We start from the raw sequence: 72,089 nt of genomic DNA on the forward strand, positions 1-72,089 counted from the left end.
GGGGCGCCGGTATAGGGGGTAGAACAGTGTAGTTAGTGTGGGTGCTTAGTGACAGGGGTATCAATAAAGCTGTCAAAAAGCCGAAGAGCAGCGAGATCGGATGAGTGATAACTCTCACAGTCCGCTGCTCATCGCCCCGTACTTGGTGCGCGGCTTTTTGACAGCTTTTTTGATAACTTAGGTGAAATTTTGCAGGTCCGCGGCGGCGATGGTAGGCGAGCTTAGGTGGGCGTATTGAACCGGCGAAGGCAGGTAAAGTAGACGGCTTGATAACTACCCCTCAGTGTGTTAGCGTGTGTGCAAAAACTTTTTACAATTAACTTGTAATATGTGTTGTACTCGATGCGCGCAAAAAGCTGAAATCAAGCATAGTTAGCAATCGACCAGGAGAGATAAATAGCTCCCCACTCGTAATCTTGCCCTTTTTGGGGTCATAACCTTTGAAGGACCTGGGAAATAATTAATCTCTTAAAATGTTACTACTAACTAACCCACTGTTTATACAGTTGACATGCAGTACTGTAAACCAGTGCATCATGGGTATTTGTAGCATGCTGCTAGCAGAACCTTAAACTTCTCACCAACCTTTTGCTGTTACGACAATTATGCTCACATCTCTAACAAATTATAAATGATTTAAACTTTAATGGGCACTAATGCAGCACTCCATGATTCACTCACTACCTGTTGGAGATATAAGAAGGGAGCTTCTAAATAACAAGAGTCATTAATACAGAACTATGTCTACTTTTCTTTAATTGTATTAGGATGTCTAATATGCCTCTTGTTCATCACATTTCCCATATCATCTGTCTTTAAAGGGACATTAAACATCTCTGTTGTCTTGCTATAGATTTACATATCAGCAAAGCCGACACATTTTTAATATCTTGCTTACTGCAATAGTTTTCAATAGCTAAACTCCACACATCATTTGCCTTATTTGGAGGAGCCAATCTAGGCTTTAGGTTGCAGACAACAAGGCTAGTCACAGCCATTAAGGACCAGATTACAAGTGGAGCGCTAATTTATTGTGTGATTGTGTGATAAACAACCCGCCACTACAAGTGGCGGGTTCTTGCTACCGCGAGCTCGCATTTTTTTTTGTTTTTTTTGTTTTCAAAAAGCTTTATTATATCAAATAAAAACATACACTGTACAGATACAGAGTGTTCTTGAACTGTTACATTGAATAGAATAGGAGAACGCTTTGTCAAGGATCGAGTATTAGTGAGTAGGGTTAAAAATGAGCTTAGTACAATGTCTCTTGGTATTTAATAGCGTAATCCTCAATTACAAAATGCCTTGTATCTTTAATACAGTATGGTATAAACATATAGAAACAGTTAACAAATAACAAATATAATAACCCTGGTGTAGTGAGAAATACTGCAAAATATTATAAAATACATACTTTGAATTAAAGAATATGAGGATATGATATGTGTAACTCCGCAAAGTTTTCATTGGGAAAAGGGGTCTGACTTTTAACTAGTCATACTGTGTTGAGGTGGAGAGGAGTGGATGTATTCCTCCCATAGGAATCGGATTGACAGGTAATCTTCTATTTTGTGTAATCTCGAGTAGTGATATTGTTCTAATTCTATAGCTGTGGTTACCCTATCTCTCCAAAACTCATGAACGGCAAAGTAGGATGCTTTCAATAGTGTGGAATATACCGTTTGGCGTGTTGATCATGATAGTGAGTAATTTAAGTCTAAGCTTACATTTCAGTTGAGGGAAATAATTGAAAAGACTGGTCCATGGGGTATGTGGAAGGGAGATACCCATAACTAGCTCTATTTCTTTACCTATATAGGACCAATAGGTTTGTGCAATAGGGCAAGACCACCATATATGTGTGAAAGTACCTCTCTGTGCGCAGCCTCTCCAACAATCAGTATTAGAGTCTGGGAATATTTTCCCTAATTTATCGGGGGTATAGTGCCATCTACAAAGAAGTTTTATGTTCATCTCCGTAATGTTCATAGAGTAAGCAGAAGAGCTCATCTGTTTATATATAATATTTCATGTCTTAGCTGATTGTTTATCATTAAGCTCTGTCTCCCAGCTTGTTTTGTGAGATGGGGGGTGAACTTCGTGATGTGAGAGTAATAGTTTATATGATATGGAGAGGATGCCCGTGTTTGCAAATGGTAAATAACATAATGACTCAAATGGAGTCAAAGGTCGAGTTAAGTTGTTTTTATCTACATGTGTCGAGAGAAAGTGCAGAAGTTGATGGTGTATTAGCCAATTGTTAAGGGAGGGACCCATAATCTCGAGTAACTCCTCTTTGGATTTAGGTTTTCCATTTTGTAAGATTAAATAATGGGGTATCATTTGTGGAAGTGTTTATCATAAGTGTGGAATATGGAATGAAAGGGGGTTGTGGGATTGTCCATTAGAGGTGTTAAAGGGGAAAGGGGTGCAGAGATCGTTTTGTGTCCTCTAAAAATATTTTCCCAGATTTTAAATGTTTCTCTAACTAATAGAGAGAGTTTTGGGGAGCTCTGGTCTCTGTTAGATTTAAGCCAACATTGACCTCCAAGTTGGTTACTCTGAGAGAGCTTATGTTCTAAAACTACCCATTCCTTGTGGCTGGCGTTCCTGCACCAATCCACAATTCTAGTCATGAGAGTCGCATAACGATACCATAGTAAGTTGGGGACTCCAAGCTCTCCTTCCAATGTAGTCCGATATCGGGTATGTGTAGCTATTTGTGGACGTTTGTGATCCCATATGTATGAATTTACAATTTTCTGTAATTGGTATATAATAGAGTCAGGGATAGGAATGGGCAAATTCTGAAGGATATAAAGGATTTTAGGGAGAATTACCATTTTGACAGCATGGACCCGACCCAGCCATGAAATTGATTTATTGACCAGGAGTGTAGAGTAGAAACTATGGGGTTTTTTAAAGGTACAAAATTTAAAGGGATCATTTTGTTTAGATGTGGGGTAATTAGGATTCCCAAGTACTTAAGTGCTATCGGTTAATCAATTCTGATTTAGTTTTATTGATACGGAAGTTAGATAGTGTTCCATATTCACAAAAGAGGCACATTAGGGGGGGAATAGAAGTGCTAATATTTGTAAGTGTGAGTATAACATCATCCGCATACAGTGAGGTTTTATATTCCTGTTGTCCAATGGTAATGCCTGTTATTGCTGGTGAGATTCTAATACTAGCCGCTAAAACTTCCATTGCCAGGATGAATAGTGTTACCATTTTGAATTGGGAAAGGAGAAGATAAAGAATCATTTAACTTAATTTTAGCTGTAGGGGCATTGTATAGGGCGAATATTTTATGAATGAATTGGTCGTCAAATCCAAATTTTCATAGGGTATGGGAGAGAAAAGGCCAACTGAGGTGGTCGAAAGTCTTTTCGGCGTCTAAAGATAGTACTATGAAGGGAATACGATTACTAACAGCATATTCAATAATATTTAATATTTTGGTGGAGTTATCACGGGCCTCTCTGTGGGGGGTAAAGCCTACCTGATTCGTATGAATGATATTTGGGATAATTCTATTTAATCACGTGGTGAGAATTTTAGCATATAATTTAATATCTAAATTTAGTAGAGAGATTGGGTGAAAATTTGAAGGCGTTGTTGGTGGTTTGCCTGGTTTTGGTATCACCACTACGTGTGCCTCTAGCATTGAGGAGGGAAAGTCTACACCATCTGATATTGCATTAAATATCGTCATTAGGTGGGGTACTAGGGTATCCTGGAATGTCTGATAGTATTTTGCAGAGAGACCGTCTGGACCGGGACTCTTCCCAGGTTTAAGTGTCTTTATGGCCAATAAGAAGTCCCGTGTAGTGATTTGCGAGTTAAGATCTTTCAGTTGGTCATCAGTGACAGTCGGGAGTGGACAAGTCTGAAGAAATCGTTCTATCTCTTGAGGCAGTTGAATAGGGGAAATTTCCAAAGGTATATTATATAAGTTAGAATAGTAAGTGTGGAAAGCTTGTAGAATAGCAGGGGTGGTTTTTTGAGGAGGTTTGTCCGGGAGGTGAATTTCATAAATATGTGACTTGAGCTTTCTCTTTTTAAGGGACCTAGCTAAGTATTTACCTGCTCTGTTACTTTCAAAATGAAATAGGCTATTTGTTTTCCATTTCAGTGCATGGTATTAAATCTGCAGGAAGTCATTAAGCGCTCTTTGCAGCTCCGTGACCTCAGATAGAATGGTAGGGTCAGCTGGTGATTGTTTGTGTTGGAATTCTAATCGTGAGAGTCTAGCGGTCAGATCGTGATACATTTCCCTATGTTGTTTGTTAGCCTGGGACTTTATTTTTATGAGTTCTCCGCGGATGAAACATTTATGTGCCTCCCATACCGTAAACTGATTAGGCACAGAAGGGGCATTAATAAGGAAGTAATCGTTTAGGGTCTTATTTAATTTAGCAACGTGCTCGACTTTTCTTAGGAGGGCATCATCTAATGTCCAGAGAAAAGGAATAGTTGTGCGCTCTGGCCAGTTAAAAGAGAGCATTACTGCAGAGTGGTCTGACCAGAATGTGGGTGAAATGGAGCACCTGGTGATTTGGGAAAGGCCTGGTTGATTGGTAAATATAAAGTCTATGCGACTATAGGATTTGTTGGGGTAAGAGTAGAATGTGTCATCTTTTGTGGCTGGATGCAGGAAGCACCAGGTATCATATAATTTATGAAGTTTGAGATTTTTCCAAAAATATGTGAGGAATTTGTTGTGTGGTTTGGAGAGAGGATTTGTGCTATCAAGTTGAGGTTGAAGAGGGAAGTTAAAATCGCCTCCTAAATAGACAGGGCCTTTAGAGGTGTCTAACAATTTATTAAACATTGTAATGAAAAATGCTTTGGGAGTGACGTTAGGTGCATAGATATTCACAAGTGTTATAGGTTGGCCATAAAGGAGCCCTATCAGCCCTAAGAGTCTACCCTCCGTATCTGACATTTTGTCCAGTAATGTGAAGGGTAAGGTTTTTTTGAGCAGTATACTAACCCCGCATTTTTTGGTGGGCCCCGAATTGTGAAAATGTTAAGTGTATGTGCGACCCAGGTATTTTGGCCAGTGATTTTTCCTAAAGTGGGTCTCTTGTAGATAAATAATGTCTGCTCCTCGCTTTGCCAGGTCGGAGAGCGCTTTTGAGCGTTTACAAGGGGAATTCAATCCTTTTGCATTTTGTGACACTAAAACTAGAGGGCGTGGTTCTATGGAGTATTGAATTGCCATAACTTAAGTGTAGGAATATGGCGAAATAAGATATCTAAATTATACACAAAACTAGCAGTCAAAAAGTGTGTGAACCATACCTCTTCTGCACAAAGAATAGTCAATGTTGAAAAATATGCATACAGGGTAGAAAAACAATAAACCAGTAATTCTGAACAAGTTATGGAAACAATAACATGAAAAAAATAAACATATCTCTAAGTCTAAAATTAGACATATATTAGAGTAAAACAAAAAGTCTTGAGGGGGAATATGGTGCAGACCTCTCACTTTTATATACATATTTATCTTCTCCACCTCTCCACTCAGTGAGGCCTCGTGAAAGAGAAGAGGAGGGTGAGTAAGCTTGTGAGTCCTGGGGGGGGGGGGTAATGAGTAATACACATAATGTCCCGGAGGCAATGGGAGTTACAATGTTTACTGCGAGGGAAAAGAAAGGGGTATACGATACCTGACCATATGATATGTCCTCTAATATGAGCGTATTAAATAACTGGACTCACTTGAATATTCAGTATTATGAAGGACTCAGGTTTAAGTCTCTTCGGGTTCGGAGAGGTGAGGGGATCTCCGTGGGGAGGATCCACAAATTTCTGTAGCTTGTCCACGGTCCAGGTTCTTGTGTGGCATTTTAGTTTGCCACCTTGTGGTGTTTGGTTTCGTCCTCTTAGGCAGCGCCTGAAGGGGGGAGGACGTAGGGGTAGGTGTTGTTGGTCAGTCTACTCCTAGATCTTTACAAAAAGATGGTATATCCTCTGGTGAGTGGCAGACGAATCACCTGCCATTCTGTATGACCATCATCTGGACGGGGAATACCCATCTATAAGGAATTTTCTTGGTACGAAGCAGTGAGGTCAGTGGGAGAAATTCTTTCCTGATCTGTAAAGTTCTTGTAGAGAGGTCTTGATAAAATTGTATTACATTGCCTCTGAATTTAATAGGTTGTTTTCTCCGTAATTGGGTTAGCAACATCTCTTTTTCAAGAAAATTCTTAAATCTGATAATGACATCTCTGGGAGGGGCATTTTCTGGAGGTTTAGGTCGGAGAGCTCTATGAGCTCTTACCCATAAGATGTCAAATGGGTAGGTGGGTTCTTTGATAGAGGTGAATAGGGATTGTAGGTATTCAGGGAAGTCTTTGGGAGAATAGATTCAGGGATTCCACGGAGTCTTAAGTTCTTCCTCCTGCCTCTATTTTCGAGGTCATCGATTTTATCCATTAGCGCTGTAATTGTTTCTTGTTGTGTTGACGTCCTGACATCAGTTCTTTGAATGTCTTCGCTCACCTCCTCGGTTTCAGCTTCTAACATATCTACCCTAGATCCCAGGTTATGGAGATCTTGTTTCAGTTCTGTAAGCTCCTCACAAAGACAGGATTGAAAGGTGTCAGAGATTTCTTGTTTAGTTGCAAAATGTGATAGGAGCGAGGCAGGAATGCTCTCATGGATGTTGGGTGTTGATGAATGTTCAACTGTGGGGCCTGCCGGGCTCGAGGAAGGTGTTTGCCTGTGTTGGGAACTAACAATGGGAGCTGGATGCTCAGTAGCAAAAAATGACGGCATGGTATGGGATTTAGTTGACACCTGTTTTGTAATTCTCTCAGATTTTGATTGTTTCTTGGCCGCCATCACAATATGTTAAATTATTCACCCGCAACAACACCGGGGTAGAAATAAAAATAAAACAGGGTGCAGTCTCTTCAATAACTTTTATTTGAGTAAGTCAGTTGTTTATCCTTTTGCAGAATTGTCACATATTCCTTTGCAGATATATAAAGCAAAGCTGTGGGTCAGCAGGCAGGGCCTGAGTATGGAAAACAGGTTTTCTCCTACTTTAAGTTAGAAGGAGGATGTTATGACAGCGTGTACTGTATTCACATGTCTTCTTAGGGATAAAAGTGAAGAAAGATGTTGTAGGAATTTGGTGCAGGCAAGTCTGAATGTCTCTTATCTATTAACGCGGCTACTGTAAATATGTTTCGAGCGACTCTCTGCCGGTCAGATGGAAAGGGCCAAAGGCTCTGCTTCGGGTTCCCCACTGCTGCGTGGAACGTGGCCCACAATGTTAGCTGTGACTAATGTGCTGTGGCTCCTCACCAAGACCCTTACCCCACAAACTGCAGCGTTATCGCTGAATACAGCGGAACAAGAGCTGGTGTCCAAGCCATTTGTCCTGTGGTCTACAGGGTTCCTCCGGGTCACTCTGTGGGTCAGTGTGATGTAGTTTGGTTGCCCAGGATTAGTTTTTTGAGAGGTCTGTTTCACGGAGCTCCGGAGTTACACAGCCATCGTAGCTGCTGCCAGGCTCTGCCCCCCGCATTTTTATTTTTTAATAAAATAACTGCACTAGGCTAAGTTTGCAGGAGTGGGTTAAAAAAAAAACTTTAAAAAGCTGTTACATTGCAATCTATACGAACTGTGTGCTCCCTGTAAATATACTGTATATGTATATGCTTATATACATATATATTTATGTTTTAATATGTGTATATAGATATATTTACAATTAGCTGCCATCGCTGTGCAACTTACCACCTTTGATGCACTTTCGTTCTGTTCCGCGTATGACGGCATCAGAAAGAGGCTTCCATTGGAGCCTACAGAGGCTCGCTCTTGTGAGCGCAATGCTTCCCAGCAATGTGAACGCAAGCTCGTGTTCGCATTGCTGTCAACTTGTAATACCAGAGCACATTAGCATGCACTGGTATTACTCAGTGGAGCACAAATATCGCTTTCACATAAGTGATATTTAGCGCTCCATTTGTAATTTGGCCCTATGTTAGAATAAAGTGAATTGTTTTGCAGTTGTTATCAATTAAAGCTAATTTGGGAAAGATGTGTACCCAACTTCAATAGTCAGCAGGGTACATTTCCAGCTTTCATAATTAAAATAATCCTCAATTTTCAGAGCTAAATTACATAAAAAAGGGGCAAAATAAATCATGAAAGTATATTGCAAAAGGTGTTTTTATTACAGATAACCAACCATTTTATATTACAATCTCAAGGTGTTTACTTTCCTTTAAATGAATGAGAATGTTTAAAAATGCATTACAGCCTTTTGTGTTTTTGTAACAATTTGTGACCCTGTGCTGAATAAACAAAGGACTAGGACCCAGTTGTACACAATCAGGCACTTTCTGTTAACCTTTTTCACACAAAAATAGTTTAACACATCAAAAAGCAGTTCTTTTACATGCATGATAGAACATTCCAAGTAATATTTATTTTTAAATTTAAAGGGACATGAAACCTAAATTGTTTTTTTTTGGTGATTCAGATGGAGAGTACAATTTTAAACAACTTTCCAATTTTCTTCTATTATATAATTTGTTTAGTACTCTCGGTATCCTTTGTTGAACAGCATACCTATGTAGGCTTGGGAGCTGGGAGCTAGCTGCTGATTGGTGGCTGCAGATATATGGATTCTGCCATTAGCTTACCGGTGTGTTCAGCTAGCTCTCAGTATTGCATTGCTGCTCCTTCAACAAAGGATACAAAGAGAATGAACCAACATTGATAATGGAATTAAATTAGAAAATTATGTAAAATTGTGTAAAAATCTATTGTCTATCTGACTCGTAAAAAATATTTTTGGGGTTTTATGTCCCTTTAAAGGGACATTGAACCCAATTTTTTTCTTTCATGATTCAGATAGAGCATGGAATTTTCTAGACTTTCTAATTTACTCCTATTATCAATTTTTCTTCGTTCTCTTGCTATCTTTATTTTAAAAGCAGGAATGTAAATCTTACCAGCCAGCCCATTTTAGGTTCAGCACCATGGATAATGCTTGCTTATTGGAGGCTTATATTTTCCCACCAATAAGCAAGCACAACCCAGGTTCTCAATGAAACATGGGCCGGCTCCTCTCTTGCTAGTAAAGATAGCAAGAGAACAAAGACAAATTGATAATAGGAGTAAATTAGAAAGTTGCTTAAAATTGCATGCTCTATTTGAATCATGAAAGAATAAATTTGGGCTTAGTGACCCTTTAAGAACAATTTTTGGCTTCAAATGAGCATGGAACAGAAGGACATGCCTCCCAACATTTGTGGCTGGTAGTGGGTATCAAGGATTCAAGAGGTTGAGGGCTGTCACCATTTTGTGGGTGGAGCTGTGTCGGGAGGGGTGGGATAATGGGTGGTTATTGGGTGTGGTTGTGGGGGTGTCTGGTTGGCCCGTGGGTGTGTCAGTGCAGTTCTTGGGAGTGTTTGGGTGTTCCATGGGCGGGGCTAAGGGAAATTCTGCAAATATGGAGATAAGACTGTCTCAGAGGGACAGAGTTCCGAATCAGGGACTGTCCCTCTCCAATAGGGATAGCTGGGAGATCTGGGAGGACAACACAACAGCATGAGTCTGTAGTTGCAAAAAGTAGGAGATGTTTGTTAGAAGTAGCACTAGCATACACAGAAGTAACTGTGCCTTCTACTCCAGCACCAATAGCCTGTCTTGCTGTGCCTTTACAATGCTATTTTTTTTTTTAAATGTGTTAATTTGATACCCATATAAGAAGGAGCCCTGTTATAAAATATGTCCATATTTTCCCTGAAAATTCATGTGAACTGTACTCAGTCAAGTAAGGGGCTAAGCCTCATGTATGGTGAAATTATAAGGAATGTGTTTATAATCGTCTGTTTTCAAAACTGGAGCCATCTCAATCTATTCTTTATGCTGTTTTCTTTGCCACTTTATGGATGACATTGGAAATGTGTCAGATGTTATGCTGCTGTACAGAAGAGGTAACTAAATGAAATCTCCAATAGCAGAGTATATATACATAGTGCTTAAAGGGACAGCAAACATCTTGAGATTTTAAAATAAAAGACCAGATTACAAGTGCTATGCTAATGATTGCGTGGGTCACGATAAGCAGTATTGCTGGACTGTGCAACTTTATATTACAAGGTAAATCCCATTTACCAGAGATAAGTGCAACCCTAAACTCAACCTATGGCATTAGAAGTTGAAAGTTATAGTTTGCACTTGAGCGAAAGCCCAAACTGTTCTAGTATATTTAGCGCAGCGTGAGACCTGAGGTTAAAGGGACAGTCTACAATAGAATTTTTATTGTTTAAAAAGATAAATAACGCCTTTACTACCTATTTCCCACCTTTGCACAACCAACATTGTTATATTAATATACTTCTTCTTAATCACATGCTTTTTTATTTGCTTTTCACAACGGGAGACTGTTAGTTCATGTGGGCCATATAAATAACAATGTGTTCACGCCTGAGAAGTTATTTAAGATTTAGCACAACACAGTACTAAATGCAAGTCAATAGATAATAAATAAATAGTCATGTGATCAAGAGGCTGTCAGAAGATGCTTAGATACAAAAAATCACAGAGGTAAAAAGTATATTAATATAACTATGTTGGTTATGCAAAACTGGGGAATGTGTACTAAAGGGATTATTTATCTTTTAAAACAATAAACATTATATTGTAGACTGTCCCTTTAAGTGTAAGGGTTAAAAAATAATTTTGACAAAACACATCAAAAGCATATAAAAAAAAAGTATTTCACTCATATATACACTTTTTAATATACATATATATATACATTTCTATATATGTCTATAAATGTGTATATATGTATTTATGTGTTTAACACATATATACATAAAAACACATATAAACACATATATACAGATAAATATAGACATATATATATATATATATATATATATATATATATATATATATATATATATATATATATATATACTTTTGAGCCCTTCCCAGTCAAATACCTTGAAACATGCAATATCATTTGTATTAATGTTTAATGTGTTTTAAAAATAAATATTTGAAATTCCTATGTTCTTCACTATGGGGGTCGATTTATGAAGCAGCGGATACTGCTTTCAGCCTAAATAATAAAAAAAATGGACAAATAGTGGCTAACTTAGTTGTGACAGACAGGGACGTGATTGCACTTCAAACCCTTGTTTCTTCAGCCCCTCCATCTGATACATGCCCTCATCATATCTCTGATCATATCTCAAGGCCTGGATGCCCCTCTATAAGTCACATTCTACATCAAACCAGTCCATCTGTGTCCCTTATTCCACATTATACCTCAGATCAGACTCATAGCCCTGCAGATCTTCTGTCAGCCATTTAGCCACTTCAGGAGGAGGATGCAGTTGCTCCAACCATGACCACATATCCTTTGTATCTCCATATATAAATATACATAGGCATAACTGCTAGGGGTTTGGGAGGATACAGTCCCTGCTTCATGACCACACATTCTTTCTATCTCAATTTATAAATATACAACATGTATATAGTAGATTGTCGGTATATACGAGGTTATAAAATAATTATTTATTATTATCATAGCAATAACCTCCAAGAAAATGTTGGTGTACTTATTTCAGCAGTTGCCAACCAATAAAATGTATATATGTAACAATTAAAAATGAATATTTATTCCTAAATTCTTGATTAGTTAAATTTATATACACATTGAATTATATTTATGTAGAAACTAGATTATGAATCAATTATACACGCTTATTCTGTGACAATATTCTTTACAAAGCAAACAAAAATATATCTTTACAATTTTTAACCTTACAATGAATCACATTAAAATATCCCAAATGAGGATACCAGAACTTTCTATAATTATCCAGCTTAGTTCATTCCAACATCAGAATATGGATTATTAGTTTAACAATGCTTAATTAATAACTACAAGATAAACCAATTTGAAGTTTCAGGTTTTTCAGATAAAGCCAGTTCACCTCATAAATAAGATAGGTATTTGCAATTTAGAGAATAAAAGATTTAGGCCCAATGCTGTTTTCTGTAAACCAAGGCAGCAAGATAAGTCACAGAGTTAAAACTCAGCAGCATAACCCTTTTTTCCTCTGTGCAAGAGAATATATCACGTGATAGATCCCACATTTTTTAATTCTAATCATTAGTGAACCTTTTGTATACGGCCCAAATGGATGATTGTCTGTGATAGGCCCTTTGGAGCTGAACATCTCTTGGTTATTCAGGAAACTCCTCCCTGAGCAGTAAAATACCTTTTCTTTGTAATACCATTTTTGAACTATAGGTGGCAGTGGACAACCAGAAATGCAGTCTCACCATCAAATACTGTTAATAGTAAATACAGATTCTTATATATATTTTTTTGTATATTTAATATACTCACTATTTCCTGATATTAATAAACTTGTCTGGTCAACATATATGCCCCATCTATACTATAATTGTGTTTGTAAGCGTCCGTCGCCGTTGGCAGTTGCGCATGCATCCTCAAAGGAATGTTGGATGAGCGTGCAGCCGCCTCGGGGCGACAGAGAGCTTCAGGAGCTCCAACTCTCAGCTGTAACATAACAGCTGAGAGCTGGAGCTTCAGGCATCAGTCGCATATGGAGCTGGAGCTAGATCGGTGCTCCGCCTCCATATGAGGCCAGATGCCTGATCATTAGAGACGGTGACACTGTGTGTGTCACTGTCTGTAACGATCTTCTGCTGGTGCCGGTGGGAGGTGTGAGCAGGTGGCGGGTGGGTGGCTCAGCAGGGAAGGGGAGGCAGTGGGAGTGCCCCCCCCAAAAAATGGTGGCTCAGCAGGAAGGGGAGGCAGTGGGAGTACCCCAATTAAAAAAAAGGACAGGGGGAGAGAGAAAAGAGAAGGGGGAGAGAGCAAAAGAGAAGGGGGGAGGAAGCAAAAGAGAAGGGGGAGAGAGAGCAAAAGAGAAGGGGGGAGAGAGCAAAAGAAAAAGGGGAGAGAGCAAAAGAGAGGGGGGAGGGAGAGCAGGAGAGTTAGAGAAGAAATGAGAGGGGAGAGGGAAAGCAAAAGAGATGGGAGAGCAAAAGAGAGGGGAGAGATAGCAAAAGAGAGAGGGGGAGAGCAAAATAGGGGGGAGATAGCAAAAGAGAGAGGGGGATAGGGAGAGAAAAAGAGAGGGGGAGAGAGCAAAAGAGAGGGGGAGAGGGAGAGCAAAAGAGAGGGGGGAGAGAGCAAAAGAGAGGGGGAGAGGGAGAGCAAAAGAGAGGGGGGAGAGAGCAAAAGAGAGGGGGAGAGAGAGTGCAAAAGAGAGGAGGAGAGAGAGAGTAAAAGAGAGGGGGAAAGAGAGGGCAAATGAGAGCTGGAGAGAGGGAGAAAAAGAGAGGGGAGAGAGAGAGCAAAAGAGAGGGGAGAGAGAGAGCAAAAGAGAAGGGGGGAGAGAGCAAAAGAGAAGGGGGAGAGAGCAAAAAAAGAAGGGGGGAGAGAGCAAAAGAGAAGGGGGGAGAGAGTAAAAGAGAAGGGGAGAGAGTAAAAGAGAAGGGGAGAGAGAGCAAAAGAGAAGGGGGAGAGAGCAAAAGAGGGGGAGAGAGCAAAAGAGAGGGGAAAGGGAGAGCAAAAGAGAGAGAGGAGAGAGAGAGAGCAAATGAGAGGGGAGAGGGAAAACAAAAGAGATGGGAGAGCAAAAGAGAGGGGAGAGATAGCAAAAGAGAGAGGGGAGAGGGAGAGGGAGAGCACAATAGGGGGGGAGATAGCAAAAGAGAGAGGGAGAGAAAAAGAGAGGGGGAGAGAGCAAAAGAGAGGGGGAGAGGGAGAGCAAAAGAGAGGGGGAGAGAGAAAAAGAGAGGGGGAGAGAGAGTGCAAAAGAGAGGAGGAGAGAGAGAGAGTAAAAGAGAGGGGGAAAGAGAGGGCAAATGAGAGCTGGAGAGAGGGAGAAAAAGAGAGGGGAGAGAGAGAGCAAAAGAGAGGGGAGAGAGAGAGCAAAAGAGAAGGGGGGAGAGAGCAAAAGAGAAGGGGGAGAGAGCAAAAAAGAAGGGGGGAGAGAGCAAAAGAGAAGGGGGGATAGAGTAAAAGAGAAGGGGGAGAGAGTAAAAGAGAAGGGGAGAGAGAGCAAAAGAGAAGGGGGACAGAGCAAAAGAGGGGGAGAGAGCAAAAGAGAGGGGAGAGGGAGAGCAAAAGAGAGAGAGGAGAGAGAGAGAGAGCAAATGAGAGGGGGGAGGGAGAGCAAAAGAGAGGGGAGAGCAAAATAGAGGGGGGAGAGAGCAAAAGAGAGGGGAAGAGAGCACAAAAGAGAGGGGGAGAGAGCAAAAGAGAGCATAAACAAGAGGGGGAGAGAGAGAGCAAAAGAGAGGGGGAGAGAGCAAATGAGAGCTAGAGAGAAAGAAAAAGAGAGCGGAGAGAGAGCAAAAGAGATGGAGGAGAGAGAGCAAATGAGAGGGGGAGAGAGGAAATGAGAGGGGAGAGAGAGAGCAAAAGAGAGGGGGGAGAGAGAACAAATTGAGAGGGGAGAGAGCAAATGAGAGGGGTGAGAGCAAAAGAGAGGGGGGAGAAAGCAAAAGAGAGGTGGAGAGAGAGAGCAAAAGAGAGGGGAAGAGAGAGAGCAAAAGAGAGGGGGAGAGAGAGCACAAAAGAGAGGGGGTAGAGAGCAAAAGAGAGGGGGAAAGAGAGTGCAAAAGAGAGGGGGAGAAAGCGAGCAAAAGAGAGGGGGAGAGAGAGAGCAAAAGAGAGGGGGAGAGAGAGAGCAAAAGAGAGGGAGAGAAAGAGCAAATGAGAGCTGGAGAGAGAGCAAGAGAGAGGGGAAAGAGAGAGCAAAAGAGAGGAGAGAGAGAGAGCAAAAGAGAGGGGAGAGAGAGAGTAAAAAGAGAGGGGGAGAGAGAAAGCAAAAAAGAGGGGAGAGGGGGGAGAGAGAGCAAAAGAGAGGGAGGAGAGAGAGCAAAAGAGAGGGGGGAGAGAGAGCAAAAGAGGGGGAAGAGAGGGGAGAGAGAGAGCAAAAGAAAGGGGGGAGAGAGAGCAAAAGGGGTGGTGAAAGAATCCACCTGGATGGCAGGGTGGGGAAAGAATTCACCTGGATGCAGCGTAAGCTGCATCCAGGTGGATTCCGAAAATGGCAGGGTGGTGAAAGAATCCACATGGATGCAGCATAAGCTGCATCCAGGTGGATTCTTTCACCACCCTGCCATTTTTTTAATCCACCTCGATGCAGCGTAAGCTGGTAATGGCTGGTTCCGTCACCACAATAGAACACCCTTCCAAAAATGGCAGGGTGGTTCCGTCACCACAAAATACTTTTTCCCACTTATATTTATATAAAAGAAGAGTTACAAAATAGGTTGTTTCTACATCTGTAGCTTAAACAAAAATTATACTGCCCTTTGGGCAGGCTTATCGACTAGTCTAATATAATTTAGCATGTATTTATAGTGACTAAATGTGAGTATACCTCTAGTACCATATAACAAAATAATTCCTTTTTTTTTTTTATTTTATTGTAGATACAAACAATACAGACATGACAAATATTCAAACAATAGGCAAGCCATGCAAGGCTATCATATAACCCTTGTTATAATATACATGAGAGAAACAATTGTTCAAAAACAAAGTATTCATAAATTCAATTTTCTGTTTTAAAAATAGTTAATTTCTTTCCTAATTGTTCGAATCAACTTATATTCATGATCCTCTCTAAATTGAGATTGAATACAACCTAAGAAAAATTGAGTCTGCATTATATTCTATAGCAAAAAAAAGACTTAGAATTAATTTAGACAAGACAAAACACAACAACACAGAAAAAAAAAATTCCCCTTGTATAATTCTGTGCCCCTCCATTTCCCCATCCCCCCGACCACCGTCACCCCAGTCCATTAATTATCTTAGACAAAATTAGGGAATTCATTTCTTGCGATCGTATTAATCAAAGTTTCTGATTCTCTAAACGGATATATTAACCGCACTTGTTCTAACTCAGAAAATGCCTGAATAAAGTTTTTCCATTTACTAAGGAAATGTTTAATCTGTGCTTCAGAGTTAACTGCTGTATCATATTGTTCCACTATCAATTGTCCCTTAATTTTGTTAATACATTCTACTAGATTGGGGGATTTTTTGGCCTTCCAATATTTCAATATTAACGATCTTCCTACTAGTATTACTGTATTCACAAATTTAAAATTGTCTCGTGTTTTGGGAGTTTGAAAAATAAAGAAAATATCTTCTTTATCTAATTTAATCTCTTTCCTGTTAATTTTGTTCAACCAATAGTTCAGCTTACCCCCAAATTTTTGGATTTTTGGGCATTTCCATAGGCAATGTACTAGATCAGCTAATGGCAAACTACATTTACAAAATTTATTTTCCACCTTTTTTCTATTATTTTCATGTGAGATTCTCTCCAACCAATGGATAGAGTTGCTTTATCTACCAAGATGAAGTTCTTTTGTAATCTCTCTACTGGCTGACGCCAGCTTGCTGCCAGTGCCCCTATTCTTGTTGTTTCTTGAAACTTTTTAATTGTTTTATAAAAAAAGGAAATAGAGTAATTTCCTTGACTATACACATTTAGTACCATATTTATCCTTTCGCCTAGATTATCTTCTATATGTTCTTTATTTATATCTTCAAAAAAATGCCGTACTTGTAAATAGGCAAAGAATTCTTTATTTGATATTTCAAACTCTCTTTTTAAGTCTTGGAATGTTCTACATCCTTTAGTTTCTTTATCCCTTAACTGTTGTACAAAAATTAGACCCTTCCTTTTCCATCTATAAAATATTTTGGACTCTATTGCCGGTATAAAGTTGGGATTCCCCATTATCGTCAAATATTTTGAATATTGCGGACTTACTCGCAGTATTTTCAGCAATTTGTGCCATGCCATAATTACATTCTTTATCGTAGATACATTTTTTATTTTATCTGGTAGTTTCCCTCTGTAATGTACTAATGCTTTTAACGTATATGGGGCCACTAGATATTCTTCTAGTTCGGTTGTAGCATAGTTGTTTACCTCCATTAGCCACTCTAGTACAAATTTCCCCATACATATCAGATTGTATGTTTCTAGGTCCGGTAAAGCCAAGCCTCCCCCTGTTTTAAGCAGCATCAGATTATGCAATGCAATTGCCTTGCGTTTCTTCCCCCAGAGAAACTTTAAACAGTCCCATCTAAAGGCTGAAAGATCCTTACGCTTGATAAACATAGGCAAATTTTGTAATAGATATAACATTTTGGGAAATAAAACCATTTTAATTAAATTAATTTTACCAGACAAAGACAGCGGAAAATTGGACCAGCTAACCAAGTTTTTGGATATTTTTGTCCATATTTGAAGATAATTTAATGTATACCACTTCTCTGGATCTCTAGCCAATATAATGCCTAAATATTTCAGCTTCCCATTTGCGTCCTTAAATGGAGCATTCTTATAGCTGTTTTTCTGTTTCTGTAGCCAGAGAATCTCTTATTTGATGATATTAACTTTATAGCCTGCAAACATCCTGAACTTTTCCATAATCTAGATTAGTAGAGGAATATTTCTTTTAGTATCTTTTATAAAAACCAGCAAATCATCTGCATATAGTAATAATGTAATTCTTCTTTTCCCTAGCTAGATACCCTCAATTTCTTTTCTCAAGTAAATGTCTAATAGTTCAATAGCTAGATTGAACAGATAGGGGGAAAGTGGACACCCTTGTCTGGTTCCTTTCTGAAGTGTAAAATTTGATGTTATGCTACCATTTATTAAAACATTAGCCTGTGGTTCTTTATAAATCATCTGTACCAATCTGAGGAAAGGGCCTGTAATTCCAAATTTGTCTATTGTTGTAAATAAATGATCCCATGTGATCATGTCGAAGGCTTTTTCAGCATCGATAGATGTAATAGCCATATCTGTTTGATTTCCAGTTTCCCTTTTTTTTGCTTGATTCCAATATGACTCAATTATCAATTGCAGTTTCCTCAGATTGGTCGTCAAACTTCTATTTGGCATAAAGCCGACTTGGTCTTTGTGAATTAATTGAGCCATCACTTTCTTTAATCTTTGAGAGATCACGTTCGTAAGTAGTTTATAATCGTTATTTAGTAATGAGATGGGTCTGTATGAACCCATCTCTTCCCGGTTCTTATCTTTTTTCAGAATTAACAAAATTATTGATGCTGTAAAATATTTGGACTGCATCTTATTCTTTATATATAGTGTATTAAAAAAAGCTTCTAATATTGGAGTTATTTCCTCCTTCATTATTTTATAAAATTCTATCGGAATCTGGTCAGGACCGGGCGCCTTATTAACTGTCGTATTTTCAATTGCTTTCTTTATTTCCTCTTGTGTTATTGGTTTATTTAACTCTTCCAGGTCTTCTCTATCTAACTTAGGTAGTCTAATTTTATCCCAGAAGTCTGCTTTTACTTCCAAATTGATATTATCTTCTGCGTAGATTTTTTGAAAATACTCATATATACAACCATTTATTTCTTTAATATTTGTCAATCTCCCCGTTCCCTTTCTAATAGCCTCTATGGCACGTTTTTTCTTTTTAACTTTAACTAGATTGGCCAAAAATTTACCTGCTCTTCCACTATGTCTGTAAAAAAAAGCCCTTGTTCTGAGATCTTCCTGTCTTAGTTTTTGCATCAGGAAGACTTCTCTTACTTGTTTGGCCCTTAAATATTTATCCCAGAGCTTCCCCGATCTATCACTTAGAAATGCATTATAGCAATTGCGTACCTGTCCTGATAACTGTAAATCTTTCTGTTGTATTACTCGTTTACTCCTGACTAAATAGGCCTTGATTTCCCCTCTGATGGATGATTTAAAAGCCTTCCAGAATATTTCATGTTTGTTTTCAAATTCCTTATTAAAATAACTATAATCATGCCATTTTTTTTCAACCACTCCTTGAATTTGACATTAGAGCTAAGATAGATAGGGAAGAAAAACTTTGTGGGGTCTCTTATGACCCTTTTAAAATTAAGATTTAGAGAGATGATGGCATGGTCGGATATGATGACCTCTTTAATATCTGAGCATATTTCTACACCTAACAAATTTTCTGAAACTAAGAAAGCGTCTATCCTGGACATTTTTTGTGGCTATGTGATATACATGAGAAACATCTTATATCTGGATTCTGAATTCTCCAAATGTCTTTGAGCCTTAGATTCCTACATAAATTCTTAAGTATCTAAGTTTACGATTGACTATTTCTATTCATAGACGGTTTTAACCTATCCAAGGTTGGGTACATTACCATATTTAAATCGCCTCCCAAAATTATATTTTCCACACCATAGTTCATTAATTTAACTTGCATCCTGTTCCAAAAAAATTTGTCTAAATTATTGGGACCATAGATGTTACATAGGATCAGAGGTCTTTCCTGTACTTCAATACGCAAAATTATAAATCTTCCCTCTGTATCTAGTTCTTTTGCCAAGATTTTATAGTCCAGCTGTTTGTTGAATAATATTGCCACTCCTCTTTTCCTTGCTATACATGGTGTTGCCACCACCTCCCCTACCCACCCTATTCTGAGTTTGTCTAATTCCTGCTTTTTCAGGTGGGTTTCTTGTAGCATTACTATGTCAGCAGAATGTTTTTTACATTGCTTCAGAATGCTTTTCCTTTTCCATATAGAGGAGATCCCTCCCACATTCCATGATATAAATTTTATTTGTTCAGTCATTTAGATTGTCAGTATATTTATGAAAATCTTAGTAGTGCTCTCCAAATAATATATCAGCTTATGGCAGGGTTATAATACAATACAAATAATATTTATCCTTAAAAATAGAAACCCTTAATCAACATGCATCTACTAGAAACCATATAATTAATATAAATACCTGAACTCTTTTATTTAGTTAATATCCATGAACATTTTTGAAATATATTTGTAATAAAAGGAATATGAAATAATATTATATGCGCTTGAAAACTATTTAAATATGCTATGCAAAGTTTATACACGCTTACCTTTAAAACCAATCTTATTTATAAATAGCCTTTTATTTAGTTAACACAACAAGACTAAAATCTTTATCATCCAGCAATACAATTCTAAACTGTGCTCTTAAACAATAGGATAATATATATATATATTCTGCTATTTAACTGCAATTTATCCTAATACAATATTAATTTACAATATCAGAACTTGCACAGATGAGTTACTTAGCCAATCAGATATAAATTTAAACAATAATACAATATGCACTTCTGAATTATTATTATATATTTGCATAGATAAACAATTTAAGATTGGGATTAGTTTAACAATACATAGGCTATGAAATGCTAACTTGAAATATGCACTATTTCCTTAACTCTGCTACATACAGCAATAGTAAATGTTTACTTTAAATGCTTGCATACAAATAGGCAGGCTAAGAGCTATTCAAGGTTATGCAATACAATTTAAAAGCCCAATTTGTTCTTTCCAATCTTCCAATTGTAATTTTGCTGTAGTGACTATACATATAACTTATCTTACCAAAAACCTTGTATACATTACAAAATAAAGCAGTCGATATCCGGTTTCCAATGTTTCTCAACAGATCCAATTTCACCTCAGAAATTCAAAATTGGGGATAATGCATATGGAGGCCAATAGTAGGTGTGTGCTTTAATAATAACCACAGTAGTTATTCCTTCAGGATCAGCCAACAACAACCTCCTGCTCAGTCTCTATACTTGAGGTTAAATCATCTGATCTCACCCCTCCCCTTTTTTGATAATTATCAGTCATTGGTGAGTATTGGGAACGCTCAATGGAAACCTTGTCTCGGATTGGCCCTCGTGCTTGTCCCAGCCGATTGGTTTATCTGGGAATGTGTTGCCAAGGAGATGCATCCCTGCAACAACCAATCATCTCATGGCTGCAATTCTCGCATCATAACACTGGGTGGCAGCATTACAAACAGACAGCACAAAACAATGCAGCATGACAATACATACAAATTCATTTAACCAACATTTTTAGACAGTGAAATATTTCTTTAAACTATGTAATAACTGCCATAATTTCTTGTATTAATCTCTCACAATATTCATTTTATATGGGGCAGGATCACGTCACCTCTCTGATCATTTTGATATGAAACATCAAATATATCTAACATTATATTAAAATAATTTATATTTCATTTAGCCTAACAGAAAGTTTATATTTCATAGTCATATCACATCAAAGTAACTTCCATATCTTCATCTCACTATATTTTAAGAGATGTATTTAAAACTTTATAAACATTTATTGCACATTCATATGATATGACAGTGTCATTTATTATTATTTTTTTTAGGTTCACAAATATCTATTCATATTCTTAAAAACACAGAGGCTGAGGTATTTAGTGCAACTCTTTCTAAGTGCATAGATTGATGCCCATGACCAATGGTTGTCTGCAATAAAAATAGAAATAATGATTAGAAATGATCCAAGCATTCATATGTATTTGATGTAGTCATTACTCAACATAGCAATCATTCATTTAATATAAATTGTCTCAGTCCCATATATATACATATCTGGGTTATTTGAATTGTTCCAAACACATATGAAACTAGATAATTGTTTTACCAATTCCTGAGACTCCATTGTGTATATATTAGTACTTGTTGTTTCTACTAAGCTTCCATTCGTTGTGTCTAAACTGTTCCTTTTCAAGTTTTTCTTATCCCTTCCTTTAGGTGGAATTGCCGGTGATTTATTGTTAACAGTGACAAACCTTTCTATGGATATGTGTAGTGAAATATAGAATAAGGGCCTACTACTATCGTCCATGTGTGCCCAAAAAGAAGGGGAGTGAAAAAAAAAAAAAAAAGGGAGAAGGGGGGGAGGGAAGTGAGGATATGTGAGAAAAAAAAAAGAGTGGCTAAATCGTATGGGATAAACCCTACGTATGTGTGTTTACCAAATTCGTGCTTCTTGTGAAGTGCAACTATATGGTAATACCTAGCTAAAGAAAGGAAATTGAATTTATATCTTCAACCTCCTGTGTATAAGCCTTATTGATCTTTGCAACCTTCCTTCAAATATAAGTACACAATGTAGTCGCTATCTTTCTTCCCTTTCCTTCTTAGTCCTTCTACACAATTGTTGTTTTTATAGGCTAGCCTTATGGCACTCAGACCTCTTGTTCAAAATACACTTCATATGATTATATCGACATTACTATTAATATTTTCACAGTTGATATATACAGAAGAAAAAAAAAGAGAAAGCTTAGCCCCGATATTATCTGTGTGCTGCCGTAGCAGCCTTTGTTCCAAGAGGAGTAGGACCCTTACCCTTTTAGGGCACACAAACCTTTATAGCAACATAGATGGGACACTAAATCAAAACAATCCCTATACTATGAGCAGTAACAAACTGCAAGAAAAAAAGAAAAAAAAGAAAAACTTTGCTATCTCAGATATGTATTTAGCACAGCTTGTTTTGTGTTTCCAATTTTACTACAACCACATAAAACCTCATATTGCTATTCCCTTTTACTCCAATTCAATTTCCCAGAACTATAACTTCTTACAATGACCAGGGCAATAATTCCTTGCAAATATATAGCCAGCTTCAGCTTTTCCTAATGACCTAGTACATGCATATGTGCACAATTGTAATATCACCCAAAGACAGTCACCTTCTTATAACAAGCTATTTTCCCACACTTAGGCCTAGATTTGGAGTTTTGCGTTAGAAGGGGTGCGTTAGCTACGCGTGCTTTTTTTTCCCCGCATCTTTTAAATACCGCTGGTATTTGGAGTTCACAGAAGGGCTACGTTATGCTCCAAAAAGGGAGCGTAGAGCATAATTTACCGACACTGCAACTCTAAATACCAGCGGTGCTTACGGACGTGGCCAGCTTAAAAAACGTGCTCGTGCACGATTCCCCCATAGGAAACAATGGGGCAGTTTGAGCTGAAAAAAACCTAACACCTGCAAAAAAGCAGCGTTCAGCTCCTAACGCGGCCCCATTGTTTCCTATGGGGAAACACTTCCTAAGTCTGCACCTAACACCCTAACATGTACCCCGAGTCTAAAAACCCCTAACCTTACACTTATTAACCCCTAATCTGCCGCCCCCGCTATCGCTGACCCCTGCATATTTTTTTTAACCCCTAATCTTCCGCTCCGTACACCACCGCAACCTACATTATACCTATGTACCCCTAATCTGCTGCCCCTATCACCGCCGACCCCTATATTATATTTATTAACCCCTAATCTGCCCCCCATAACGTCGCCGCCAGCTACCTACAATAATTAACCCCTAATCTGCCGACCGGACCTCACCGCTAGTATAATAAAGTTATTAACCCCTAATCCGCCTCACTCCCGCCTCAATAACCCTATAATAAATAGTATTAACCCCTAATCTGCCCTCCCTAACATCGCCGACACCTAACTTCAATTATTAACCCCTAATCTGCCGACCGGACCTCACCGCTACTATAATAAAGTTATTAACCCCTAATCCGCCTCACTCCCGCCTCAATAACCCTATAATAAATAGTATTAACCCCTAATCTGCCCTCCCTAACATCGCCGACACCTAACTTCAATTATTAACCCCTAATCTGCCGACCGGACCTCGCCGCTACTATAATAAATGTATTAACCCCTAAAGCTAAGTCTAACCTTAACCCTAACACCCCCCTAAGTTAAATATAATTTAAATCTAACGAAATAAATGAACTCTTATTAAATAAATTATTCCTATTTAAAGCTAAGTACTTACCTGTAAAATAAATCCTAATATAGCTACAATATAAATTATAATTATATTGTAGCTATTTTAGGATTAATATTTATTTTACAGGCAACTTTGTAATTATTTTAACCAGGTACAATAGCTATTAAATAGTTAATAACTATTTAATAGCTACCTAGTTAAAATAATTACAAAATTACCTGTCAAATAAATCCTAACCTAAGTTACAATTAAACCTAACACTTCACTATCAATAAATTAATTAAATAAAATACCTACAAATAAATACAATTAAATAAACTAACTAAAGTACAAAAAATAAAAAAGAAGTAAGTTACAAAAAATAAAAAAATATTTACAAACATATTAAAAATATTAAAACAATTTTAAGCTAATTACACCTACTCTAAGCCCCCTAATAAAATAATAAAGCACCCCAAAATAAAAAAATGCCCTACCCTATTCTAAAATTAAAATAGAAAAGCTCTTTTACCTTACCAGCCCTTAAAAGGGCCTTTTGCGGGGCATGCCCCAAAGAAAACAGCTCTTTTGCCTGTAAAAATAAACACAATACCCCCCCAACATTACAACCCACCACCCACATACCCCTAATCTAACCCAAACCCCCCTTAAATAAACCTAACACTATGCCCCTGAAGATCTTCCTACCTTATCTTCACCACGCCAGGTATCACCGATCCGTCCAGGCTCCAATGTCTTGATCCAAGCCCAAGCGGGGGCTGAAGACGTCCATCCTCCGGCTGAAGTCTTGATCCAAGCGGCGGCTGAAGAAGTCCATCATCGGGCAGAAGTCTTCATCCTATCCGGGCAGAAGAGGAGATCCAGACCGGTAGACATCTTCATCCAAGCGGCATCTTCTATCTTCTTCCATCCGATGACGAGCGGCTCCATCTTCAAGACCTCCGGCGTGGATCCATCCTCTTCTTCCGACGTCCTAAGTCCGAATGAAGGTTCCTTTAAGGGACGTCATCCAAGATGGCGTCCCTCGAATTCCGATTGGCTGATAGGATTCTATCAACCAATCGGAATTAAGGTAGGAATAATCTGATTGGCTGATGGTATCAGCCAATCTGATTGAAGTTCAATCGGATTGGCTGATCCAATCAGCCAATCAGATTGAGCTTGCATTCTATTGGCTGATCGGAACAGCCAATAGAATGCGAGCTCAATCTGATTGGCTGATTGGATCAGCCAATCCGATTGAACTTCAATCTGATTGGCTGATTCCATCAGCCAATCAGATTATTCCTACCTTAATTCCGATTGGCTGATAGAATCCTATCAGCCAATCGGAATTTGAGGGACGCCATCTTGGATGACGTCCCTTAAAGGAACCTTCATTCGGACTTAGGACGTCGGAAGAAGAGGATGGATCCGCGCCGGAGGTCTTGAAGATGGATCCGCTCGTCATCGGATGGAAGAAGATAGAAGATGCCGATTGGATGAAGATGTCTACCGGTCCGGATCTCCTCTTCTGCCCGGATAGGATGAAGACTTCTGCCCGATGATGGACTTCTTCAGCCGCCGCTTGGATCAAGACCTCAGCCGCAGGATGGACGTCTTCAGCCCCCGCTTGGGCTTGGATCAAGACATCGGAGCCTGGATGGATCGGTGATACCCGGCGTGGTGAAGATAAGGTAGGAAGATCTTCAGGGGCTTAGTGTTAGGTTTATTTAAGGGGGGTTTGGGTTAGATTAGGGGTATGTGGGTGGTGGGTTGTAATGTTGGGGGGGTATTGTGTTTATTTTTACAGGCAAAAGAGCTGTTTTCTTTGGGGCATGCCCCGCAAAAGGCCCTTTTAAGGGCTGGTAAGGTAAAAGAGCTTTTCTATTTTAATTTTAGAATAGGGTAGGGTTTTTTTATTTTGTGGGGCTTTGTTATTTTATTAGGGGGCTTAGAGTAGGTGTAATTAGCTTAAAATTGTTGTAATATTTTTAATATGTTTGTAAATATTTTTTTATTTTTTGTAACTTAGTTCTTTTTTATTTTTTTGTACTTTAGTTAGTTTATTTAATTGTATTTATTTGTAGTTATTGTATTTAATTAATTTATTGATAGTGTAGTGTTAGGTTTAATTGTAGATAATTGTAGGTATTTTATTTAATTAATTTATTGATAGTGTAGTGTTAGGTTTAATTGTAACTTAGGTTAGGATTTATTTTACAGGTGATTTTGTAATTATTTTAACTAGGTAGCTATTAAATAGTTCTTAACTATTTAATAGCTATTGTACCTGGTTAAAATAATTACAAAGTTGCCTGTAAAATAAATATAAATCCTAAAATTGCTACAATGTAATTATTCGTTATATTGTAGCTATATTAGGGTTTATTTTACAGGTAAGTATTTAGCTTTAAATAGGATTAATTTATTTAATAAGAGTTAATTTATTTCGTTAGATTTAAATTATATTTAACTTAGGGGGGTGTTAGGGTTAGGGTTAGAGTTAGCTTTAGGGGTTAATACAGTTATTAGAGCAGTGGTGAGGTCGGGTCGGCAGATTAGGGGTTAATAATTGAAGTTAGGTGTCGGCGATGTTAGGGAGGACAGATTAGGGGTTAATACTATTTATTATAGGGTTATTGAGGCGGCAGTGAGGCTGATTAGGGGTTAATAACTTTATTATAGTAGCGGTGAGGTCCGGTCAGCAGATTAGGGGTTAATAATTGTAGGTAAGGTAGCAGCGACGTTGGGGGGGGCAGATTAGGGGTTAATAAATATAATATAGGGGTCGGCGGTGTTAGGGGCAGCAGATTAGGGGTACATAAGTATTATGTAGGTGGCGGCGGTGTGCGGTCGGCAGATTAGGGGTTAAAAAAATTTAATAGAGTGGCGGCGATGTGGGGGGACCTCGGTTTAGGGGTACATAGGTAGTTTATGGGTGTTAGTGTACTTTAGAGCACAGTAGTTAAGAGCTTTATGAACCGGCGTTAGCCCAGAAAGCTCTTAACTCCTGTTTTTTTTCTGCGGCTGGAGTTTTGTCGTTAGATTTCTAACGCTCACTTCAGCCAAGACTCTAAATACCAGCGTTAGAAAGATCCCATTGAAAAGATAGGATACGCAATTGCCGTAGGGGGATCTGCGGTATGGAAAAGTCGCGGCTGGAAAGTTAGCGTTAGACCCTTTAATGACTGACTCTAAATACCAGCGGGCGGTAAAAACCAGCGTTGAGTCCCTAACGCTGGTTTTGACGGCTAACGCAGAACTCTAAATCTAGGCATTAGCCTTTAAGAAATATTTCTATTATATAAACAATATCAAGGCTGTAAAAGGAATTTTAATTGTTGTCCCATCAAATGTAAATTTGTACATAACTTGTTTTTACAATTCCTATAATTTTACAGGCAGATAAGGTTTTTGGTAGTATTCCCTTAAATAGCAAGTGTACTAAGAAAATTACAGAAAACACTTGTTATAGCTATTGTCTCAGCAAATATATATCTAACAGAGCTTATTTGACCTTTTTAGTGTCCCTGCAAGCTAATACATACATATATAAATAATTGTGGGGTCATCTAGAACAATCACGTTCTTAAAACGGACTATATTCCCACAATTGGTCTTTGAAAAATATTCCTACTATCTAGAAATAACAAACTATAAAAGGATTATTAATTGCGATCCTAACAAATGCAAATTTTACATAGCTTATTTTTTATAATTCTTGTAGCTCTACAAACAATAAAGCTCCTGTTTTTTTTTACCTCTGACACCAGTTCGTTTCAACTAGCAACTTGTTTTTAGAGTTCTCCAATAGCGATGTCGCGAACCTAAAATTTTCGGTTCGCGAACCGCGGACTCGAACTTCCGGTATTGTTCGCAAACACGCGAACCGCGCAAACCGCCATTGAATTCAATAGGCAGGCGAACTTTAAAACCTACAAGGACTCTTTCTGGCCACAATAGTGATGGAAAAGTTGTTTCAAGGGTACTAACACCTGGACTGTCGCATGCAGGAGGGGGATCCCTGGCAAAACTCCCATGGAAAATTACATAGTTTATGCAGAGTCTGCTTTTAAGCCATAATGGGCCTAAATCAACTAACATTCCCAAAGTGGCTGTCTCAAAACATCCCGGACAGAAGATAGATTGATAGATAGGATAGATAGATATACATAGATTGATAGTTAGATAGAATCGATAGAAGAGAAATAGATAGATTTGTTAGATATATAATTACCCTAATAAAGTCTAATAATTAAACATGCGTTCTTGAGCCCAACTAGCTTGTGTTAATTAGTACTTTTCTTAGCACTTTAATCCCTATTCCCCCCCCCTATCGGGGGTGTTCTATATGGCCTGCCAGATTACCCTGAAAAATTATAATAATAAGACATGCGGTCTGCTACCTATTTTAACTAGGTTGTGTTTTAAGTACTACCATTCTTAGCACTTTATTCTCTGTAACTCCCCCTATTTGGTGAGGTCTATACGGCCTGGATGATTACCCATACAAAATATAATAATAAGACATCTGCTCTTGGTCTGCGACCCATGGTAACTATGTTGTGTTAATTACTAATGTCCTTCGCATTTTAATAGCTGTTACTCATACTCACCCTATCGGTGGAGGTCTATATGGCCTGCATGATTACCCTTACAAAATATAACAACCAAACATATGCCCTGGGACCCATGGTAAGTAGGTTGTGTTAAGTAGTACTGTTCTTTGCATTTTAATACCTGTTACAACACCAAATGGTGGCAGGTCTATCTGGCCTTCATGATTAGCTGCACCCAAACCCCAAAAAAAGCCGAGTGGTCTTAGACTAACACCAATGGCTAACTCGGTTGTTTCAATTAGTACTATTCTTAGCACTTTCATCCCTGTTACGGGTGGTCTACATGGCCATCATGATTAGCCGAACAAAATACTACAATCCAACCTTTGCTCAGTCTTCATAGGCCCTTCATTGTCTGTATTTTGATAGTACAGTTCTTATTATTTTTATAGCTGATACAACACCGAATGGTGGCAGCTCTATATGGCCTGCATGATTAGCCGCACCCAATACAAAAATAAATCCAAGCGGTCTTGGATTAACACCCATGGCTAACTCTGTTGTTTCAAGTAGTACTATTCTTAGCACTTTCATCTCATCATCCCTGTTACTTTCAGGACTCTCGGTGGTGGTCTACATGGCCATCATGATTATCCTAACCAAATACTACAATCCAACCTTGGCTCAGTCTTCCTAAGGCCCTTCATTGGCTGTATTTTGGTAGTACTGTTCTTATTAGTTTAATAGCTGATACGACACCGAATGGTGGCAGCTCTATATGGCCTGCATGAATAGCCGCACCCAAAGCCAAAAAAAAGCCAAGTGGTTTTGCACTAACACCCATGGCTAACTCTGTTGCTTCAAGTTCTACTATTCTTAGCTCTTTCATCTCATCCCTGTTACTTCCAGGACTCTCGGTGGTGGTCTACATGGCCATCATGATTAGCCTAACCAAATACTACAATCCAACCTTGGCTCAGTCTTCCTAAGGCCCTTCATTGGCTGTATTTTGGTAGTACTGTTCTTATTAGTTTAATAGCTGATACGACACCGAATGGTGACAGCTCTATATGGCCTGCATGAATAGCCGCACCCAAAGCCAAAAAAAGCCAAGCGGTTTTGCACTAACACCCATGGCTAACTCTGTTGTTTCAAGTTCTACCATTCTTAGCTCTTTCATCTCATCCCTGTTACTTCCAGGACTCTCAGTGGTGGTGGTCTACATGGCCATCATGATTACCCTCACCAAAATATAACAACAATACGTGCGTGCAGGGAACCATGGTAAACTTACTTCCTTTCGCAAAATCGAGTATAACAGTTGCAGGCAGAGGTTCTGACCCTGCATTATGGCTGCACCTCTCCCTAAAAGAGGCATGCATTACAGAGTCTGTGGGCATGTATGCAAAGAGCTGGCCTGCCTAAAAAGAGGAGCAAGGCTGTACAGGTTGTTCTCCTTCAGCCGTTTTATACGCTGTCCCACGGCCACGACCCTCAACAACCACAACAGAATGAAACACCACATATGCCATCCTTTTGAACAACCGAGTACAGGTATGGCATTGATTTTAGTTACACAGCGATATTTATTATGAACCGTGAAATTGAAAACAAAAACATGATTGGACACCCAGTACAGTACAGGTCATTCTCCTTCAGCCTTTTTAGAATAGTGTTCCGGACCCCCAACATAAACAACAGCAGGAAAGAGGACATATGGCATCCTTTTGAACAATAGATGACAGGTAAGGCATAGATTTTACAAAGTGTTGAGACAATATGGAGTAAAGGAGCGCTAAAAGCTAAATAAGATAGTCTGGAGACCTCAATACAATTAATCAAACATACATTTATTTTAAAAAATTAAAAAGTGTCATACAGGGGGGAACTTCCGGGCAGCGGCCATGATCAGTCGCAAGTTGCGTGCTGCTGCAGTTTCTTTCTAATAAATGCAGAAATCCACTCTATAATTGATCGATCTACCTAATTTGTGACTGGAGCTGACTTATATTTTGGACACTGCACCTATCTTATTTCGTGTTTCAACATTTACTGCTGGCATCGGCGCCCGGAGCCGTTACAAGATCTCGGCCTACTGCATACCCCCCGGCAGGGCGCCTGTGGCCCTGTCGTTAGGCGGCACCTATAGTGCTGTAACTTAAACCTAGACGCAAGCTACAGACAAGACAGCAACCTGTGGGAATGGAAGAGCTTATTGTACAAGGGATTCGAGAGCTGCTGGCGGCTCACCATGCCGCGCTAGGAGAGTCTTTGCACGCCGCTTTTGGCTCCCCCAGCCTACAGAATACACCCGTTCCCTTACCATGCTCTAGTGATAGTGCCACTGGGAGATCACGACACCAAACGCCTAACACTCCGTCTGAGGTGAGCGACTCGGACATAGATAGTGAGACTCTAAATGTGGGGGCTACACCTACAGAGATCATAGCTGAGAAGATAACGGAGCCCTTAGGATTGCCGATACCGCCAGGAGAAACCATGCCTCCTGACAACGTAACCACTACCAAGTTGACTGCCTCCTTATCTGAGACTTCCAAGAGAGGTATCCCACGCCTCAGAGTTCTAGTTTCACCTACTGCCTGTGGAGTTGCTGCATCGCTTAGGTCCGGGTGGGTCTTTGCTGAAGCCGGTGCTGATCTTTGTACTATACGTGCCAACCCTCCTGGTCTCAGGGAGACCGTGATGACCACAGACTTATCCTGTTTGCCACAGCACGATATTCATAGCACCTACTGGGTCCTTGCCTACAGAGAGATGTCCCTCCTAATCTTTGCACTGCAGGCACCCAGAGAACTTTTTTGTAAAACCGGAGTGGGGTAAGACTAGACAGTTTCACATCCCCAAGCATTATCCCCCTCACTTGAAGGCTAAGGGGACTCTGATCATACTGGCTCCTGGCGGTCACAACAAATTATAATATGGGGACTTAGAAGTTTATACTGTTGACTTTCTTGTTTTTATTTGCCACAGTTCCTAATGTCAATCAATCTATGTTAATGTAGGCTGTCTGCTTAGAATTTGTTCAGCATAATATGTCACTAATATGTCAAACCATGATCAGGTGGCTCTCTACAGACTTTCTCTAGTCTCATCTATACACCTTAGTTTAACTGTTTTAATAAGGAACACAGTATTAGCTATGACAACATGTTCCCTACTGTATCCACATGTACCATGTATAGATTGTTCGTCAGTGTTATCTTATTGCAAGCCTACCCCTTAACCCCTTTCTCTTCTCTGCTTTGTGCTGTCTGCGGCCGAGATAGCACAGCGTTAATATTCAAACCTAGAGGGTAATAAGTGGGTTTATGGCTTCTCTATTGTTTAGCATTTGTGTATCTGCAGTGACGAATGTATTTTGTGGAAGCATTTGAACATATCCAAAGGACCCTTCTTTTATTTTAACTTCTATCTTGTGTCAGTGTTCCTTTGATGAGATTGGACAATAGGTCATTCAGAGGAATGTGTTCCCTACTCACTCCTGTTAGTTTTAGTTTAGGGTAACCTTTAAATATCCCTAACTATAATCATTTTGACTGGGCATACCCCTTTTGGCTTAATAAGACCTCACATTTGGACAATGACTTAGGCTGGCTCTTATCCATATTATGAACGCCCCACAGGTTATAGTATTATTATTTCCATGTATAGAGGTAGCTTGCTAGCAATCTATTCAGTTGAATATATTCCCGTGAGGTTACTCATGCGGGGATATTACTATTTCTTGAATGATCATATCTGTTATACTAGACTCCGATGGTAAATTCACTCCATTGAAAATAAATTTCATTTTAACCCTAGCTAGCAAATATATAGCACTCTACCCTGTTAAATTGTTCATCAGAAATATAGTATCAATATATAAAAAAATAAGAGGTCCTTCATTTGGGGTCCATGAGTGGCCCCTGCACATTAAGGTTTTCCCACCTTATACTATATTAACTATAACTATGTGGTCCAAGAGTGGCCACTCACATCATTAGGTGGGTTTACAGTTTGATCAGCAATTATTGCCTGTACTGAAAGTGTAATGTGCCATTTAATTATACTGTGCATTTCCTTCACTTGTTTTTGTAGCTTAACCTGCAACAATTTGCTTTCTTTCGTATGTATGTTATGGCAACTATTAATTGTATGTTTTGAAAAGAACCTCAATAAAAAAAATAAAATTAAAAAAAAAAAAAAAAAAAAAAAAGTGTCATACAGTATTATATATTAGGGACGTCTCCCTGGAATTAAAACAATTCTATATCTAAAACAATAAAGTATACAATGTACCAAGTGTTTATGTATATTCCACCTTTCTATTTAAATGATCTCTTTTCCACCTTAATTAATATGTTGCCGCAGCTGTAGCGGTTATTTTCTTAGTCTTTCAATCATAAAGCAACAATGTCTCTTTTTATGATTTTATGGATTTGTATTTATATAAGTCATTTATCGTTACAATGTCTTTTGCTGTTTTCTGTAATATTTGTAGACTTGTCTGTAAAACAGTTATTTTTGTATACAGATGGGCTTACCGGGTCTTCTGACACTTCTGTGTCTGGTGTACGTTGCCTGGGTGTCAGAATCTGATCACTGCTTTTTGTTTGGTATCGAAACCTGGACCACGCTCCTGCGTGTATGGGTTTCTTTTCTGCTGCCGGTCTGAAGCAATTTTCACCCCTGCAGTCTGGGTTCTTTGTTTACCGGACAGCCTCCTAAGACAGGTAGTTACGATGTACGCCTCCAGCGTGTGTATAGGAACTAGGACTTAGATTCGCAAACGGCCGTTTGTCTTAAACTTTCTTTCCCTCTCCTTTTTCAAAGTGGGGTTAGTTTAGTGGGTGCCCAGTTCTCTGTGGTAGAAAGAACGTCTACGCGTTTCGCCAATAGGCTTTATCAAGACGGATGATTTTAGTTGTTACACCGGCAGTTTAAAAAGCCCTCCATTCATTTCTATTGGTTGATAGGTACACTGTTTTGACAGGTGTTTTTTAGAAAGGTGGATTTCTCAGATGTCTTTAAGGTGGAATCTTTTTTTAGCTTTTCTCTTTGCTACTTCATAAGGGTTTTGGATGTCACCTGTTTGCTCAATTGTATAGAGTGAATTATTATTTCTTTTTATCTTCTATATACACCTTCCAAACTTGCTATATTTCGCTTTTTTTACAATATTCAAATTTTGACCTTCTTATCTTATGGTGGAATTATCCGCCTTCTATTCTATTTCAGGATCATAATTGACTATATGTGTTACTATTTTGGTAAGCTATTTTTTCTATGTGTGTGAAACTAGCGATCTATTGTAAACTAATTTTTTCTAATTTATTATTAGTTGTACGAGTTTCAACCTTAAACTTAATTATTTTGGTTTTTTCTCTAATTGATTTATTTATTATTATTGTCTATATGATGATGTAATTCTAAATTTCTCTACTTTTTTATGGTATATTTTTATTTTTATTTCCTTATCAATTTATTTTGCTCTTAGTAGATGACTTCTCTTTTACATAGTTTAGGGTACTTCAAAGGTTTAGGGAAAAAAAGAGGTTGATCTAAAATATATTTAATTTTCTTGTATATTATTAGTGGATTTTTGTTTTATGACAAAAGAAACGGGGATAGATCTAATTCTGAGTTTAATCCCGCAGGATAGAGGGTTTGCATGTTGTAAATTAGCTCTGCTTCTGTTCTTAACAATTTCTCTTCAAAATTCCCTCCTCTCCATTCAGGTTTGAGTTTTTATGCCCCAAAAGGTGAAGTCTTTTAGATTATTATTATGAACTTCCCTAAAATGAGTGTAAAGGTGTGTTTCTAGATTTCCTCTGTCTATACATGATAAGTGCTCTCGTATTCGTTCCCTTAGGGTTCTGGTGGTCTCCCCTATATATTGTAGATTACATGTGCATTGTATAATGTAGATGACACTCTTATCCTGACATCTTATGGTTTCTTTTATGTGATGTATCTTACCATTTTTATTGGATTTAATGTTTTTGCATTTACTGCTGAATTTACAAGACCTGCAGCCAAAACAGGGATAAAAACCGGCTAGTTTATTACCTAATAGATCTTTTTCTGATGTGGAATCTGTTTTAAAATTTCTAAACTCACTGGGAGCTAGTATTTTTTTGAAATTTTTTGCTTTTTTGAAAATTATTTTTGGATTATCTGTCATTTTTTCGCCTATGAGAGGATCTGTTTGAACTAAATGCCAGTGTTTTTTTTAAATTTTTTGTAAAGTGTAGTGATCACTGTTGTAGTCAGTTATTAATGCAATGTTGAATTTATCTTCCTTTTCTTCTTTTTTGTCTATTTTATCTGAGTTTTTGTTTTTATATGTAAGTAGACTTTTTCTATCTTTTTGATCTACTTGTTCTTTTGCCTTTCTTATTATCTCTGTATTATATCCTCTATCAGTGAATTTTTTCTCAAGTATCTCTATCTGTTCTAGATAATCTGACATTTTCGTGCAGTTGCGCTTTATCCTGAGATACTGGCCTTTGGGAATATTTTCTTTCCATTTATTTAAATGGCAACTATTGAAATGTATTAAATTATTTGCGTCTACTTTTTTGAAGTGTGTTCTGGTGATTATTTCTTTTTCTATAATTTCAATGTCCAAATCTAAGAATGTTATTTTTTCCTTACTTGTGATATGTGTGAAATTAATTCCTATGTCATTTTTGTTCATGTCTGAAATGAATTTGTTTAATTCTATCGATGTCCCCTCCCATACAAAGATGATGTCATCAATGTATCTTTTATAGAGCACGAGACTTGCGCCGAGCTCATGTTGGGATATAAATTCTTCTTCCCATTTTCCCAAGAATAAATTTGCATAGCTCGGCGCAAATCTCGTGCCCATAGCGGTTCCTCTGGTTTGAATATAAAAAATTTTATTGAAAGAAAAATAATTCTGATTTAGAATAAAATTAACCCCTTTAATTATAAATTCTTTTTGTTCCTGATTTAATGTTTTGTCTCTGGTCATGTACATTTCTGCTGCTTTTGTGCCTAAGTGATGTTGAATACATAATACAAAGCCATAGATAATTTTTTTGCAACTGTGAAATAAAAAAAAACATTGATTGGACACCCAGAACACTTCTTTATCCTTAGGCCTTTTTATAAGAGGCTCCCGGAGCCTCAACTGAAACAACAGCATGAAAGAGGACATATGGCATTCTTATGAACAATTGATTACAGTTAAGGCATTGATTTTAGAATCCCAGAGATGATTTATATGACCCGGGAAATAGAAAAAAAACATTGATTAGACAACCGTTACACTTATTTATCCTCAGGCCTTTTTAATAAGAGGGTCCCGGAGCCTCAACCGAAACAACAGCATGAAAGAGGAGATATGTCATCCTTTTGAATAATAGATTACAGTAAAGGCATTGATTTTAGAAACCCACAGATCATTATTTGCAACCGTGAAATAGAAAAAAACATTGATTAGACACCTGTTACACTTATTTATCCTCAGGCCTTTTTAATACGAGGGTCCCGGAGCCTCAATCGAAACAACAGCATGAAAGAGGACATATGTCATCCTTTTGAATAATAGATTACAAGAAAGGCATTGATTTTAGAAACCCACAGATCATTATTTGCAACTGGGAAATAGAAAAAAACATTGATTAGACACCCAGTACACTTATTTATCCTCAGGCCTTTTTAATAAGAGGGTCCCGGAGCCTCAACCGAAACAACAGCATGAAAGAGGAGATATGTCATCCTTTTGAATAATAGATTACATGAAAGGCATTGATTTTAGAATCCCAGAGATCATTTATATGACCCGTGAAATAGAAAAAAACATTGATTAGACACCCGTTACACTTATTTATCCTCAGGCCTTTTTAATAAGAGGGTCCCAGAGCCTCAACCAAAACAACAGCATGAAAGAGGAGATATGTCATCCTTTTGAATAATAGATTACAGGAAAGGCATTGATTTTAGAATCCCAGAGATCATTTATATGACCCGGGAAATAGAAAAAAACATTGATTAGACACCCGTTACACTTATTTATCCTCAGGCATTTTTAATAAGAGGGTCCCGGAGCCTCAACCGAAACAACAGCATGAAAGAGGAGATATTTCATCCTTTTGAATAATAGATTATAGGAAAGTCATTGATTTTAGAAACCCACACATCATTATTTGAAACCGTGAAATAGAAAAAAACATTGATTAGACACCCGTTACACTTATTTATCCTCAGGCCTTTTTAATACGAGGGTCCCGGAGCCTCAACCGAAACAACAGCATGAAAGAGGAGATATTTCATCCTTTTGAATAATAGATTACAGTAAAGGCATTGATTTTAGAAACCCACAGATCATTATTTGCAACCGTGAAATAGAAAAAAACATTGATTAGACACCCGTTACACTTATTTATCCTCAGGCCTTTTTAATACGAGGGTCCCGGAGCCTCAACCGAAACAACAGCATGAAAGAGGAGATATGTCATCATTTTGAATAATAGATTAAAGTAAAGGCATTGATTTTAGAAACCCACAGATCATTATTTGCAACCGTGAAATAGAAAAAAACATTGATTAGACACCCGTTACACTTATTTATCCTCAGGCCTTTTTAATAAGAGGGTCCCGGAGCCTCAACCGAAACAACAGCATGAAAGAGGAGATATGTCATCGTTTTGAATAATAAATTACAGGAAAGGCATTGATTTTAGAAACCCACAGATCATTATTTGCAACCGTGAAATAGAAAAAAACATTGATTAGACACCCGTTACACTTATTTATCCTCAGGCCTTTTTAATAAGAGGGTCCCGGAGCCTCTTATTAAAACATGCATGGCACATGTGCCATGCATTTTTAAATGGACACTAACAATACTATTACACCAATTGAGTGGTGGCACTGTGAAAGTGGGCACAGTATACGCTGTGAGACTGACAACAACAAAAAAGACAGATGTTTTAAAAATCACAAATTGTTAATTTTTTTAAATATTACAAGTACTGTGGCAACAAATATGATTGTTTGGCACTAGTTGGCAAATGGGCCTGTCTGGCACACACGCTGGGAGAAAGGAAACTGCAATTCAATGGCACTAGGAGACTGAAGAATCACAGTCAAAACAGTTATGATTAACAAAAATTCCAATCCTGTTACAATAAATATGAGTGGTGGCACTAATTGGCTAGTTGGGATTGGCACACAGGCAGGCAGGCAGGAGGAAAATGCAATTCAAGGGCACTAGTAGACTGCAGATTGACAATCAAAACAGTGATGATTGACAAATTTTGCAATACTGTTAAAAGAAATATGATTGCTGGCACTAATTGGATAGTTGGGCCTGGCACACAGGCTGGCAGGCAGTAGAAAAGTGCAATTCAATGGTACAAGCAAACTGAGGATTAAGATCAACAATCAAAATTTTTTTAATTTTAATTAGTAACTATACTGTGACAACAATTATGATTGGTGTAAATAGTTGGCAAGACGGCCTGGCACAAAAGGCTGGCAGGCAGGAGGTAGATGCAATTCAAGGACACTAGGAGACTGATTACTGACAGTCAAAACAGTGATGATTGACAATTTTTGCAATACTGTAAAAAGAAATATGATTGCTGGCAACAATTGGCTAGGTGGGCCTGGCTCACAACAGGCTGCAAGGCAGCAGGAAAGTGCTATTCAATGGCACCAGCAAACTGAGGATTCTCAACAACTATTACCAACAATTTTATTTTTTAATTATTAAGAATACTGTCACACCAACTATGATTGGTGTAAATATTTTTAAAGTAGGCCTGGCACACAGGCTTGGAAGGCAGTAGAAAAGTGCAATTCTAGGGCATGAGCAAACTGAGGATTAAGATCATCAACAATCAAGATTTTTTTAATTTTAATTAGTAACTATACTGTGACAAAAAATTAGGATTGGTGTAAATAGTTGGCAAGACGGCCTGGCACAAAAGGCTGGCAGGCAGGAGGTAGATGCAATTCAAGGACACTAGGAGACTGATTACTGACAGTCTAAACAGTGATGATTGACAATTTTTGCAATACTGTTAACAGAAATATGATTGCTGACAACAATTGGCTAGGTGGGCCTGGCTCACAGCAGGCTGCAAGGCAGGAGGAAAGTGCTATTCAATGGCACCAGCAAACTGAGGATTCACAACAACTATTACCAAAATGTTTAATTTTTAATTATTAGAATACTGTCACAACAAATATGATTGGTGTAAATATTTTTCAAGTAGGCCTGGCACACAGTCTTGCAAGGAAGTAAAAAAGTGCAATTCTAGGGCACGAGCAAACTGAGGATTAAGATCATCAACAATCAAGAATTTTTTAATTTTAATTTGTAACTATACTGTGACAACGATTATGATTGGTGTAAATAGTTGGCAAGACGGCCTGGCACAAAAGGCTGGCAGGCAGGAGGTAAATGCAATTCAAGGACACTAGGAGACTGATTACTGACAGTCAAAACAGTGATGATTGACAATTTTTGCAATACTGTTAAAAGAAATATGATTGCTGGCAATAATTGGCTAGGTGGGCCGGGCACACAACAGGCTGCAAGGCAGGAGGAAAGTGCTATTCACTGGCACCAGCAAACTGAGGATTCACAACAACTATTAATAAAAATTTTAATTTTTAATTACTAAGAATACTGTCACAACAAATATGATTGGTGTAAATATTTTTCAAGTAGGCCTGGCACACAGGCTTGGAAGGCAGTAGAAAAGTGCAATTCTAGGGCACGAGCAAACTGAGGATTAAGATCATCAACAATCAAGATTTTTTTAATTTTAATTAGTAACTATACTGTGACAAAAATTTAGGATTGGTGTAAATAGTTGGCAAGACGGCCTGGCACAAAAGGATGGCAGGCAGGAGGTAGATGCAATTCAAGGACACTAGGAGACTGATTACTGACAGTCAAAACAGTGATGATTGACAATTTTTGCAATACTGTTAACAGAAATATGATTGCTGGCAACAATTGGCTAGGTGGGCCTGGCTCACAGCAGGCTGCAAGGCAGGAGGAAAGTGCTATTCAATGGCACCAGCAAACTGAGGATTCACAACAACTATTACCAAAAATTTTAATTTTTAATTATTAGAATACTGTCACAACAAATATGATTGGTGTAAATATTTTTTAAGTAGGCCTGGCACACAGGCTTGGAAGGCTGTAGAAAAGTGCAATTCTAGGGCACGAGCAAACTGAGGATTAAGATCATCAACAATCAAGATTTTTTTAATTTTAATTAGTAACTATACTGTGACAAAAAATTAGGATTGGTGTAAATAGTTGGCAAGACGGCCTGGCACAAAAGGATGGCAGGCAGGAGGTAGATGCAATTCAAGGACACTAGGAGACTGATTACTGACAGTCTAAACAGTGATGATTGACAATTTTTGCAATACTGTTAACAGAAATATGATTGCTGACAACAATTGGCTAGGTGGGCCTGGCTCACAGCAGGCTGCAAGGCAGGAGGAAAGTGCTATTCAATGGCACCAGCAAACTGAGGATTCACAACAACTATTACCAAAAAATTTAATTTTTAATTATTAGAATACTGTCACAACAAATATGATTGGTGTAAATATTTTTCAAGTAGGCCTGGCACACAGTCTTGCAAGGAAGTAAAAAAGTGCAATTCTAGGGCACGAGCAAACTGAGGATTAAGATCATCAACAATCAAGATTTTTTTAATTTTAATTAGTAACTGTACTGTGACAAAAAATTAGGACTGGTGTAAATAGTTGGCAAGATGGCCTGGCACAAAAGGCTGGCAGGCAGGAGGTAGATGCAATTCAAGGACACTAGGAGACTGATTACTGACAGTCAAAACAGTATGATTGACAATTTTTGCAATACTGTTAAAAGAAATATGATTGCTGGCAACAATTGGCTAGGTGGGCCTGGCTCACAGCAGGCTGCAAGGCAGGAGGAAAGTGCTATTCAATGGCACCAGCAAACTGAGGATTCACAACAACTATTAACAAAAATTTAAATTTTTAATTATTAAGAATACTGTCACAACAAATATGATTGGTGTAAATATTTTTCAAGTAGGCCTGGCACACAGTCTTGCAAGGAAGTAAAAAAGTGCAATTCTAGGGCACGAGCAAACTGAGGATTAAGATCATCAACAATCAAGAATTTTTTAATTTTAATTAGTAACTATACTGTGACAACAATTATGATTGGTGTAAATAGTTGGCAAGACGGCCTGGCACAAAAGGCTGGCAGGCAGGAGGTAAATGCAATTCAAGGACACTAGGAGACTGATTACTGACAGTCAAAACAGTGATGATTGACAATTTTTGCAATACTGTTAAAAGAAATATGATTGCTGGCAATAATTGGCTAGGTGGGCCGGGCACACAGCAGGCTGCAAGGCAGGAGGAAAGTGCTATTCACTGGCACCAGCAAACTGAGGATTCACAACAACTATTACCAACAATTTTAATTTTTAATTATTAAGAATACTGTCACAACAACTATGATTGGTGTAAATATTTTTCAAGTAGGCCTGGCACACAGGCTTGGAAGGCAGTAGAAAAGTGCAATTCTAGGGCACGAGCAAACTGAGGATTAAGATCAACAATAAAAAATGTTTTTATTTAAATTACTAACTATACTGTCTGTGACAACAATTATGATTGGTGTAAATAGTTGGCTAGACGGCCTGGCACAAAAGGCTGGCAGTGGCAGGCAGGAGGTAAATGAAATTCAATGGCACTAGGAGACTGAATATTTGCAGTCCAAAAAATTGTGATTTTGTTTTTTCTAATTACTGTTACAAGAATTGTGATTGGTGCCACTAATTGGCTACTTGGGCCTGGCACACAGGCTGGCAGATATGAGTCGTGGATGGTAGGTAGGGCAGCAATTTAACACAGTATGCTGTGTAAGTGACAAAAACACAGGCCTGATAGAAAATTAAGTTAGATTACACTAGCAAAATATTTTAAAATTTTAGATTTTAATATTAAAATTATGTTAAGAAGTGCAATGCACATATGACTCTATGAGTGGTCGCACTGGCTGGCTGCTACGTAGGGCAGCAATTATAACAACAGTATGCTGTGTAAGTCAGATAGACAGTTAGACACAGGCCTGATAGAAAATACAATTAGATTACACTAGCATAATGTTTTAAAGACTTTTTTTTGGAAATTTTAAGAAAAAGGTTAAGCACATACATATGAGTCGTGGCTGATAGCCTTGGAAGGGCAGCTATTAAAAACAGTAGGCTCTGTAAGTCGGATACACACACGCCTGATAGAAAATACTATTAGATTACACTAGAAAAATGATTGAAATTATTTTTTTGGGGGGGAAATTAAAAAAAGGTTAAACACATATGAGTCGTGGCTCATAGACTAGGGAGGGCAGCAAGTAAACACAGTAGGCTCTCTATGTCAGCAAAACACACAGGCCGGATAGAAAATTATATTAGATTACACTAGCAAACAAATTTAAACTTTTTTTTTTATATTAAAATTAAGGTGAAGAAGAATAGATATGAGTGCTGGATGGCTGCCTGGCACAGACCAATTAACCAAAAGACTGAAAAAAAATGAGGTATATTAATGCTGAGTGAGCATGACAGACACAGGCATGATAGTAAATGTAATTAGATTACACTAGCAAAATATTTTTTTTTTTTTTTTTAATTTAAAATAATGTTATAAACGGATATTAACACTGGTGGCTGCTGGCTGGCACAGAGCAATGAACCAGAGTATATGCTGTGTGACACTGGCCTGATAGAAAATGAAAAAAAAATTACACTAGAAAAATAATTAAATTTTTGGGTTAGTTAAATTTAAACTAATGTTGTTAGGGAGATATCAGTGGTGGCAGTAGTCACAGCATATGCTGTGAGCCTTAAACACACAGCTGAAAGCCAGGCAAATAATAATAAAAAAAGAAAAGAAAAAAAAACGGCACGAAATATAGCCCTAAAAAGGGCTTTTTGGGGTGCTGTGCTTGCAGCAGAGATGAGTGGAGTCCTTCTGGACTGTAAATACACTAGCCTAGCTATGTTTTTCCTATTAATGTCAGGAGCAAAAACACAACACGTCTTCTCATTAAGAAAGCAAGGTCGTTATGAGTCTAAAATGGCGGATTCCGAGTAGCTGGGAGGGTCTGTGAGGGAGTGTCTGATGTTGATTGGCTCTAATGTGTCAGGCGGCTGTGACATAAAGGGTCAAAGTTTCCACAATGATGACACATAGGGGCGGATCGAACATCTCCATGTGTTCGCCCATAAATGCGAACGCGAACAAGCTATGTTCGCTGTGAACCGTTCGCGGGCGAACAGTTCGGGACATCACTATTCTCCAATACTGCATCAAGAATGTGCTTGCTGTGTCTAATGCATGCAATTATAGAACCACCGTTTCCACCAATAGCTTTCAGGAGAGTTAGTTATTGTCTTTAATACTCTTACAGTCTTGCGCCTAGATTTGGAGTTTTGCGTTAGAAGAGGTGCATAAGCTACGCGTGTTTTTCCCCCCCCCCACCTTTTAAATACCGCTGGTATTTACAGTTCACAGAAGGGCTGCGTTAGGCTCCAAAAAGGGAGCTAGAGCATAATTTACCGCCACTGCAACTCTAAATACCAGCGGTGCTTATGGACGTGGCCAGCTTAAAAAACGTGCTCGTGCACGATTCCCCCATAGGAAACAATGGGGCAGTTTGAGATGAAGAAAACACTTAGAAAAAAGAACTAAGTTACAAAAAATAAAAAAATATTTACAAACATTAGAAAAATATTACAACAATTTTAAGCTAATTACACCTACTCTAAGCCCCCTAATAAAATAACAAAGCCCCCCAAAATAAAAAAATGCCCTACCCTATTCTAAAATTAAAATAGAAAAGCTCTTTTACCTTACCAGCCCTTAAAGGGACATTCAACACTTAGTGTAACAGGTTTTAATATTGTAAATTAAGAAACGGAGGTCCGCCTACACTATACCCCTCCTCCCTTGCCGCCTTGCTTCTGTCCTAATCAGCGGCGCTAACTACTCTAATACCCGGTCAATATGGATGCCGAACTGCCCCCACTATTACGTAGCTGCCTTCTTCTTAAACTGATAAGCAAATCAGAATCCAGTCCTCGGACTGAAATTGCACGATTCTGATTTGCTTATCAGTTTAAGAAGAAGGCAGCTACGTAATAGTGGGGGGAGTTCGGCATCCATATTGACTGGGTATTAGAGTAGTTAGCGCCGCTGATTAGGACAGAAGCAAGGCGGCAAGGGAGGAGGGGTATAGTGTAGGCGGACCTCCGTTTCTTAATTTACAATATTAAAACCTGTTACACTAAGTGTTGAATGTCCCTTTAAAAGGGCCTTTTGCGGGGCATGCCCCAAAGAAAACAGCTCTTTTGCCTGTAAAAATAAACACAATACCCCCCCCCCCAACATTACAACCCACCACCCACATACCCCTAATCTAACCCAAATCAGCCAATCGGATTGAACTTGAATCTGATTGGCTGATTCCATCAGCCAATCAGAATTTTCCTACCTTAATTCCGATTGGCTGATAGAATCCTATCAGCCAATCGGAATTCGAGGGACGCCATCTTGGATGACGTCCCTTAAAGTAACCTTCATTCGGACTTAGGACGTAGGAAGAAGAGGATGGATCCGCGCCGGAGGTCTTGAAGATGGAGCCGCTCGTCATCGGATGGAAGAAGATAGAAGATGCCGCTTGGATGAAGATGTCTACCGGTCCGGATCTCCTCTTCTGCCCGGATAGGATGAAGACTTCTGCCCGATGATGGACTTCTTCAGCCACCGCTTGGATCAAGACTTCAGCCGGAGGATGGACGTCTTCAGCCCCTGCTTGGGCTTGGATCAAGACATCGGAGCCTGGACGGATCGTGATACCCGGTGTGGTGAAGATAAGGTAGGAAGAGCTTCAGGGGCTTAGTGTTAGGTTTATTTAAGGGGGGTTTGGGTTAGATTAGGGGTATGTGGGTGGTGGGTTGTAATGTTGAGGGGGGGTATTGTGTTTATTTTTACAGGCAAAAGAGCTGTTTTCTTTGGGGCATGCCCTGCAAAAGGCCCTTTTAAGGGCTGGTAAGGTAAAAGAGCTTTTCTATTTTAATTTTAGAATAGGGTAGGGCATTTTTTTATTTTGGGGGGCTTTGTTATTTTATTAGGGGGCTTAGAGTAGGTATAATTAGCTTAAAATTGTTGTAATATTTTTCTAATGTTTGTAAATATTTTTTTATTTTTTGTAACTTAGTTCTTTTTTTATTTTTTGTACTTTAGTTAGTTTATTTAATTGTATTTATTTGTAGGTATTGTATTTAATTAATTTATTGATAGTGTAGTGTTAGGTTTAATTGTAGATAATTGTAGGTATTTTATTTAATTAATTTAATGATAGTGTAGTGTTAGGTTTAATTGTAGCTTAGGTTAGGATTTATTTTACAGGTAATTTTGTAATTATTTTAACTAGGTAACTATTAAATAGTTATTAACTATTTAATAGCTATTGCACCTGGTTAAAATAAATACAAAGTTGCCTGTAAAATAAATATAAATCCTAAAATAGCTACAATATAATTATTATTTATATTGTAGCTATATTAGGGTTTATTTTACAGGTAAGTATTTAGCTTTAAATAGGATTAATTTATTTAATAAGAGTTAATTTATTCCGTTAGATTTAAATTATATTTAACTTAGGGTTAGGGTTAGACTTAGCTTTAGGGGTTAATACATTTATTAGAGTAGCGGTGAGGTCCGGTCGTCAGATTAGGGGTTAATAATTGTAGGTAAGGTAGCAGTGACGTTGGGGGGGCAGATTAGGGGTTAATAAATATAATATAGGGGTCGGCGGTGTTAGGGGCAGCAGATTAGGGGTACATAAGTATAACGTAGGTGGCGGCGGTGTGCGGTCGGCAGATTAGGGGTTAAAAAAATTGAATAGAGTGGCGGCAATGTGGGGGGACCTCAGTTTAGGGGTACATAGGTAGTTTATGGGTGTTAGTGTACTGTAGAGCACAGTAGTTAAGAGCTTTATGAACCGGCGTTAGCCCAGAAAGCTCTTAACTCCTGGCTTTTTTCTGCGGCTGGAGTTTTGTCGTTAGATTTCTAACGCTCACTTCAGCCAAGACTCTAAATACCAGCGTTAGAAAGATCCTATTGAAAAGATAGGATACGCAAATGGCGTAGGGGGATCTGCGGTATGGAAAAGTCGCGGCTTGAAAGTGAACGCTAGACCCTTTAATGACTGACTCTAAATACCAGCAGGCGGTAAAAACCAGCGTTAGGACCCCCTAACGCTGGTTTTGACGGCTAACGCAGAACTCCAAATCTAGGCGTTAGTTTGTTCTGTCGCTGCTTCTACACCAAGAGTGCCCTTTAAATAGTAGCTCCAATATGGTGCCTAACACATCCAACCAAGCAGATTCATTAATTCATACTGCCTAAACAGAAAGTTCTGGACTCCTGCTAATTTTCCTCTCTTAAGCGCCTTGTTTCTCCTTGAGATATATTGCTATAGTCCCTTTGAATGTTCAGGCAAGTGAGCAAGCAAGCTGCTTTTTCCCCTTCAGAAGTAGCCAGGACTTCACCCACCTTGCGATACCTGGCTTAGGAGTATTATGACCTAAGACTTCTTAAGCCTAAGTGGTATACCAGTTAGCATATCCTTCTCAGAATTATCCTTGGCCATATACGTCTATACAAAGATAGGTCAGCTACTTGTTCACATTAATTACTTTAAACTGTATTTTTTCTTCGTGATGGGGGGGACCCTTATTACAGCGCAACGCTGCTTTTCTATGATGGGGCTTAAGTAATTTGGCGATGTTTCCTCCCTGGGCCTTGCATGTCTACCCACACACAGCTAGCCCACAAAACTTTTGTTCCTCAGGATACTGTTAACACTCTGTTGTGGACAGTCAGCATATATTTCCTGGCCCTGGTATGCCTTCTTTACTGCCCTGTCTTCGTTCCCCCCTCTAACCCAGGCTTGCTCTTCACCAGTTGAATACCTTACTTCCGCGGCTTGTTTCTGCTGCTCCGGTTTTGTATTCGTATCTGACCTGGGCAGGCTCCAGATTTGTCTCCACTTCAGAGCACCGCTCCTCCAAGAGGTGACCCAGGCAATGTGTCAAACGAAAAAAACGCCTATTGTGGCGGCCGTGATGCTTCCCTTCCCACGGGTATCAAGCTTCCCGCTACTGCTGTGGGCACCAGGCACAGTGTGCCTAAAGGTTCGGCTTGCCGAGTAATGTCCTCGGAGCACTTGGGGCCTGTTGCGCACTCTATCCCAAACAGAGTGCTGCTGCACGCTGCCACCGTGTAGCTCCTCCCCTTCCGGCCGTCTACAAAGTAATTCCTATACATTTAAATATTTTAGAAGATGTATTAAAATCACATTTTTATGAGGGGACTTAAAAGAACTCTTTCAGTATCAATTTAATTAATATATCAATTCATATTCTGATACAACATTGTTTTGAATGCATGAAAACACAGATATGATATATTTCATTGGATAACACTGGTTTCTCACAGGTCTGGAATGAAAGAAACAATGTTGTTATTCATTTTGAAATGAGTAGACATTTTAAATCCATTAATGTAGCTATTATTTATATTTAATTTAGCAGACATTCATCCAACATGGTATATTTTTCAGATCAATACATATACATATATTGTTAATATGATCTGAGTATAAATTGAACATTTGAAAATTACACAAATCATTTCATATGAAGTTCTAATTTATCTTTTTTTTAAACCAAGATTTACATTTGATCATTATCCCATATTAATATAAATGTAGTATGTTCCATATTTAGTATATCTCATATGTTGATACTCTTTTGTAAAACCCTGGTATATTTAAATATCTCTGCAGATTGCAGGCGATTTGTACTTTAAAAATGAGTTTCAAAGTTACAATGTAAACAATGTGTTTGTAAGTGTACTTTACCATATGCTTCTGCTAGCCAGCATAATGCGTATTAGGCCTTCAAAATAATCTTTCCCTGTATACCATACAAGTGTTAATTTCTACATTCCCTGAGATTCAGCTAGTTTCAAAGATCAATTTCAGACTGAGCGATTGCTTTTCACATGGGGTCTGTAACTTCATTACACATCTTGGGCAGGAAATCCTTATATGGGCGTTCGTTTGAAGAAATCTGCCTTCACTAATTGAGCAAATATTTCCCTTCCCTGTAAAGCCTTGGCTTCAAAGGTTCAATTAGTGATCTATCTTCACTAATTGAACAATTGTATCATCCCTTTTGTTCTCAACTTGTCTTAAACAGTGAGGGGGCAGGGGCTGTAGTGAGACCAATTCATATCAAATTAGATATTAGCTAAAATGAAATATTAAATTATGTGTTACATCTGTAGTTTATTTAATGTTATTTCACAGGTACCCTGACAAGATATATACAGAGCATATTATCTTTTTTTCCCTTCTTTTTCTGTTTGGCTTTAAATACTGTATAACTTTTTTTTTTGTGCCTATGTGTATTACTAAATGAGAGTTGGCAGCATAACAATATTTTTTTATACATCTCTTTGAGTGCGCTTTTGATATCCTGAGAACACTATAAGATCAATCAGACAAAATCTCAAAATGGTTACATAATTTAATTTACTATTTTGCATATAATAATTTTTAAATTTTGTGTATTTATATTACTAATGTCAAAAGATTTATTGAAGCCTTAAATTTTTGATTATGCTATTTATTTTAGTCCTGCTTACAAATCCAGTACAAAACGTGTGGTGTCATGGAGGGAGGGATAATGCTTGAGTTTTACTACACAATTAAAACTATTTCCCATTACTTACAAGTTGTTTCACCCTGTTTGGGGCTCTTCAATATGATGTAGGTGCTATGTCAATTACTTTTATGCTTCAGGTCATATGTCAATTCAGCCAGTAATCATTTTTTTTTATACCCACACTTTTATAGAGTGAAATTTATGCTAGAGCAGAATAACAACACCAACCATGTTTTAGACAGACTGTTGGGCCCATTTTTGGCTCATCACCTTCCGTTGTATTAAGCTCAGCAAAAACAGATATACTTATGTGTGCAAAATTGCATCACTTATAATTCAAAATTCATTTTCAATATGATGTGCAACCCTACAGCAAAGGGTGAAATGCTCAAGGACATCAGCATCAACCATAACAAATTGAGTAAGAATGAGTCCCAAAGTAGTGAAACAGACTGCTTATAGTTGATGCTTTGTTAATCAAATATCATGCATGCCACAATTTGCTACACTAGTGGGCTTAAACATCTGACAGAAGTATTAGGGCTGCCATATTAAAAATGCATTTGGAATTAGTAATAAACACTGTGGGATCATTTGAATAGAAAAATCCAAAGGATGAAGGCAGCAAAATGTGGTATTCAATAATTTATTGAGCACAACGACAGCAACGTTTCGGGAGCAAACCTCCCTTAATCATGCAATTTGTGAATGATTGAATGTTCCACGCATTGTGTATTTATTGTTTGCTGGTCTAAATTCCGTGGAGGGTTTATCTCCCTCTATTAACAAGAATACATAACATTTATTTGGTACAATGGGAGTCCCTACTCCAAAGGATTTCCAAGGGGTAAGTGCAAACCCTGTTCCAATGAGCTTACACTCTAGTGTATTCATGAAATACATTGCTCAAAGAGCTTACAATCTTGTGTTTAAGAAGAACTTACCTCTGTGTACTTACAATGCAGTATTTTTAGCGTTTGCCATCTAAGGTATAAATTAAGGACCATGCCAAAGAGTATCCAAACTTGTGTATTACTATGACTCTCTGCTTCAAAAAATCTTAAAAAGTCTAGTGGTAGTATTTGTCCCACGGTGTTGCAGTTCTTAAATATAATTGCAAACTCACTGCAAGGAGCTTAATTTCTAGTAATTGATGCTCCTGCCACTAGAGATTGCAGTTAAGGGTATAACTGAAATTCTCTTCTTCAAGAAGCTTTACATTTAAGATTATACATACTGTATGTGTGTAGAGGGAGTGGATTTCAACAATTCATTTAGCATAAATGTTATGTTTCTTAATGTCAGATTATATATATTGATAACATTATATGCGTCGATTAACTGTTTCCTATTATTACTGTTATCATTCAAGTTTAATATTACAGACATAGGTTATATATCAGATTGTGATCAGTAAGTTTTTCAAAGTTTCAAAAAATGCTACTGTGTGCTTTTAATATATGAGGTATTGTAATAAAAGTGTGAGAAGTGATTCTATTTAGTGAGATAATGAAATATGTTGCTCAAACAGCTTGCAATATTTTGTTAACTACAGAACTTACCTCTGGTTACTTAGTTTAGTAAATAATAATAATAATAATAATAATAATAATAATAGGAATCCCTTATGGAAGTCTGAAGTGAGCACATAACATCACATATCCCTTTGGGATCTTGTAGTCATCGCCAGAGTATTTTTCAGCCTTGGATATATTGCTTGTCAGTTGTCACATGTACATCAGTCTAGCTTCTTGTAGACAATTTTCATTACATGTGGGCAGATAAAATAGCTCCTTGTAGACTAATGATCTTATTGTAGCCCTTGTTCCAGGATGGTGCAGTTCTGAGATAAACTTGTAAACCAGCTGCAAGGTGATTATTACCTAGTGGTATTATTGGTGTCCTTGCCCCAAGGAATTGCAAGTGATGGTATAAATGTTAAGAGGTTAATATCTAATGGTATAATCAGTTTACCATTTTGGATTATAAATGTTTGTGCAGTGAGAGTGGATTTCAGCCATCCAGTTTGATTTAGTGTCAGCTTATTAAAGTTATAGCATTATTATCTCTGTTTAATTATGTTTTATTGTTAGTGTTGTCATTCAAGTTCTAGTGTCAGAGGGATGAGTTGTGTATCAGATATCAATAAGTCTTGCAAAGTACAGTAAAGTTTAAAAATACAAAACCAAATTAAATGGGTAAAAAGTGAGTTATTGTGATTTTTTAAATGGGATAGTACAGGGAAAGTGTGATAGAAATGTGAGAAATGATCCACACTTGTAAATTCAGATACTGCTTCAAGGAGCTTACAATCTAGTGAGGTAATGAGATATTTTACCACAGAGCTTTCAATATTGTGTTACATTCAAAAGCACTTACCTCAGGAGACTTACAGTTTAGTACAATAATAGGAATCCCTAAAGGAAGTCTACCACCAACACGAAACAACATTTGTCCCTGTGAGCTGTACTTTTCACCATCATAAAGTATTTCAGCCTTGGCCATACTGTTGGCCAGATGTGCTTCAGTCTGGGCTAAATTTATTTCAGATTGCCAGTTTTCTTGTAAGCATTTTATATCCAGGTCAGGCAGATAAAACAGTTGCATCAGACACTGTACCTTCCAGTATAGTGTTTAATGGGAGTCCCAGTGCCAATGAGTTATCAGTGTGAGGTATAAATTACAGACCCATGCCTTGTGGTTTATTTTCTAGGCCTTTATCATGAGTCCTGGCTTTAGAGAGTTTTCAGACTAATAATACAGTAATTCTTGCCATCCTTAAAATTGGTTAAAAGCATTTGCTGTAATACTTATAAAATATTAAAAATAATTATATAATTATTCTTAATAAATATTATAAAAATAATTATATAATTATCCTTAATAAATATGTTATATATATATATATATATATATATATATATATATATATATATATATTTTTTTTTTAATAAATGTATCAGGATAACATTAATCATTATTATGCATAGATTGTAATGTAAAAAGCTAATGTTATGCCTCAGAGTACTGGTGCCCTTAGGAACCTAAAAATATAAACTATTGCTTCTGTCAAGTATCTGTATTATTTTACAATGTATATAAATTTGACATAGTATTATTCAGTTGGTGAGTGAGATGGGGTGAGCATGGTAACATTACCTGTAGGAATTGTTGTTCATAACTGCAGCTGCCTTTGGGTTCCATTTGCATTATGTTGGATGTATTCACTGCTCTTCACACCAGCACATCTACAGAGCTGTGGCTGTAAATCACTAGCTGTACTGTAATGTGCTGCTCTTAAAATAAAAATATTAGATACAAATTATATTTACCTGTCAGTGATTATTAAAGCTCAGCAGGATATGTCTGGCAACTGTAATTGTAAATTGTGCAGAAGTTATGAGGGAGGTGGCTTTGTGTTGTCAGTAGGTTTTGTGACATAATTGCTGCATCACATAAGCCACTCCCCTAGGGTTGTCACCATGACATCCTGACATTACATTACACCATAACTGTTAGTTCAACCTTCAGTTATGTTATTTGTGCATTAAAATTTTTGATCTTTTAAGTATTTATAGATTTGAAATAGAATATTATGTGACTTGTACTGTAACAGTTTAGATCTGGCGATATCTACAAAGCCATTGCTGAACCATTGGATCATAGGCAAAAGTGATTATGTATGGGTTTACCAATTTTCATGGAAAAAATCCCAGCCATGCTATTTAGCATATGTAATTGTGTACTGTATATAAAAAAAAATCAAGGTGTTTTTATTTAATAGTAGATTCCCACACATTTTGAAGTCTTTATGTCTATGTTCATTTTTTAATATAGGTGATCTAAACCATAAGAATACCAGCTGTGGCCAAAATTAGACGTGGAGGTATTGATAGTGCAGGGTGTGATACCAATATTGAGGACAATTGTGTGTACAATGGCACTACTGAGGCTGGCCCCCTTAAAATTAAATATTTCTCAGGTGAAACTATGTTAAGCCAGTGATCTAAAGTGCAAATCAGGGAGAGGTGCTGTGCAGCAGTTTTAAATGTAACAGGCTAATGAGAGAAGAGCCCCCAGAGGCTGCACTAATAGCACTCAAAGCTTGGACTACAAAATGGAGAAACTGGAAAGGTTAGAATATAACTTTTATTAAGGTTATGTTAAAAGTATGGAACCCAGTGTGTGTGAACATATTAAAAACAACTAAAGATCCATTGCCTGGATTCCTGTTAATCAATAAGTATTGCCTTTGATAAATGTTAAATCCAACCAGGAATCCACACTGTATGAATATTATCTAGAGTAAAGACATATTATTCTATCACTTGCTAGATAAAGTTACATTAATATTGTAGCCTAAATCAGAGAAAAGAGGCTATAATTGGTATACGGTACACTGAGTTTAATGTACCAGGTTTAATATAAGTCAAGTACCACAATATGTACATGAACAGATGTGTATGGTTTACATTACCATCTTCATCCAGTTGAATATGAATATAGAGTCTTAGGGAAAACCTGTTATATTGGTGGATTGGATAGTGTGTAGTGCTTTAACACGTGAATATATGCTTTTGTGTATTACTTTAAATTATTGAAGGTAACAGTTGAATTGTCGACACATGTGTGTTCCCTTGTTTTGTAGTCACAAAGGATTTAGGTCACCGGCACAGTTGTTATTTGCTGGTATTAGTAATAGTGTTAAGTTATGAATACACCTTATTATTCCTTATGCCTCTGGTTTACCTATTATGGTTCTGCAGGAGCTGCCATGTCATTCTATATATGTTTAACACTAATTTAGAGCAGATGTATGTGTAATTATGGGTAACCGTAATCAGCCCTTTGCTCTAATATTGGCATTTGCTGCCCCTGCTTTTACTGATACTGGATCTCCAGGCACTATCTATGTGTATACTCTCTTCTGTTTGAATTGCTTAGCGCGGTACGCTCCTATAGTATGTGTGTGAGAGAGCTTAGGAGCTAGGTTGAAATGCCCGTTTAGTCCCTCTATGCATATATTGTGGAACAACACTGTGCTTCCTTCTCTGTTAGACAAGCTGCTAGAGCCTACCAGTTATATTTATAATTATAGGTAACCGTATTATGTTCTTATTCTAATATAGGCGTATGCTACCCCAGCTTACACAGACACTATCTATGTATATTCTTATTCTATTGAGAATGCTTTCTACTCCAGTAGTGTGTGTGTGAGAAAGCTTAGGAGCTGAGTTTATGTTGCTGGGTCAATCCCGCTGTGCAGGTACTGAGAAACAACAATATGCTTCCTTCTCGGTTGTATACGCTGCTGGAACAATTTTCACAGCAGTGTGAGGACTACCAAATAGATGTCTCTACGTCTCTGACGTTATTGGTATATATAGTTTGCAGGTAATGGGTTATCCTTAAATGCTCTAACGATTATAATATAGGAGCCGTAAGTAAAAAAAACGGAGCTCCCGTATGCTCCTACCACTGACGCGTTTTGCCCGTTCAGGACCTTTTGAAAAAAAGAAGAGAGTATACACATAGAAACAGAGATACACATAGAAACCAGAGGCATATGGAATTATAAGGTGTATTCATACTCTAACTTAACACTATTACTAATACCGGCAAATAAGAACTCTGGCAGTGACCTAAATCCTTTGTGACTACAAAACAAGGGAACACACATGTGCCGACAATTCAACTGTTACCTTCAATAATTTAAAGTAATACACAAAAGCATATATCACGTGTTGAAGCACTACACACTATCCAATCCACCAATATAACAGGTTTTCCCTAAGACTCTATATTCATATTCAACTGGATAAAGATGGTAATGTAAACCATACACATCTGTTGAACATAGGAGTACATATTGTGGTACTTGACTTATATCAAACCTGGTACATTAAACTCAGTGTACTGAATACCTATTATAGCCTATTTTCTCTAATTTAGGCTACAATATTAAAGTAATTTTATCTAGCAAGTGATAGAATATTATGTCTTTACTCTAGATAATATCCGTACAGTGTGGATTCCTGGTTGGATTTAACATGTATCAAAGGCAATACTTATTGATTAACAGGAATCCAGGCAATGGATCTTTAGTTGTTTTTAATATGTTCACACACACTGGGTTCCATACTTTTAACATAACATTAATAAAAGCTATATTTTAACCTTTCCAGTTACTCCATTCTTTAGTCCAAGCTTTGAGTGCTATTAGTGCAGCCTCTGGGGCTCTTCCCTCATTAGCCTGTGATACCAATATCACTGTGCTGCACTGAAATTAGTTTGCAAAGTTGTAAAACCGAATTACCAGAGAAGGTTTAGCATGGTCGACATCTCTTTAGCAAAAGATATCCCGGTCACGTTAAACATTGCTCATATTACAAACCAAAATAGCACTAGAACAATAAGCACAACCTGAAGTAAAGTGTTAGAGCTAAAATAAAAGTTTCACAAACACAAGTAAAACATTTTAAAATAAGATATTACACATAGGGTTTAGAAGTGTGTGTGTTTGTATATATATATATATATATATATATATATATATATATATATGTGTGTATGCATACATGTGTTTATATATGTGTATCTCTGTGTTTCTGTGTATGTGCAGACATATACACAAGACAGAATAAAAGAGCAACAGCACGAATAATATAAATTGTAGCTTTTATTCCAAAAGAAGGATAAAACCAGGACTGTCACACAGTAAGAGACCCTCTGTATGACTTGCTTACGTGTTTCGGCAAACTGCCGTAATCATAATAATAGCTGTAGGTAGCCAGTCACAGGTGAAGTATATATACACAAATTAGTACAATATTATTGGCTAAAAACAAGGAGCCAATTAAAATCAACATACACAGAGTTCGCCACTTAGTAGCTATATACCTAATCCATGAATTAAAGTCGTATGCTGCATTAACCTTAAATAAAACAGTATTAACTATGGCAATATTGTTAATAATAGTAGCATAGTGATTATTACGCTGAAAAACTTCTTATTTAAAGGCACATATAACCTCCATAGAGCCATACATAAACAAGAAGTGTGATTAAAAGATGGTAAATATGATGACAATAATTTATAAAAAAGGAGAGAGGAACATGGATACAACTGTAGTTGAGAATATAAATATAAATATAAATACAAATGCAAATACAAATGTGGTTACAAAAGGTAATTATGAGATTGAAAGTCTACAAGTGACACAGAATCTAAGGACTCAAAAAGAGATAGTACTGATGTTACACAATATTTTGGCATTTATCTGAAATATTCACAATAATTTATCAGGTCAAATTCAGAATTGAGTCCCAGAGGAACCCTAGTTTCCAATTTAAAGATCCATGGCATCTCTTTTTTGCACAAAAGAGTGTCCCTGTCTCCACCATGTTTTGGACAATGTATCATATCGATAGGTTGCCATGAGAAATAGGTCAAAACTTTATTATGGCATATTGAGAAGTGCTGTACGAGGGGAGTGGTAGCTTTCCCTATACGGATAGTTGATAGATGTTTCCTGACTCTGGACCTGATGTCTCTTGTTGTGAGGCCTACATATTGTTTCCCACATTTGGTGCATGTTATGCAATATATAACATAAAAAGAGGTGCAATTAAGGCAAAAATTTATATAATAAGTTTGTGGATTGAAATCTATCTGAGATAGTAAGATATTCACAAGCTCCACACCTAGAATTTCCACATCTGAATGACCCTTTGCAACTAAGCCAGGCACTACCTGGTGTTGCTGTTTTTTTTCAATACAGTAGGGGAAAGGTAATGTTTCTACGGTAGGAACACCTGGTTTCTGCTTGAACACAATTAATCAATCTTTCATCAGCAAAAACATATTGAAGTGTCATTTTACTATTTTGCAAATATCCTCATACTGAGCACTATAGTCTGTTACAAATGTTACTCCTGTACAGGGTTGTCTCCAAGGGGGGGCATTGGGGGGCAATGCCCACCCAAATGAAATGCTGTGCCCCCTCAAAAAATATGGATATGATCATACGCTTTAAAAATAATAAATAAAATAATAAATTGTTATGTAATGCTGCATGCTAGGGGCAGAGTTAGCTGCTGAACTGTGAGGTCGCATCACGCATCTGCAAGGAGCTCCGTGTCTTAACCTCTTTTTTGGAATTGGAAGTTAGAGACTTTTTGGACTTGTCTTTAACCCTATTAATTTTTCCTAACTATTGTGAGTTACTCATTTTCTTAAACAATAGACCATGATAAGAATATGATTGAATCATATACATATAAATCTATAAATGGCTAAGATCACAGTGCACCTTTGAGGCGTTGCTAGAAGCCGGTATCCATTTATAGACTTATATTTATATGATACAATCATATTCTTATAGGTTCACAGTACATAGGTTGTATTAAGTAGCCTGATATCTGTCAGTTATTGCAAAATAGGTATAGCTAAATCTAATCTACAAAATTACCAGTACCTGAAAACCTAGTATCCTCACTGCTATTGCAAACAAAGGGGTTAATTGCATTGGGGGTTTGGGGTGCATGGCTGTTTAGGGGACATGATTTAGATTTGAGAATGAGTTTAAGGGTTTTGGATCATGGTGATTAAGGGATGATTTTTTTTAATGAGATATTGCATGGGGGTCTCAAGTTTAATGGCTCTGTTTTAGTGTTCTAGTGATTAAGCACATATTCTCCAAATGTTAATAGTGGGGTATAAGCCAGCCAGAAGCTACACTTCCCTGCAGAATATGTAGGTCTGCTCTTATTTTGACTGTAAATACGTGCCCTCTTGTGAAAATAAAATGTCCCCCCCATTTCATTCGTTCTGGAGCCGACCCTGCTCCTGTATGCTGGTTCTGTATGTTAAGTAGGGATGATCTATCTATGGATGTTACTTCTCTTTTAGCTCTCTTGACAATCTATTCAGAATACCCCCTCTGTTTCAGACGCTGTCGTATATCTTGCATTTGGATATTACAGTAGCCAGTATCAGAGCAATTACTTTTTGCCCATATTAGTTGCCCTTTTGTAATAGCATAGGGTATGTGCCTCGGATGGCAGCTCTTGGCATGAAGCAAGGAATTGCCTGATATTGGTTTCCTGTAAAGATTAGTTTTTATTTTGCTGTAGTTTGTTTCATAGGTAAATTTTAAACCTAGATCATTGTTGTTGATCCTACATATGAAGTCCTCTAGCTCTTTGATGCTACCTTGCAAAATTAGGATCAGGTCATCGATGAAGAGGCGGTAAAATACAATGTTTTCTCTATAGATGTTCTCATCTCCAAAGATGTGGGACAAACTAGATCCTCATTGCTGTCCCACATCTTTGGAGATAAAAAGTCCCTTTGAACTCGAAGAAATTGTGAGTAAGCAAGAATATGGTAACTCTCAGGATGTATTCCTGGAAGTCACTGGAGAAAGAGGACCAATTAGAGAGAAAAAAGGCAATAGCTTCCAAGCCTTTGTCGTGGGGGATAGACGAGTAGAGAGCAGTAACATAAATCGTAACCCATCTGTATAATGTCCTTTCCCAGTTTATATAGTCAATGAGTTTAACCAATTGTTTAGTGTCTCTCAAAAACTGGGTAGTGCTTCCACAAATGGGTACAGAATGGAGTCAAGCGACTATGACAAATGTTCAAACAGGGACCCTATGCCGCTGACAATAGGGCATCCCTTCACATGTTCGAGAAACTTATGCACCTTCGGTAGATGGTGAAATATGGGAGGATATTCTACATAAAGATATGTGGCAGAGTCTTTGTCAATATATCCTCCCTCAACTCCATCATTCAAAAGGTAAAAAGTCTCTCTGATATCGACACGTGGAATTAGAAATCAATACTGTATAACAATGTTCATCTTGGAGTTGTCAAGTTGCTTCATTGATATAATCAATCTTATCCATTACAACTACAGACCGCCTTTGTCAGCAGTATGAATAACTATATCCTGATTGTCAAGGAGTTGATCTAGAGCCTCTCTCTCCCTCCTATTCAGATTGTTAGGTGTTTTTTGGCACCTATTCACTAGAGACTTAAGATCACTTTCTACTCTCTTGTAGAATTTTTCTACAATGGGACCCCTACTATGTATAGGGTAGAATTTGGGTCTAAAGCCTCCCACAAAATTTATCTGAGAGGACATGTCTTTGGCATGACTCTCTATAGAGAGTACATCAAGTGAGATTACAGGTCTCTGAAAAAGATAGATCTATATTTAAACTGTTAGCTACCCAACCTGTGTGTGGTACACTTTTTCTATGGGATCACTCACTGTCTGAAAAGTGGCCCTTGAGTGTAATGTTATGGATTAGGGGATCAGTCTGGGGTTGCTGTGTTCCTTGTTCAGAGAAGAATTGCCTGGTATTTCGGCGCTGGACTGATTTTAATAGGCGGGATCAGACTGATATAGTACAGAAAAGTTCTTCTCTGTGAAAAGCATTTATGGGCTAAAAGAAGCTGCAGCCAGGTGGTAAATCACCATAGAACTGTCACACCGTGCCACTCTAGCCATTGCTAGGGGCGCAGCGTCTCCTTCCAGCTCGTTGCCAGGGGCAGTGTCGGTTCAGGATACGTGTGGCGCTGACGTCAACGCTGCACGTTCCTGATGCTGGTGGGTCCTCACTGGCGTGAATCCTGCGCCTATTTAAACTTCACACTAACAATTTGTCACTGCCCAAGTATAGGTGTCACTCTGTGTCCTCCTGGGTGTGACAGATCATTCTATCTAACTGTTATACTGCTGCTGATCCCTGACTACTCTACCTGTTTAACCCTTAAATTGCTGGACTATTATACTGCTGTTGATCCTTGCCTGTCTGACTACTCTGCTCGTTAACCCTTGCTGTTCTGGATTGTCTCTTTGTTACCGAACCCTGCCTGCCTGACCATTCCAGTCTTGAGCCCTTGGACTGCTCTGCTGTTGCCGCTGGGGACTGTCCTGCCTGTGGTGAGTGTTGCGCTCCTCATGTTACTACTTTCTTTGCTCTGGGATATTCCCTATCATTCCGGCTTGACGCTGGGATAACAAGACTACTGGCCGAGTTCGGTCTGATAGAGGAGTATCCCACAAGCATTACAAGAACAGGCTAACAATAGTATTGAGCCAGTTGTTCGTTCCTGTGAGTGTGCTTCTCTCTGTGTGAATTTCGTCTCCCTATGGGAAAAAGGGGAAACCAGACGTGGACTCCTTGCTCAGTGTGCTTAGAGGAATATGGCTACACCTCACTGACGAGGCCCAATGAAGACCGAAAAGATTGTCTGGGGTTGCTGTGTTCCTTGTTCAGAGAAGAATTGCCTGGTATTTTGGCGCTGAACTGACCGTAATAGGCGGGATCAGACTGATATACTACAAGAAAGTTCTTCTCTGTGAAAAGCATTACTGGGCTAAAAGAAGCTGCACCCACATGGTAAATCACCATAGAACTGGCTAACAATAGTATTGAGTCAGTTGTTCGTTCCTGTGAGTGTGCTTCTCTGTGTATATATATATATATATAAACATACAGATATAGACATATATATATATATATATATATATATAAACCGATACACATTTGTAACGAATGAATGTACCAACAGAAATGATAGAAAACAAATAAATGCCGACAAAATTTGTCAGTATTCATTTGTTTCCACTAATTTTTTTAAGGGTTGATACTTACCTTTTAGCACGCTTGAGAGTACACTAACCTGATCCTCTTCTTGCCAGCTCCCCAACCATGCTAACAGCAGGCTTAGCACGATCAGTTCCCAAGACCTGCACTAAAATTAGTGCAGGCCCTGGGACCCGAGTGTGTTAAAGGGACACTAAACCCAATTATTTTCTTTCATGATTCAGAAAAATCATGCAATTTTAAACAACTTTCCAATTTACTTCTATTATCTCATTTGCTTAAATCTCGTGATATCCTTTGTTGAAAAGCATATCTAAATAGGCTCGGTAGCTGGTGATTGGTGACTGCACATATATATCTTGTGTGATTGGCTCACCCATGTGCATTGCTATTTCTTCAACAAAGAATATGTATATAATGAAGCAAATTAGGTTATAGAAGTAAATTGGAAAGTTGCTTAAAATTGTATTCTTTATCTGAATCATGAAATACATTTTTTGGGTTTTATGTCCCTTTAAACCTGCTGTTAGCGCGGCCGGAACTTTGGCAAGAAGAGATTCCAGTTGGTGTGCTCTCCGACGTGCAAAAGGTAAGTATAAAGTTATAGGTGAACTTTTTCACCTGTATCTTTGAACATTTACATTTGTTTTAACGTTTTACTAAAATTCAGTATTTGTTTCATTTTTAACTAAACTCTGAATTACCGAATATATACCGAAATACTGAATATATACTGTGTATATATATATATATATATATATATATATATATAGTATATAAACACACACTCACATTTGAGCCCCCTTCCGATTCAAATACCTTGAGATGTGCAGTATAATTTTTAAACTAATTTTTTTTATTTTTTTTTTTTTATTTTATTAATGTAGAAAAACATTATACAACAGTGAATAATAAGTTGCAGACATTGAAAGAAAAAGAAGAACATTACATGAAATATTGTCACTAAGGTAACTAAGGATCTATATTTTTCTTCTGAGTCTTTAACACCAAGGTTAATTTAATTTAAAAGAGGCACGGATGCCAAGATCAATTCAGCTTAATGGAGGAAAAAAGAAAGAAAAAAAAAAAAAATTTTTAAAAGGAAGTCCCCCCTCTCCGCCTCCCCCCCTCACATTTTTACGCAACTAATTTTTTGTATATATTCTACAAAACTAATATCTTGATAAAGAATGAAGTCTTTCCACGTTTTTATAGAATTATTGTTCTTCTTATTTTCCATTCTATAGTCATAGGCTACTAGAATTACCTCATTTTTTAGCAGGTTTATTACTTCCTTAATGGAAGGTATTTTGGGAGTAATCCAATTATTAAACAAAAGTTTCCTAATCACTAATATAGCCGTTAGGATAGATTTTTCCTTATTTCCCCATTCCTTATTACCTAATAGAAGAATTATAGATTTAATCGAAAAAGTTACTCTAAATCCAACCACAAGAGACAGATAATGGGCTACTTTTAGCCAAAACTGGTTCACCTTGGGACAGTCCCATAGTAAATGGGCTAGGTTTGGGTCAATATAAGAACATTTAACACACTGATTCTTCACTTTGGCGTTCCATTTGGCCACCCGTTGTGGTGTTAGGTAATCTTTATTAAATAACCTAAACTGGGTTTCCCTTAGATAAATTGATTGTGTTAATGATTGCACTCTTTTTAAGCTCCAAGAAAATTCGTCAAAGGGATCCGTAATATTTAGAATCTCCTTCCATTGAAGGACTACCTGAAATATTTTATCTTTTCTCTCTGTTGTTTTCAATATTTTATAAATATTAGAAAGTGATGGTTTTTCTGGTTTGATAAAATCTAATAAAGGATGTTCCAAAAAGCTATGTGGAGCCAGTTTTAGAGTTCTATAGGCATAATTTTTAACTTGAAGAAAATAGAATCCATGTTTATTTTGAACCACTGGATTCTTTTGCTGAAATTCAAAAAAATTGTATAATCTCTTTGAGTTGGGGACAAAAAAATCATTAAGAGTAAGATCTTTAAATGGAGACCATTTTCTATAAATATTAACTGAGTTGCCTAGCGGAAAGAAAAGGTTCCCTTGAACAGGTAACCACTTAGAAAAACTAGTTGATTGGCCTAAGGATTTCATCACTTTCCTCCAAGATATTAAGATATCTTTATATAAAATATGGTTGGAGATTCCTTTCCCTAAGAGTTTATTTGGAGCATGGACTGTAAATCCTGGGGCATGAGGAAAACATATATGTTCCTCGATTTCTTTATCCGATAGTTTAAATGATTGAAATAACCAGTCAATTGGAGTTCGAAGTATAGTAGCTAAGTTATATTTTACCAGACTTGGTAAGTCTAGACCTCCCTTTGAATATTTCTGATATAATACGTCTAGTTTTATTCTTGGTTTTCATCCACTCCAAAGAAAGTATCTCAAAGCCTGATTAAATCTCCACAGATCTCTCTTCTTAAAGGGACAGTCAACCCAAATTTGCAAATAGGTCATTCTTATAAAGTTGCTAACGATATTTAGTTTGCACTGTAGCATATTTTATTATCCTAAATAGTTTATAAGCATTACCACTTACTTGTTTGTTACTTGCTGTTTAAAATGCCCGCCTGCCCCCTCCCATATTTCGTCATCATGATCCTCAGTTTCTTCAGTGTTCAGCTCTAACTCGGATATTTCTCACAATTCCACGCTCCCTGTGATTTTGCGCATGCGCATTGCGTTGCTAACACTAGGGGGAAGGAACTCAAAATACTCTCTCATGTTCCGGCACGTCTGATATTTCAGACGTACCAGTGTGCTGCCAGTAATCTGTGAACAGTCTCCGGCAGTGTGTACTAATTGATCTAATAGAGGGTACATAGGAAGCAGCTAAATGATGTCTAGAGCTCTATCTTACATTAGTACATTACTGCAATTATTGCCCACCACCGCATCTGCATGTTTTAAACATTTAGCTGTCAAGAAATAGGGCTGCAACGCATCGCGTAGCAGTTCTCTGGTAACAAAGAATGTGTTGTCTTTTCTGTGTAACAGAGACAGCTGTTTATTGGCAGCTTAGTGTTCTTTCGATAACTGAATAAAATACAATTGCCATTCCTTTGACCTACCCTAGAATCACTGTTAGTAATCACCTCTTCTTGCAATCCTTCATACTTGCGTGACCTCTCTGTTACTACTTTCATTTTTACTAAAAAAAAATGTATAGGCTGTATTGATCTTTATTCCGTTGTATCCTATTTTAGTATAGCCTCTTACTACTGTAAGTCGTTTGTCATGTTCCTTTATTATTTTGTTTTGGTACATTTGGTGCAAAACACATCACCAAGTCTCCCCTGCCTGAAGGATTTCTAAGCTCCCTCTATTCCCTCAATTATCGAAAGAAAACTCCGCTGCCAGTAAACAGCTGTCTCTGTTACACAGAAAATTAACCATTTAGCTGTCAAGACATGTTGTATTATACATTTTGTTGCAAACCAATTCTCCCCTGCCTTCTCTGGTAACAAAGAATGTGTTACGTCTTTTCTGTGTAACAGAGACAGCTGTTTACTGACAGCGGAGTTTTCTTTTCATAATTGAGGGAATAGAGGGAGCTTAGAAATCCTTCAGGCAGGGGAGAATTGGTGATGTGTTTTGCAAAAAAATGTATGTGTGTTATTAAATACATACATGTGAAAAGATTAAATATATAATAGATAAGAATAGATGAACTAAGTATACTATTATCACCATCTCTCTCTTCTTCTCTCATACGTCTATAGTTATTTTTTAGGAGATTTATAAATAACTAGTAGAATATGCTGCACACATTTGAGTAACAGAGAGTCAGTTTCTAATTACTTGTACTCCAGCTGAACTTTGGCGTTTTCTTTGACTTTCTACCTAATGTATGTGAGCTGTGTGCCGTGCACGGCAGAAGTGTATTCATAGACACTAAGAGAATGAAAAGTCCAGACCGGCTCCTTTTGGTGCCAACAAAAATGAGGGCTAGCAGAATGTATTGACCAAAGGCAACACTTTGCTATTCACCCTAATTAGCTCAAATTGCTCCTTCGCACCAGGGATCTGAGCTCAGTGTTTTATTCCCCGAGGCTTTGCAGGAAATGCCTTTTGCTTTACAACTCCTTTATTTTTTTGCTTTAGGACTCTGCTGTCCAGAGCTTATATTAAAATATAGTACATGCTTCAACATACATGACTGTTCTGAAATAAAACTGTTATTTTATATTGCGCACTGCTTCTAATCAGTAACTGTAAGGCATATGTTGAAGCATGTACTATACCATTTACCATTTTATACAGAATAGACAATACAATTCACTGAAATGGTTCTGTAACTTTTATACTGAAATAAATGTATATAATTATTGCGAAAAAAATAAATATGTGGAGTTATCTGCATAAAACATATTTTTTCAGTAAGATTAATAATGATACTAGCTACTAGATGTAAAATATAGTTGTGTAGATAGACAGCCAGACCGTGTGATCATCATTATCTTCAATAGAAGAATGCAGTGCTTGCACAGTAAAGAGTGTGGCAAACACCCTAGAATTATGACTGACATAATATAAGTATTATAGTTTCCCACAATGGAATGCATGAAAATGACAAGCTCGACTTTTTCTGGGATTCATGTGTTGCTTGGTAACCAAGTGAATAAATAGTCCAGGGAAAAACCCACTGGTTTATATATAAAAAGCAACTGATATAGGACAACACATAAATACAAACACATCTGCAGTTCTGCACACATGAATCCCAGAAAAAGTCGAGCTTGTCATTTTCATGCATTCCATTGTGGGAAACTATAATACTTATATTATGTCAGTCATAATTCTAGGGTGTTTGCCACACTCTTTACTGTGCAAGCACTGCATTCTTCCCTAGTGCGAAGGAGCAATTTGAGCTAATTAGGGTGAATAGCAAAGTGTTGCCTTTGGTCAATACATTCTGCTAGCCCTCATTTTTGTTGGCACCAAAAGGAGCCGGTCTGGACTTTTCATTCTCTTAGTGTCTATGAATACACTTCTGCCGTGCACGGCACACAGCTCACATACATTAGGTAGAAAGTCAAATGAAACGCCAAAGTTCAGCTGGAGTACAAGTAATTAGAAACTGACTCTCTGTTACTCAAATGTGTGCAGCATATTCTACTAGTTATTTATAAATCTCCTAAAAAATAACTATAGACGTATGAGAGAAGAAGAGAGAGATGGTGATAATAGTATACTTAGTTCATCTATTCTTATCTATTATATATTTAATCTTTTCACATGTATGTATTTAATAACACACATACATTTTTTTGCAAAACACATCACCAATTCTCCCCTGCCTGAAGGATTTCTAAGCTCCCTCTATTCCCTCAATTATGAAAAGAAAACTCCGCTGTCAGTAAACAGCTGTCTCTGTTACACAGAAAAGACGTAACACATTCTTTGTTACCAGAGAAGGCAGGGGAGAATTGGTTTGCAACAAAATGTATAATGCAACATGTCTTGACAGCTAAATGGTTAATTTTCTGTGTAACAGAGACAGCTGTTTACTGGCAGCGGAGTTTTCTTTCGATAATTGAGGGAATAGAGGGAGCTTAGAAATCCTTCAGGCAGGGGAGACTTGGTGATGTGTTTTGCACCAAATGTACCAAAACAAAATAATAAAGGAACATGACAAACGACTTACAGTAGTAAGAGGCTATACTAAAATAGGATACAACGGAATAAAGATCAATACAGCCTATACATTTTTTTTTAGTAAAAATGAAAGTAGTAACAGAGAGGTCACGCAAGTATGAAGGATTGCAAGAAGAGGTGATTACTAACAGTGATTCTAGGGTAGGTCAAAGGAATGGCAATTGTATTTTATTCAGTTATCGAAAGAACACTAAGCTGCCAATAAACAGCTGTCTCTGTTACACAGAAAAGACAACACATTCTTTGTTACCAGAGAACTGCTACGCGATGCGTTGCAGCCCTATTTCTTGACAGCTAAATGTTTAAAACATGCAGATGCGGTGGTGGGCAATAATTGCAGTAATGTACTAATGTAAGATAGAGCTCTAGACATCATTTAGCTGCTTCCTATGTACCCTCTATTAGATCAATTAGTACACACTGCCGGAGACTGTTCACAGATTACTGGCAGCACACTGGTACGTCTGAAATATCAGACGTGCTGGAACATGAGAGAGTATTTTGAGTTCCTTCCCCCTAGTGTTAGCAACGCAATGCGCATGCGCAAAATCACAGGGAGCGTGGAATTGCGAGAAATATCCGAGTTAGAGCTGAACACTGAAGAAACTGAGGATCATGATGACGAAATATGGGAGGGGGCAGGCGGGCATTTTAAACAGCAAGTAACAAACAAGTAAGTGATAATGCTTATAAACTATTTAGGATAATAAAATATGCTACAGTGCAAACTAAATATCGTTAGCAACTTTATAAGAATGACCTATTTGCAAATTTGGGTTGACTGTCCCTTTAATTAGTAAAGGAAGCATTCTACATGGGTATAAAATTTTTGGAATTATGAACATTTTAAACAGGTTTATCTTACCTGAGAGTGTAACCGGAAAGAATGCCCAGCTCCTCAGTTTTTCCTTAGATTCCTGCAGAGCTGGGAGAATATTATCTTGGTACCAATGAACAGGATCCATAGAGAGACTCAATCCCAAATACTCCAGCACCTCTGAATCAAGGAATTGATAATTGGTTTGTACATTTTTCTTATTTAACCAGATAACTTTTGATTTGGAAAAGTTAGTCTTATATCCTGATATAGCACTATATACATTTAAGAGATTTGTTACCCCATCAATAGATTCTCTTGGATTAGAGACAAAGAGAAGAAGATCATCTGCAAATAAAGAGATTTTTAGTACCGAGTTGCCTATGTTTATTCCTGGAAGTGTGTCTCTCAATCTGATGGCCAAAGGTTCCAATACTAAATTAAAGAGCAATGGGGAAAGTGGACACCCTTGACGGGTGCCTCTTGAGAGTGTAGAAGATTCTGTAGTATCGCCATTGATTAAAAGCGATGCCCTGGAGTCAGAGTATATCCTGTCAATGAAATTGACAAAGTTATCTCTAAATCCATAGCTCTTTAGGGCCCGGATCAGAAAAGGCCATTCCACTCTGTCGAAGGCCTTCTCTGCATCCAAGGATAGCAGGAAGGCCTCGGGCAGAGCGGAATTAGTGGTCTTAAAATAAGAAATTACCTGGAGAATTTTCCTTATATTTTTCTCAGATGTTCTACCAACTACAAAGCCGACTTGGTCAGAGTGGATTAACTTTGGTAGTATTAATTTTAATCGCTCTGCCACTATCTTCATTAAGATCTTGTAATCAAGATTCAGTAGCGATATAGGCCTATATGCAGTTACTTCCAAAAGATCTTTATTCGGTTTAGGAATTAGTACTATGTTAGCTCTTTTAAAATCTTCTGTAATCTTAACATTGTCATCAAAATAAGAGTTAAAAAGATCTTTTAGAACTGGAACAATCTCATCCTTTAATATCCAATAGAACTCTAGTGGCAAGTTATCTGGACCCGGAGCCTTACCTTTAGACATTGCAGTAATAACCTTGAGTATTTCCTGAGTCGTAATAGGTGCATTTAAATTCTCACTTTCTTCATCTAAGATCTTAGGGAGAGCCGTGCCTTTGAGGAAAGTATCAATATCTTTTATTTGGGGATTTTGTGAAGAGTAAAGTTCACAATAATAGTTTTGAAAAGTACTAGCTATTTGTTTTTGATCCAGGGTTATGATATTATTATTTTTAATAGCTACTATTGATTTCTTTTGGTCTTGCCTTTTAAAAATAGAGGCCAGTAATTTCCCTGTTATGTTTCCGTACCTCTTAAATTTTGCTGCTCTTTTATACAGTGAGTCTTGTGCGTTTACCAGGAGATGTTGATCTCTTTCTTTTTTAATTGCGAAATATTTATTTCTATTAATTCTATTTGGTTTACTTAAATAGCATGCATAATCATTTTTTAAATTATTTGATAACTCATTAAATCTTTTTGCTTGCTGTTTTTTCAGGTTTGCCATATAAGAGATCATTTCTGCTTTGAGGTATAGTTTAGATGTTTCCCAAAAAATGGGGACATTATTTCTACTATGTTTATTAAAATTGCAGAAGTCTTGCCATGCTTTAATTAAAAATACTTTAAATTTAGCAGAATTCATTAAGTATGTGGGAAAAAAAAAAGAGTTAGATGTTCTTGTCTTTTTTAACTGAATTGTTAGGGTTACTGGAGCATGATCTGACAAAGTGGGTTCCAAGATAAGTGTTTTAGTAACTCTAGATACTAGTGTTTCGGATATTAAGAAAATATCTAATCTAGAGAAGGTGTTATGGGTTTTGGAATAACAAGTAAATTCCCTAGAATTGGGGTTTAAATTCCTCCAGATATCAACCACATTTATTGTCTCCGAAAGCATTTTGAATATTTTTTTCTCGAATTTAAGATGATATTTGGTATACTTAGGATTTGATGTCTGTTCTCTTATTTTATTTCTATCTAGAAATGAATTTGGTGTGACATTAAAGTCACCAGTAATTATTAAATTATCTTGTGCATATTTAAGTAAAATCTTCACTAAATGGTTCCAAAATGTTTCATTTGGGTTGTTAGGACCATACAAGTTTAATATTAGATAGTTTTGTTGTTGAACCTTAATTCTAAGGAGCAAGTATCTTGCTTCTTTATCTTTTATTACTTTAAGTACCTCGTGTTCAAAATTTTTATGAATTAAAGTCATAACTCCTCTAGTCGCCTTTTTATAGGAAGAGAAGAAAGTTTCCACATAGCCCTGGACTTTAAATTTAGTATGTTCATGATCAGATAGATGCGTTTCTTGAAGACATATTATATCTATAGCCCGTTTATTCAAAAAGTTTGCTACAGCCTTTCTTTTAATTGGAGAATGTATACCTCCTACATTCCATGTAAGTATCCTAATTGTCTAAATAGTCTATTGGGACTTTATGTGTGGAGGGTGGGGCCGGAGAGGAAGGAGAAGAAGAAGAGAGAAGAAGAAGAGAAAGAGAGAAAAAAAAAAAAAAAAAAAAGATAATTCTCTTTAAACTTAATACTAAATAAATATTTCAATCTATTCAATATAGCATTCCTATATAGACATTCCCTGTGACCGGGTTGTGTGATTCCACAATAATTATAACATTTAAGTGTAAAACATTTATAGATATTTTCTAATAAGACCAACGAGTGTTCAAAAAGAGAGAGCCTCTTCCCAGAGTCTTTAAAGCACAATAAACATCTCTCTTCTATAAATAAATCTTGTGTCAAAATTATGTAAGTCCATATAAACTTGTAAAAAGTGATTGAATATCTGCACAACATTCTACATAGATAGTTAACTAGTGAATAAACAAAAACAGTAAGATGCAAAGTGCAAAAAACATAAAAATTAGTCATCCATATAATATATTTACACATCTCCACTGTGTTTATGAAAAAAAGAACAAAAAACAAACAAAAAAAGAAGCAAAAAAAAAAATAAAAAAAAAAATTCTCTTTAAACTTAATACTGAATAAATATTTCAATCTGTTCAGGATAGCTTTCCTATATAGACATTTCCTATAACAGAATTATGCAAGTTCACCAAAATTGTATCCTTTAAGTGCATCTAGTGTAAAACATTTGTGAATATTTTCTAATATAACAAACAGGTGTTCAAAGGGAGAGAGCCTCTTCCCAGAGTCTTTAAAGAATAAAAAACATCTCTCTTACATAAATAAATCTTGCATCAAAATTAAGTAGGTCCATATAAATTTGTAAAGGGTGATTGCATATCTACACAGCATTGGACATAAATGGTTAACTAGTGAATAAACAAAAACAGTGAAATGCCAAGTGCAAAAAACATAAAAATTAGTCATCCGTATGATATATTTACACATCTCCACTATGTTTGTGAGAAGAGGTGCAAAAAAAAAAAAAAAAAAATGTATATATGCACACAATATTAAAAATATATGTATATATAAAAAAAAAAAAAAAATCCTCCAAAAATTAATGCTACAAAAATAAAATATGTTATTTAATGAATCGAGATCTCTCATTATATTATAAATGTTGTTATTTAGATTCATTATCAAGAAAGTTTTGGGCTGCTTCCGGGGTTTCAAAGATAAAGAAATTTAGTCCAGATTTAATTCTGAGCTTCGCAGGATACAATAATGAAAAATATCTTTTTTCGTGTACTAGTCGTGAACATAAAGGGGAAAATTGCCTCCTCTTAGTAGAAGTCTCTACAGAAAAGTCCTGGAAAATCAGAATCCTATTATCATTGAATTGAAGAGTTTGTTGTTTCCTAAAAGCTTGCATTATCTCCATCTTCCCCTGATAATTTAAAAACTTAGCAATAACTGGCCGCGGTTTCTTTGAGTTTTGTGCAGCAGCATCTTGTTCTTTGCCCAGCCTGTGTATTCTTTCCACAAGGAAGAGAGATTTTTCTTGTTGTATCCCCAAAAGGGAGGGAAGGGTTACTTCTGCAAATCTCTTCAGATCCTGAGCTTTCAGGGATTCTGGTAGGCCAATCAAGCATAAATTATTCCGCCTTGCTCTGTTTTCAATCTCTTCTATTTTGTTTGTGAGTATTTTATTTTGTTTCATTACCATCTCAAGATTTGCATTCATTATGTTTTGATTGTCCTCCTTGTCAGAGAGCCTTTGCTCTAATTCAGTTATCCTTTCTTGCTGGATTTTAAATTGCTCCATAATGATATCCAATCGTAGATGAATCTCTTCTATTTTTGGAATAATTAGTGCTGAGACCTGAGAGGCAATGTCCACAGCATCCACTGATTCCAATGCCTTATCCTCTGTAGCTGGTTTGTTTGGCGAAATCCAAGACTTATTCGTCTTTTTCTCTGAACTTTTCAGTTTTGGAGACATTTTTGGTTGTAAAAGATACTTATCCATCAGCTTAGGTACAAATTATTTCCTGTGTGCATATTCTGCCTGGCCTTCAATCGCTAGGTTTTTTATTCCTAGGATACATTATAGGATTGTTGTAGCTCTCTAGTTAAAGGTAATTTCCTTAACTTCTGGATAGATCCATTAATATGAAGGTTTTAAGTTAAAGATGTCCTCTGCATCAGCAGATAGCACCCTTCCTGTGCTTTCTTTTGAGCCAGCAGTTTTAATTTCTAGATACCACCTCACAGCAAGAAAAAGAATAGAGCCCAAAATTAAGGTTCAGTAGATTTCTTATTTAATTTGTATGACTACTAATAAGCTCCTCCTGGGGCTACTAATTAGTGTTCTCCTTATCTTCGAGTTTATATATTTTTTTTTTTATTGTGGAGAGAGGTTGGGATATTAGTTATTCCTCACTTATCTATGTTGTTGTTTTCAATTCACATTTGATTACATATGATAGCAGGAAAAAAGATTGTAAGCCTATCAAGGCCTCCTACCTCTCTCCCGCGCCCTTCAAGAACCTCCGTGTTGCTTCTATATTCGGGGGTGAAGGTCTCAACCTGTGAGACACGTCCGCAGAGCCAGTTCAGATCTTAAGCTCCTGGTCCCTGCTTACTGGTCGGGGTATGTGTGTGCTCCCCTAGGCCCTTCTTTTGTGCGAGGCTGCAACCTGTGGCAAATGAGGAACCACTCTCTTGCGCTTCAGTCTCTCACCGCCGGATCCGCCATGGCGGCATGTTGGATCTACCGCTCCAAATGGCCTTACTCCAGCTGTGGTGTTTCTCCCTGGATCTCAGCGGCATACGCGGCTTGTTAGCCGTTGTCCCGTCTCCACTCTCTCACACCAGGAGCGCAACTACGTTGCATGTTGACGTCACCCACGCTACAATCTCAAAAGTTCTGGATTGTCTCTTTGTTACCAAACCCTGCCTGCCTGACCATTCCAGTCTTGAGCCCTTGGACTGCTCTGCTGTTGCCGCTGGGGACTGTCCTGCCTGTGGTGAGTGCTGCGCTCCTCATGTTACTACTTTCTTTGCTCTGGGATATTCCCTATCATTCCGGCTTGACGCTGGGATAACAAGACTACTGGCCGAGTTCGGTCTGATAGAGGAGTATCCCACAAGCATTACAAGAACAGGCTAACAATAGTATTGAGCCAGTTGTTCATTCCTGTGAGTGTGCTTCTCTCTGTGTGAATTTCGTCTCCCTATGGGAAAAAGGGGAAACCAGACGTGGACTCCTTGCTCAGTGTGCTTAGAGGAATATGGCTACACCTCACTGACGAGGCCCAATGAAGGCCGAAAAGATTGTCTGGGGTTGCTGTGTTCCTTGTTCAGAGAAGAATTGCCTGGTATTTTGGTGCTGAACTGACCGTAATAGGCGGGATCAGACTGATATACTACAAGAAAGTTCTTCTCTGTGAAAAGCATTACTGGGCTAAAAGAAGCTGCACCCACATGGTAAATCACCATAGAACTGGCTAAGAATAGT

Source organism: Bombina bombina, chromosome 2 (assembly GCF_027579735.1).
Source record: "Bombina bombina isolate aBomBom1 chromosome 2, aBomBom1.pri, whole genome shotgun sequence".
Classification (NCBI taxonomy): domain Eukaryota; kingdom Metazoa; phylum Chordata; class Amphibia; order Anura; family Bombinatoridae; genus Bombina; species Bombina bombina.